Source organism: Rana temporaria, chromosome 7 (genome assembly GCF_905171775.1).
Source record: "Rana temporaria chromosome 7, aRanTem1.1, whole genome shotgun sequence".
Lineage (NCBI taxonomy): Eukaryota > Metazoa > Chordata > Amphibia > Anura > Ranidae > Rana > Rana temporaria.
Genome location: NC_053495.1, coordinates 162,962,592 through 163,034,680, shown reverse-complemented (window position 1 = coordinate 163,034,680; position 72,089 = coordinate 162,962,592). Strand labels below are relative to the sequence as shown.

Genomic DNA, 72,089 nt, shown 5'->3' with positions numbered 1-72,089 from the left:
AGCAAAGGTATAGAAAGATCGACTGAGTTTATGGGCAAAAACACAGCAAACTTATAGTAAGATCGACTGAGTTTATGGGCAAAAACACAGCAAACGTATAGTAAGATCGACTGAGTTCATGGGCAAAAACACAGCAAACTTATAGTAAGATCGACTGAGTTTATGGGCAAAAAACACAGCAAACGTGCAGTATGATCGACTGCGTTTATGGGCAAAAACACAGCAAACTTATAGTAAGATTGACTGAGTTTATGGGCAAAAACACAGCAAACTTATAGTAAGATCGACTGAGTTTATTAGCAAAAACACAGCAAACGTGCAGTATAATCGACTGCGTTTATGGGCAAAAACACAGCAAACGTATAGTAAGATCGACTGAGTTTATGGGCAAAAACACAGCAAACTTATAGTAAGATCGACTGAGTTTATGGGCAAAAACACAGCAAACGTGAAGTATGATCGACTGCGTTTATGGGCAAAAACACAGCAAACTTATAGTAAGATCGACTGAGTTTATGGGCAAAAAACACAGCAAACGTGCAGTATGATCGACTGCGTTTATGGGCAAAAACACAGCAAAGGTATAGTAAGATCGACTGAGTTTATGGGCAAAAACACAGCAAACTTATAGTAAGATCGACTGAGTTTATGGGCAAAAAACACAGCAAACGTGCAGTATGATCGACTGCGTTTATGGGCAAAAACACAGCAAACTTATAGTAAGATCGACTGAGTTTATGGGCAAAAAACACAGCAAACCTGAAGTATGATCGACTGCGTTTATGGGCAAAAACACAGCAAATGTATAGTAAGATCGACTGAGTTTATGGGCAAAAACACAGCAAACTTATAGTAAGATCGACTAAGTTTATGGGCAAAAACACAGCAAACCTGCAGTATGATCGACTGCGTTTATGGGCAAAAACACAGCAAACTTATAGTAAGATCGACTGAGTTTATGGGCAAAAAACACAGCAAACTTGCAGTATGATCGACTGCGTTTATGGGCAAAAACACAGCAAACTTATAGTAAGATCGACTGAGTTTATGGGCAAAAACACAGCAAACGTGCAACGTGCAGTATGATCGACTGCGTTTATGGGCAAAAACACAGCAAACTTATAGTAAGATAGACTGAGTTTATGGGCAAAAACACAGCAAACGTGCAGTATGATTGACTGCGTTTATGGGCAAAAACACAGCAAACGTATAGTAAGATCGACTGAGTTTATGGCCAAAAACACAGCACACGTGCTTTAACAGCAACTGCGTTTATGTGCAAATAAATAACACATGTGCAGTAACAGCTAATGCGTGTATGTGCAATTATATAGCACACATGTCATGCAGTAACAGCAACTGCATGTATGTGTGCAATTAAATAGCACACGTCCACTAACACTGAGTACTATGGGCCAGATTTAGAGAGAAATACGTTACTCCGCGGCGGCGCAACGTATCCCATTTACGTTACACCGCCGCAGGTTTACAGCGTAAGTGCCTAATTCACAAAGCTCTTACCTGTAAACTTGCGGCAGTGTAACGTAATTCCGCTCGGCGCAAGCCCGCCTAATTCAAATGGGGCGGGCACCATTTAAATTAGGTGCGTTCCCGTGCCGAACGTTCTGCGCATGCTCCGTGTTCCCGACGTGCTTTGCGCGAAATTACGGCGCCCCAATGGTTTTTTTTTTAACTGCGACGTGCGAAACAGCGTTTCGTATTCCTGGACGTCTTACGCAAAAAAAAAAAAATTGAAATTCGACGCGGGAATGACGGCCATACTTTAACATGGCTGATCTAAAGATAAGCCATGTTTCCCTGTTAAAGAAAAAAAGATAAGCCATGTTAAATCGGTGGTTCCCCTAAAAATAAAATGTTAACATTGCCTTTCCCAAATAAATTACGATTAGAATCGGCCGGTTTTATTAAAAAAAAAAAGCTCCGTACATACCGTTTGTTAGATTCGTTCCCACCGCCACTTCCGGGTACGATGCTGGCGGTGGGCATTCCTATTTGATTGACAGGCATCCGACCGACGCATACATCGCGTCACGAGATGCCGAAAGAAGCCGAACGTCGGTGCGGCTCTATACGGCGCATGCGCACCGACGTTCGGCTTCTTTCGGCATCTCGTGACGCGATGTATGCGTCGGTCGGATGCCTGTCAATCAATTAGGAATGCCCACCGCCAGCATCGTACCCGGAAGTGGCGGTGGGAACGAATCTAACAAACGGTATGTACGGAGCTTTTTTTTTTAATAAAACCGGCCGATTCTAATCGTAATTTATTTGGGAAAGGCAATGTTAACATTTTATTTTTAGGGGAACCACCGCTTTAAAGCAGGTGTAACTTTGCGACGGGAAAAACCGACGAGCGACGACGTACTAGATTGCGACAAACGCGCGGATCTTCGTGGATTGCCGTAACTAGTCATTTGCATATTCTACGCCAACCGCTATGGAATCGCCACCTAGCGGCCGGCCTAAAATTGCATCCTAAGATCCGACGGTGTAAGTCAATTACACCTGTCGGATCTTAGGGCTATCTATGCGTGACTGATTCTATGAATCAGCCGCATAGTTAGGACGGTCGGATCACAGAGATACGACGGCGTATCAGGAGATACGCCATCGTATCTCTTCTGTGAATCTGGCCCTGTGTCTCTATCTATCTCTCTCTCTCTAACTGACTGTCTGTCTGACTTGTCTTTAACAAAGCCGGAACACACTACACGAGGCCGCCTTGCAGGCAGCCTTATATAGTGCGGGGCGTGTACTAAAGCCCCTGAGCCATAATTGGACAAAGCCACCCTGGCTTTGGCCAATTATTGTTCTTCGTTTTTTGCGCCTTGTGATTGGCCAAGCATGCAGGGTCATGGTGCATGCTTGACCAATCATCAGCGCGCAACGCAGCAGTGAATTATGGGCCGACGCCCGTCACTCGAATTTGGCGCGAACGACCCGTTTTGTTCGAAATTCGTCGAACGTACGAACAGACGATGTTCGAATCGAACATACGTTCGAGTCGAACACAAAGCTCATCCCTAATCACAGCCCAATCTGCTGTGAGAGCCATGAGTGGCTAAAGGCAGGGTGCCTTTAGCCAATCATGGCTCAGGGGGGCTAAGTCCACACTTTCTTCATTTGAAAAAGCACAAAGTTTTTTTGTTTTTTATTGGGCAGAATTGTACGTTTTGTGGTCCCTTAGGGCTTATTCAAAGGGGTGATCAGGTGAGGGGTGATCAGTCCCATCCTCTATACAGAGCTGCTGACAGGTTTAATTCAGTATTGGCAGTTTGAAATAAATACGTTGGTTTTGTGTTGCAATTTGGGCACTCATGCTCAAAAAGGTTTCGCCATCACTGATCTACAGTAGATATATGTAGGGTGCCTGCAGCTATAGCACTGAGGTTAGAAAAGCATATGAGACATTATATGAAAACAATTCTAAGATGGTGTACTTTACCTGGAGTTCCACTTTACATTGAAATATTTCCCAATGGTCACAAAGTCAAATGCAGCCAAGAGTATGATTTACCTCTAATGCCGCATACACACCATCACTTTATGTGATGAAAAAAAAACGTCATTTTCTGTGAAGTAAAAAATTACGTTTTTGAAACTTCAATTTTCAAAGACGAAGTTGCCCACTCACCATCGTTTTTTCACAATGTTCTAGCAAAGCGAGGTTACGTTCACCACGTTTTTTCCATTGAAGCTCGCTTCATAAGTAGCTTCTGGGCATGCGCGGGTGAAAAAACGTTGTTTTAAAGGACGTTTTTTGGTACACACGGTCATTTTCTGTGAAGTAAAAAATTACGTTTTGAAAAACGACACATAAAATTGAAGCATGCTTCAATTTTTTTTGTCGTTTTTCACAAGACATAAAACGACGTTTTCCCCCACACACGGTCATTTAAAGTGACATTTTTAAAAACGTCATTTTTTTTCATCACATAAAGTGATGGTGTGTATGCGGCATTATATTGTTCCTGGCAAGATTGTCCTTCAAAGTTTGCGATTTCAAGAATTGCCCCCCTCACCCCGTCTTTAGCTTATTTCCTTCTAGCTGTAATATTATATTACCCATCAATCACTATTAGCGTACCCAGAGATCAAAACACTGGTTGTCTAGGCAACTGTTGGAAAACGTTTATTCCAATGCCTCAAACCAAAAGTTATCTTGTGCAGAATACATGCTGTGTACACAACAATTTCATCAATACAACAAGCAGGTGAATAGCTCTCGCTCCAATTTATGAACCCATTCCACTTCCTCATTTTTAACAATGTCATGCTGTCACTATGATTTTGAGCTCATACAGATATCTGAAATTTGTGCTCACAAAAGTAATTTATCTTCATGAAGATCACTGTGTTCATTACTGAACTCTACAGATACATGGAGTGCTTTCCCAGATGCCCATAGTAGTTGGGAATGGTCTGAAAGAATGATTGATCTCAGCAGTTTTTTTAAATTAATTAAGCTCAATTGTTTTCACTGGAACAAATACCATGTTTTCTTTAGAGATTTAGGGCCTAAACACACAGGCATTTTTTAACCACTTCCCGACGGCCGTACGACTTTATACGACCGCAGGGTGGCTCTAATTCTCTAACTCGCCGTGTTTTTACGGCCTCCGCTCCTCCTGGCCACTGCGGGGCGCGCGCGTGCCCGCTGCATTACTGAGATGCGCGTGCCTGGCGGCCGCGATGTCCGCCAGGCTCCCGCGATCGGCGGTTACAGAGACAAGGACGTGGATCTGTGTGCGTAAACACACAAATCCATGTCCTGTCAGGGAGAGAGGAGACCGATTTGTGTCTCTTGTACATATGAACACAGATCGGTCACCTCCCCCAGTCAGTCCCCTTCCCCCACAGTGAGTAACACTAGGCAGGGTACACATTTAACCCCTCCCTCACCCCCTAGTGTTAACCCCTTCAATGCCAGTCACATTTATACAGTAATTATATATATATATTATTGTATAGCACTGATCGCAGTATAAATGTGAATGGTGCCAAAAATGTGTCAAAAGTGTCCGATGTGTCCGCCATAATTTCGCAGTCCCAATAAAAATTGCTGATTGCCGCCAAAACTAGTAAAAAAAAAATAATAAAAAATAATAATTCTGTCCCCTATTTTGTAGGCGCTATAACTTTTGTGCAAACCAGTCGCTTATCGCGACTGTGGGCAAGCTCTATTTGTGGGGAAAAAAGGACGTCAATTTTGTTTGGGTGCAATTGTCAGTTAAAGCGACGCAGTGCCGAATCGCAAAAAGTCCTCTGGTCAGGAAGGGGGTATATGTGCCCAGTAAGCAAGTGGTTAAACTAGCACTTGATATGAATTTGACCAGTTTTCTCCAAGACATTAAAGAACGCTTAAACTAGACGCTTAAAGTGTGATTAAAAGAGGTCTTAAAGTGACACTAAACTATATCTTCCTTTTGAAAAAAAATTCATATACACCTGCTCAACGCTGTATCTTGGCCTAGGCCTAGGGCAGCACTTTGTAGAGGGGAGTAGCATGAAAAGAGTCCCTGTCGGCTTATTAGGTGGACTGGGCCGCAAGACAAATCGGTCTGGTGCCCCCATAAAGCGGCCGCACTACTGCGGGTATGATGGTACACAAGGGACACTGACATGGTCACCTTTATCTGGCAGGTAGGTAGTAAGGCTGCATTCACACCTGAGCGTAGGGCGTTCGGTCGTTTTTTCGGGCGTTTTTTTTCGCGCGTATTCATGCTTATTTGCGCGTTTGCATACAGCGTCGTGCGACGTTTTTGTACTTCGGCGTTTCTTATTTTAGCCAATAGGAAAAATTATCATCTTTTCATCACTTGTTGCTATGTTGGTAGATTTTTTTTAATCTTCTGCATGGGCGACAAGTTCTATTGATTAAAGCGACGAAACGCCCATAGCAAACGCCTGTTGTCGCGCGATACGCTCAATACGCGCGTTTCCCATTACTTTCTATGGGGAAAAAAAAACGCTCAAACGCCTCTGTCGCTCGATTCGCGCGACAAAAAAAGGTCCGGGACTTGTTTGAGCTTCGCGCGACAGGCGTTTGGGCGTTCAGGCGTTCAGGTGTGAACAGTCACCATAGGGAATAATGTTAATTCTCCCCTCTGGCGTTTGTGAGCAGTGCGCTTCAGGCGTAAAAACGCCTAGGTGTGAATGGGGCCTTAGACTCTCCTGCAATCCTTTGCTTGTGTCAGTTGTACATATTAAGGAATCTTAATTTTTTTTTTCTGTTGATTACTGATGAACATTTATTTACTGACACACACTGGACTGGCATGCACTGACCTACACTAATAGAGGACGTCCAGATGTACATAAACTGACCGCTCCATGCTTTAGAGAGATGCACACAGACAGACAACCAAATTAGGAGAGAGTAGATCGCACACACAGATTATAGGATGAGGCCTACTACAAACATACACCCAACATTAGAAAAAAGGATGACTAGCATCCAGTAGGGTAGCTTAGTGTAGTTAGTGTAAGTCCTGCCCTAGAAGAGTCTACCTTGCCGTGGTGGGCAGGCTTGGAATCTCTTGGTCAAAAGTGTGTCAGCGAATGGGCGAGAGGATCACTAGATCTTCACTTCTGGCCAATTGATTTTACCAAAGGACTCTTGGTTTATTCAGAGAATATATAGTTGGAAAAGGAAAAAATGTGTATAGATCCATAATTATACTTTCATAAAACACACAATAAAAAATTGCTATATTTACATTTGAATTGCTTCCTCTTTTATTTAATCCTTTCATGACCACTTGGATGCCCAGGCCACATTTGTAAGGCTGGAAAGGGCTCTATGGCTACTTCTTCCACTTCTGGTGTGTGTAGGGATGTGTAATAGGTGTTTATGTATTAACATGTGTCCTAACCATGTATATATGTATGTACTGACAAGCCCCTTATGTGACAGTAGTGACAACAAGGTCCTCTCAATGGAGACGTCAGGGATCTTCTAGCTTCACCCCAAGTACAGGATATATAATTAAATCCTGTAATGAAACATTCCCCTTAACTAGGAAAAGATATCAAGTTCTCAGGGAATTTTATATTCTTTCCTGATATCCAGGGCTAGAGGATCTGCTTTATTCAGAAAAGGTGTTTTTCTGCCCTCACAATCTATACTTATTAAGCCTTTCTATAGTCTCCAATATAATTGTAAAATTCTTAATTTTAAAATCTCTTCTTAAAGTGACTGTAAAGCTTTACAATTTGTTCATTAAAATAATAAACGTGTTCTACTTATCTGCTCTGCGTAATGGTTTATACAGAGCAGCCCTGATCCTCCTCTTCTCAGGTCCCCCGTTGGCGCTCCTGGCTCCTCCCCTTGCCTGCTATGGGGCACTTGTGCGTGCTCGATCCGGAGCCTCACCGACTTTGTCGATTGTGTAAAAAAACTTCTGCACTTGGTGACTATTACGTTTTTACGTTGACAGAATGGCACGGTTGCGCAAATAGGCGTACATATATGTCCCCTTTAATTTGCCGCCGCGTGGTTGCACACTCCATAGCCTCTGCAGATTAAGGGAATTCCCTCCCCCCACAGCCCTCAGAACTAGTGTCCCCACTGGAAAACTTCAGGGCAGGCCTTAAACAGGATGGGGTGAGGCCTTGACAGGAAGGGGTGGATTATATTTAAATTAGGGGGTGCACAAGTTTAGTTAGGCCTAGGCCAGCACAAAACTTAAATACACCACTGCACCTGCTACTTAAGGGCCCTGTAATGTATTTGTAGAGGTACCCCCATAGGGGCTGCTGAGTGATGTGGCCCACCTGTCACCCTGCCCAGCCCAGCTTTCATTTTCAGACACTCCAAGACAATGAAAAGCCCATCAGCTTTGTTTTTTTGTATTTTATTGAGGGATTAGAACTTGGAGGGGGCTCCCCATGTGCATCCTGACTCTCCCCAGTGCTCTCCACCCCACCCTATGCTCCCCACCCCACCATGCTCTCCAGCTTCCCCCAGTGCTCTTTAGCTCCCCAGTGATCTTAGGCTCCCCCTGTACTCCCCCCCCCATTCTCCACCCCCTGTGCTCGCCAACCCTTATGGTGCTCTCCAGCTCCCCTGCAATGCTCTCCAGACCCCCCAATGCTCTCCAGCCTCCCTAGTGCTCTCCAACTCCCCCACAGTGCTCTCCTCCTTCCCCAGTGATCAATAGCCCCCCCCCCCCCGCAGTGCTCCCTGACTCCCCCCTGTGCTCTCTGGCTCCCATCACCCCAGTGCTCTCTGGCTCCCCCAGTGGCCTGTGGCTTCCCCATTCCCTTTTGGCTCTCCATGTGGTCTCCACCCCCCCCCCCTTGCTATCTGGCCTCCCTAGTGCTCTTCTACTGTACATTCTATCATTTTTGCAGTCTTTGACTATCTCTTGTATCATGTCTGCAGTCTCTGACCATCTCTTGTATCATGTCTACAGTCTCTGACCTTCTCTTGTATTATGTCTGCAGTCTCTAACCATCGCATGTATCATGTCTGCAGTCTCTAACCATTTATTGTATCATGTCTGCAGTCTCTGACTATCTCTTGTATCATGTATGCAGTCTCTGACCATCTCCTGTACTATGTCTGCAGTCTCTGACCATCACCTGTACTATGTATGTAGTAGGGCATTGATCTCCCTGTATAGATTTCAATAAAACAGCTGACAGCTGCTCCTCCCCCCCCCCTCGCAGCTTTCAGCTGCTTTATTGAAATCTATACAGGGAGATCAGTGCTTGTAACTCCCCCCACCGCTGCACAGATCATCCCTGACTGTCCCGTGTCCTCTTCCGTGCTCCTCTGGTTCCCCTCTGTGCTCCTCCGGTATTGTGAAGGCTAAAAAAAACAGTACTGGGGTTATGACACATTGCTGCCAGAGGACAACATTTTACGAAGGCCTGGTTGGGAAGTGGATAAAAAGTAGACCAATAAGTCAGCCTTATATTACTTCTAAATTTAGTTTTTCAAGAGACAATATACAAAAATATGTAGTAGAGAATATTTACCAAGCTATCAACAAGAGTCAACAAGATATTAAAAAAAATATTATATCTACCTAACACAACCAATTGTTATACTGTAAGTATATTAGGATTTTCATCTTGAAATCTAATTATGTGATGAATTTGGATTATGCAAAAACATTTGGCAGTATTTCTTGCAGTAGCAGAATTTGAGTTTATAAGGACTAAAGAAGAAAGTACATGAATGCATGAATAAAACTAGAAGAGTTGGTACTGGGCCCAGTTCTTTTCAATATTTTTATTAATGGTCTGGTAGATGAAATATAAGAAATGTTACCAGTTTTTGCTGATGACACAAAATATGTAGAGTTATAAAATTTCATCAGGAAGGTGACATTTTTAATGGAGATCTTGATAAAATTATAACATGGGTAGTTAAATGACAGATAAAATTTAATGTTGAGAAACGTAAGGTTATGCACCAAGACTGCAGTAATAGTATTGCCCCTATACATTAACCACTTGTCCACTGGGCTTATTTTGGCACTTCTCTCCTTCATGTAAAAATCAATTTTTTTTTGCTAGAAAATTAATTAGAACCCCCAAACATTATATATATATTTTTTTAGCAGACAGCCTAGGGAATAAAATGGCGGTATTTGCGCAACAATTTTTCAAAGTTTTTTTGGGGAAAAAAAACGGTTTCATGAATTAAAAAATAACAAAACAGTAAAGTAAGCCCAATTTTTTTTGTATAATGTGAAAGATGATGTTACGCCAAGTAAATAGATACCTAACATGTCACGCTTTAAAATTGCGCACACTCATGGAATGGCGCCAAACTTCGGTACTTCAAAATATCCATAGGCGACGCTTTAAATTTTTTTCCAGGTTACTATTTTTGAGTTACAGAGAAGGTCTAGTGCTAGAATTGTTGCATACGCGCTAACGCACGCGACGATACCTCACATGTGGGGTTTACATATGTTTACATATGTGGGCGGGACCTACATGCGTGTTCACTTTTGAGCTACCGGGGACAGGGGCGTTTAAAAAAAAAAAGTATTTTTTATGTTTACACTTTTTTTTTTTACATTTTTTTTTTGATCACTTTTATTCATATTACAAGAAATGTAAACATCCCTTGTAAAAGGAATCAGTGTGACAGGTCCTCTTTATGGAGAGATGTGGGGTCAATAAGACTCCACATCTCTCCTCCAGGATTACAAGCATGAGATCGTGAAAAAAATTCACTGATCTCATGCCGACAGCCGCGATTGCGGCTTTGTTTACTTCCGGGTACCCAGGTGTGACGTCATAACGTGGTGCCCGGGCCTCCGATGGTCATAGAGATGACTGGTGACCATCTGGTCACCAATCATCTCTATGCCTCCTAGCCAGCATCGGCCGGTTCGTTCTCCGGGCCCCCGATGGCACGGGAGAGCCCGGAGAAGCACCGGATGGTGGCAGGAGGGGGGGTTGTCCCCTCCCACTGCCTATAAGAATGATCAAGCGCCGGAACTGCCGCTTTGATCATTCTTATTGTGCAGAGAATCGCCGGCTGAAGATGATGATATTTGAATGATGCCTGTAGCTGCAGGCATCATTCAGATATCACTGCACAAAGCCAAGGATGTCATATGACGTCCTCGGCAGGCAAGTGGTTAAACTGGGGAACTGGAGAGGTGGAGAAGGATCTGAGAGTTTGGTTAACAGTAAGCTAAACAACAGAACTCAAGGTAGTTGCTTGGCTGAGGACAGGGCCGGATTAACAATGGGGCTGATGGAGCTGCAGCTCCAGGCCCCTTTCTCAAGATAGGCCCATTTGCCCAAAAAAAAAAAAAAAAAAAATTTTTTTTTTTTTTTTTTTTAAGAATTTTTTTTCTTCTAAGATCGAATTTGGGGGGTTGTAGCTCGATGACCAGAGGTCACAGACACCCCACATTTGGGGGTAGGCATGGGAAGAGCTACCGCACAACTGGTTAAAATATGGGACGGCTATCATTTATGGTTCCTGAGATACAGGCCTGCTTGTACAGCCTGTCAGAAGCTACATTCAGAGCGGCCAATATAAATACAAGCTGACACACTGCAGCAGACTGATAGGATCACAGGGCTAATAATAATTATTTGTATATTACTCATGGTAATTAACCCCTTGCCACCCAGGCCAATTCTGACACTTCTCTACTACATGTAAAAATCATCATTTGTTTTTTGCTAGAAAATTACTCTATGGTGGTCTTTGCACTTTTGTTGTTGCACGGTGTAGAGCTGCAGGATTCTGGCTAAAATGAGAATTGCAATTTTTTTGCTTAGAAGATAGATCACGATTCTCTCACGATTGTTGCGGCGTAACATCATCTTTCACATTAAAAAAAAAAAAAAAAATGGGCTAACTTCACTGTTTTGTTTTTATGGTTTTTATTATTCATTGAAGTGGGAAAATGCAGTGTGACATAACATATTGCAGCAATAGCTATTGTATTCCCTAGAGTCTCTGCTAAAATATATATAATGTTTGGCAGTTCCAAGTAATTTTCTAGCAAATAATATTGCTTTCTAACTTAAGAAACAAGTGTTGGACTTTAAGTGGTTAAATTTAGTTACAATGTTAGTTACAATGTTTCATTTTGTTTACAAACTTCGCAGACTGCCCAGATTTGTTCTTTACACACAGAAGTGTATCCCTTTGATCTAAGAAGGAAGCGTCAGTTACAATGTTTCCTGTTAAAAACTTGGCAGACTGCCCAGATATTTTCTTTTGACAGCTGAAGTCTCTCCACTTGTTATATGAAAGAATTGGCAAACTCTGCATTGAAGATCGTCAGGGGGGTTGAATCGAGATCACAATTTTTTTAACGATTAATTGTGCAGCTCTAGCACGGTATTTGCGCAGCAATTTTTCAAACATGTTTTTTTGGAAAAAAATGTTTCATTCATTAAAAAAACAGTTAGTTAGTTAAGTTAGCACAATTTTTTTGGTATCCTAAGCGATGCTTTACATTTTTTTAGGTTACATGTTTAGAGTTACAGAGGAGGTCTAGTACTAGAATTATTGTTCTCGCTCTAACGATCGTGGCGTATGTAACCTGTGTGTATCTGGCTCTGATACTACCAGTGCCTACCCAGCCACTGACTAGTATCTCTCCCCAGCCTGTCCCCACACACCCTCTCACCTGCTGACCTGTGGATGGGGGAATCACTCCTGCAGTGTTATTGTGTTCTGCCAGTGCGTACAATGATCAGTGTTGCTAACTTTAGCTGGCAGCACTGATTGTTTTAAGAAAAAAAAAACAGGCTGGTTGTACTCAAGTTGATTAATAGATTGACTTGTGTAAAACCAGCTAGCCCATACATAGATTGACTATGGCTGGTCTCTGCATAATTGGCGTAATTTCAATCCATGTATGACCCGCTTAACCACTACTCAGTCCCTAAATATCCTTCCACTCCTGTACATAGTGCTCACTGTCATACTCTCCACACTCCTCTCCTGTACATAGTGCCCACTGTCATACTCTCCACACTTCTCTCCTATACATAGTACCCACTGTCATACCCTACACACTCCTCTCCTGTACATAGTGCCTGCTGTCATACACTTCTCTCCTGTACTTAGTGCCTACTGTCGCACCCTCCACATTCCTCTCCTGTACATACTGCTCGCTGTCATACCCTCCACACTCCTCTCCTATACATAGTGCCCACTGTCATACCCTCCACACTCCTCTCCTGTACATACTGCCCACTGTCATACCCTCCACACTCCTCTCCTGTACATACTGCCCCATCATACCCTCCACACTTCTCTTTGGTACGTACTACCCTCTGTCATACCCCCTCACTCTTCCTGTACATACTGCCCATTGTCATACCCTTCACACTCCTCTCCTGTACATAGTGCTTTTTTCCGTACCCTTTGTACTCCTCTCCTGTACATAGTGCCCACTGTTAGACCCTCCACATTCCTCTCCCTCACCTGCACATACTTCCCACTTATATACCGTCCATACTCCTCCCCTATGTCGCTTACCCACAAAAACAGTTCTTTAAAATTATACTGAATATCCTCAATGTTACCAGCTCTAGAATGGACACACTTTTGTTAGTTCAACTAAAGGAAATATCAGTTCTCATATTTGTTCTGCCCCATTATTAGTACTCATTTAATTTTGTGATTATTACTATGATGTATAGAGGAACATCGGGGATCTCAGCTACTCTAAATATAGCACTTATATAAAAAAGTGGCCCTGAAAATATTTTTTAAATGTTGGCAACTGTGCACTTAGGCACTGCCCAAGGGCCACTGTCCACCGGGTCAGTAGGGGGCCCCATGAGAGGCTCCTGGGATCCTGTGATAATAAAGCGGTAGTAAACTTTCCTGACATTACTACTTTTTAGAGGCCCTGGGGTAGGTTATGCCACAACGTACAAGTATGCACAGCATATTAGCACATTAGTGTACACTTACATTTTCAGACTGAGCCCTCCAGCGCTGCGATGAATCAGGCGGGGCCTGGACACTTCCATCTTCACTCGGTCTTCCTTCTGGGTTCTGTGCCTTTGGTCACTTGCCTTGGCTGGGCTGCGTTCATGTCATTCCCACGCATTTATTTATTATTTATTACACCCCATTCACACCTCCGTGACAAAACGCCCGACGCCGGCCGCTCGTGCCGCTGGAGGGGAGAATTCCCATTGCTGTCTATGAGATGGTTCACATCTCATAGACGCCGTACACCTGCGGCATGAAAAAAAAGTCCCGGACCCTTTTTTTCAGGCGGCATTGGCGTTCGGCCATACAAAGCAATAGGAAGGATTTGTAAAAAAAAGTTACACTATTCGCGGCAAAATACGCCGCGTACGCGGCGTTACTTGTCGCGGAGGTGTGAATGCAGCCTAAAAGGCCCCACCAAAATCCTCAGCACCAGGCCCATGATGTTCTTAATCTGGCCCTGGCTGAGGATTAGCCTTTCTTTGTACTAAAATAGTGATTCTGAGGTTAATGTTTATTGGCAAACTGTGGACTAATTCAGTAACTTTAGGAGTCTGCATGAATACAATCCTGGCATGTCACAATATATAGCAAAAGTATAATTATATAAGACAAGTTCTATATTTTATATTTTAAAGGCAACCCTTGAGTCCCAAGAAAGTGCCTTTGCCAAGGCTGTGTGTTATGTATTTAAGTTATGTATACTACCATTGTACTCCCATGCCAGCACTGCTGGTTCCTCCCCCTCCTGAAAGTATATAAATGTGAAGACAGCAGATATGCATGTAAAACTTATGTAGGGAGATTTGGTTAATCTATGTGTATCATTTGAGGCTGTTCACTTCACTGGGTGTATGGAGGGTTTACATCCACTTTAAGCAGGGACTGGAAACAACCTCTTAACAGAAAGAATCTGTTTATAACAAGAACTCTATGATAGTTACCAGGCATTAATGTAAACAACCCCACAGACTGTGTACAAAAGAATACTTCCCTACAATAGCATCTGGCCCGAATGGAGATGGCGGTGCAGTAAGGCAGTAATATGCTGTGCCTAGGGTGCCCACGTGTCCCGGAATGCCCGGGATTATCCCCTAATTGACATCTCTGTCCCTGATCAAGGGGACCTTCATTCCAGGACAATACAGTGTCCCGGAATGAAGCTGACACAGGGAACATTCAGGAATTCATGGGACAGGGGCGGACTGAGCTGCCATAGCGCTGGGTCTGGCAGCCTGGCTCCACCTCCTCCTGACTGTACTACTCCTAATCACTGGTTGCTATAACCGCCTGGCATCTGGCAACCAGTGATGTCATGGCCATGACTCCCTCCCCGCCCACCACCTCCAAGGCTGCTTACGATCCCTCGGGTTGAATTCTGTTATCTTCTGTCTGCATTTGTCCCAGTCTGTCAGCCCGCATATCATTTGCATTGCTTTTGTATTCATAGCTCTGTCCAGTTTGAGTCCTGGCATTTTCGGCATCTTATGTCCTCGCCCACCGGCCCGCCTTCTCCCTATTAGACCTGTAGAACATAGTCTAGGGAAGTGCTTCAAGTGGTGGGCGGGTCAGTGGGTGGGAATAGAAGTCAGCAGAAGATGCAGAAAATCTCGGGACTGCATCCCCAACAGAGCTAAGAATACTAAAGCAATGCATGTCGTGGGCTGACAGATGGGAACAGGAGATTGAAGATGCAGAGACTAAATCCAAGAACAAGAAAAACTACAGGTACAATGCCACTATGTTCTGCTCTTTCCAGCTGAGTCTGTCCCCCTGTCCATCCCACAGTCCCCCTATCCATCCCACGGTCCCCCTATCCATCCCACGGACCCCCTATCCATCCCAACGGTCCCCCTATCCATCCCAATAGTCCCCCTATCCATCCCAATGGTCCCCCTGTCCATCCCACAGTCCCCCTGTCCATCCCTACAGTCCCCCTATCCATCCCACTGTCCCCCTGTTCATCCCACTGTCCCCCTGTCCATCCCACGGCCCCCCTGTCCATCCCACGGTCCCCCTGTCCATCCCAATAGTCCCCCGGTCCATCCCATGGTCCCCCTGTCCATCCCACTGCCTCTCTGTCCATCCCACGGTCCCCCTGTCCATCCCTTGGTCCCCCTGTCCATCACACGGTCTCTCTGTCCATCCCACTGTCTTTCTGTCCATCCCATGGTCCCCCTGTCCATCCCATGGTCCCCCTGTCCATCCCACTGTCTCTCTGTCCATCCCACGGTCCCCTTGTCCATCCCACGGTCCCCCTGTCCATCCCACGGTCCCCCTGTCCATCCCACAGTCCCCCTGTCCACCCCACAGTCCCTCTGTCCATCCCACTGTCTCTCTGTCCATCCCACTGTCTCTCTGTCCATCCCACTGTCTCTCTGTCCATCCCACTGTCTCTCTGTCCATCCCACGGTCCCCCTGTCCATCCCATGGTCCACCTTTCCATCCCACGGTCCCCTTGTCCATCTCACTGTCCGCCTGTCCATCCCTCAGTCCCCTTGTCCATCCCACTGTCCACCTGTCCATCCCACTGTCCCCCTGTCCATCCCACTGTCCCACTGTCCATCCCACTGTCCCCCTGTCCATCCCACTGTCCCCCTGTCCATCCCACTGTCTCCCTGTCCCCCTGTCCATCCCACGGTCACCCTGTCCATCCCACGGTCACCCTGTCCATCCCACAGTCCCCATGTCCATTCCACTGCCCCCCTGTCCATCCCACTTGCCCCCTGTCCATCCCACTGCTCCTCTGACTACTCTGCGACCCCCCTGACCACTCTGCAGCCCCCCCATCCACTCCACTGCCTCCCTCTGTGCATCCCGCTGGTGTGGGGCTCTTTGGGGTGCTGTGGTTAGGGTGGTCCACTTTGGGGTGCCTTAAATATAATAGACTGATTTGGAGATAGAATGGGCCACTTTGGTGTGGTGTTGATAGTGTGGGTTGCAATAGGTAGGATGGGCTACTTACATCCTTCAGATTGCGCCACCACCAAGGTGGTATAGCAGTGGCTGACAGACTATCAGGAGGTCCTTTTGCTCTGTTGCTCTTTTACAAGCCCTTGTGATACTAAACTTTGGTGTTGTGCCTTATGCTCACCGACTTTGATATTCTCTGAACTTTGGCAGCCATTGCTTATTATATTTTTTCTGCAATGCTTACTTTTTGCCCCCTTTTTTTTGCTATTTTGAAGGCCTAGTTGTACGTCTGTCATTAAATTATATGCTTTTTATGCTAGGGCCGTCTCCAATTACAGCAGCACTACTGTACATCTCCATTTTGTTTCACCCCATGTGGAGCTTGTCCTGAATTTAGGACATTACCCCCTTTTACAATCTGGGGTACATGACCATATTCTCTGGGGGGGGGAAATCTGATGCGATGGGGTATATTGGAAAAAAAACTATGAACCATGTTGTGTTTTCATATCTGCTAAAAGGTAGTCGCTATGTGAATATTTTCAGATTCAAAAGCCTGACCCTAATATGCCATGCTATTATCTACCATCTATGTATTACTCTCTTCATTTGTATATTATATGTTTATGTTGATACTCTATTATTATATTACCAGATAATACAGCCTGTTCTGACCATCCCCTGAAGAATATGGTATAGTATATATTCCAAAACCTGTTGGTATTCTCTGTGTAACTGCTTGCGGTCTGGCCTCTTGAGACCAACCGTGTGCTCAAGAACTCCGCTGTGTATACAATATATTATGATTACCACTTTTTAATTTTATTCAAGAAATCTGTAATTTATGTCTAATTTAGACTAGTTTTGTATTTAACCACTTAAGAACCCGCTCACATATATATACGTAATTTTTTTAAAGATAGATATCTCAGTAACGGCAGCAGCCGCTGCCACAACCGAGATATCCATCTTTCCTGTGAGCGGTCCTTTAAAAGATAACGGTGGTCTTTATCGGCGGCGGGAGAGGGCCCCCCCTCCCGTCGCTTTCCCGCTCCCTCCACCGCTTACTGGAGCCTTCGGCAGCGACAGAAGCGATCGGGTCCTGTCTCCTGCTCGGCTGGGATACGAGTGAGGGCAAGATGGCCCCCACCCTTCTCCATAGCATAGCAGGGCGGAAACGACGTCAAAACGTCACTTCCGCCCATGCTTCTTAAAGGCATATATTCTTGTTGTCATTTTTTCAAATGACAATTTTCTTTTTTTTTTTAGCATTTTAGTCTAAATATGAGATCTGAGGTCTTTTTAACCCTAGATCTCATATTTAAGAGGACCTGTCATGCTTTTTTCTATTACAAGGGATGTTTACATTCCTTGTAATAGGAATAAAAGTGACCCATTTTATTTTTATTTTTTATTTTTTTGTGTAAAAATGTATAAAATAAATAAGAAAACAAAAAAAAATGTTTTTAAAGGGCCCCATCCCGACGAGCTCGCGCACAGAAGCGAACGCATACGTGAGTAGCGCCCGCATATGAAAACGGTGTTCAAACCACACACATGAGGTATCACTGCGATTGTTAGAGCGAGAACAATAATTCTAGCCCTAGACCTCCTCTGTAACTCAAAAGATGCAATCTATAGAATTTTTTAAACGTCGCCTATGGAGATTTTTAAGGGTAAAAGTTTGACACCATTCCACGAGCGGACGCAATTTTGAAGCGTGACATGTTGGGTATCATTTTACTCTGCGTAACATTATCTTTTACAATATAAAAAAAATTGGGCTAACTTTACTGTTGTCTTATTTTTTATTTAAAAAAGTGAATTTTAAGTGGTTCATAGACTTTGTACTTTTTACTATACCCTTTTTCACTTCATTACCTGGTTTCCAAGCTTTGGCTATAAAGTCCCTGGGGCATTTTGCTGTTTTCTTTCCACATTTTGGGATGTGACAATTGGTTTCCAGCATCTTGATCTACAGTTGGCCTTCTACAATTTTTCTCTTTTTTTTGTCTAGAAGGACGCAGACCCTGAATTTTCTTTGTTAGAGCCCTGCAAGTGATTCAATTAGATTCACATACCGCATGGACACAGACAAACAACCAGGGATTTTTTCAGAATAAAAAAAGTAGGAATCTGCAATAAAATCTTGCAATGTACATAGACCACCCAGAGGGGCATTTTTTGGAGTTACTCTTTAAGCATCTTTGATCATTTTAAGTTTCATTAACCACTTCCATACATCGCACTTATACACCTTCCTGCCCAGACCTCTGGGATTTTTATTTTCTGCTAAAAAAAATAAAAAATGACCGGAAATTTTGAAAAATATTTTTTTTTGTTTCAGTTACAAAACATTGTAAATAAGTACGTTTTCTCCTTCACTGATGGGCACTGATGGTACTGTACTGATGGGCACTGATAAGGCGGCACTGATGGGCACCGATGAGGTGGCACCAATGAGGTGGCACTGATGAGGTGGCATTGATGGGCACTAATATGCGGCATTGATATGTTGCACTGATAGGCGGCACGGATGGGCACTGATAGGCGGCACGGATGGGCACTGATAGGCGGCATGGATGGGCACTGATAGGCGGCATGGATGGGCACTGATAGGCCGCATGGATGGGCACTGAGAGGTGGCACGGATGGGCATAGATGGGCACTGATAGGTGGCACTAATCTACTGCAATGTGTTGTACTAATGGATGCCAATCAGTGCCAAACAATAATGCCTGCTAATCAGTGATGCCCATTGTGGGCACTGATTGGCATCCATTATTCATTTCTGATCATCATCCCTGGTGGTCTAGTGTGGCATACCTGTGGTGGGCATCCCTGGTGGTCTAGTGGCATCCCTGGTGATCCAGTGTGGGCATCCTCGGGGGGGGCTGCGCTGATGATCGATCGATCGGCTCTCCTCTACTCGCGTCTAACTGGCTTTTCCTGTTTACATCGTGATCAGCCGTGATTGGAGACGGCTGATCACGTGGTAAAGAGTCTCCATCACAGACTCTTTACCTAGATCGGTGTTGCGGGGTGTCAGACTGACACCCTGCAACAACGATCACTACTAACGAAAAAACGATCGTTAGTAGGCACAACCATCGGTTAAAAATCCACGCATGCTCAGAATCAAGTCGACTCATGCTTGGAAGCATTGAACTTCGTTTTTTTCAGCACGTCGTTGTGTTTTACGTCACCGCGTTCTGACATGATTTTAAACCGATGGTGTGTAGGCGCGACAGACCATCAGTTAGCTTCATCGGTTAACCGATGGTCCATCGGTCCATTCTCATCGGATGGACTGATCGTGTGTACGCGGCTTAAGAGGTTGGGTATGGAGATGTGAGGTTCTGAAAGAAAAAGAAGCATGTCATCTGCAAAGGCAGCAATTTTATAGTTTTTTTTTTTAATCTCGATTCCTTTGATGTTTTGATTGGCTCTGATTCTGTTTAAGAGTGGTTCTAGGGTCAGGACAAACAGTAGAGGGGATAAGGGGAATCCCTGTCTCGTTCCGTTACATAGTTTGAAGGCGTCCGATAGGAGACCATTGACTCGTACTCTAGCTGTTGGGTTGGTGTAGAGTGCATTGATATAAGCTCTCATTTGGGGTAAGATGCATAGGTGTTCTAGTACTGCGTCAATAAAATCCCAGGCCACTCTATCAAATGCCTTTTCGGCATCTAGGGATAGAAAGAAATCTTGGGCCTAATCCTCAAAAACCCGGCGCAACGTAACTTTTTCCATTTAAGTTACACCGCCGCAAAATCTCTAACTAAGTGCCCGATCCACAAAGCACTTACCTAGAAATTTTGAGCGGTGTAACTTAAATCCGGCCGGCACAAGGCGTTTCTAATTTAATGGGGCGAGTCCCATTTAAATTTGGCACGCTCCCGCGCCGGACATACTGCGCATGCTCCCGACGTCATTTTCCCGACGTGCTTTGCGCGGTTTTACGTTGCGCCGGGTTTTGAGAATCGCGACGGGCGTAAAAAAAAAATACGAGTTGGGGGGGGAAAAAAAAAAATTTAAAAAAAAGACAGCGACGCTGGATAGAAGGGTCTACTTTTACAAGGCCTAAACAGTTTAGGCCTTGTAAAAGCAGCCCTAATATTGCGACGGCAAACTAATACTTACGGAGAAAAAACGAAGTGTAAAAGCTTTGTGGATCTCCATAAGTGCTAATTTGCATACCCGAAGCAGCATTTCGACGAGAAATGCCCCCAGCGGCGGATGCGGTACTGCATCCTAAGATCCGACAGTGTAAGTCCTTTACACATGTCGGATCTTCTCCCTATCTATGTGAAACTGATTCTGTGGATCAGTTCCATAGATAGAAACAGGGATACGACGGCGTATCCCTTTTATGGATTACCCCCCTTGTTTCTTGTTGGGTGATAGCCAGTGACTGATGTTTAAGGCTTTAATTGTGTTATTCTGTCCCTCTCTACCTGGGATGAAACCCACCTGATCTAAAGTTATGAAGGAATTGAGCAGGGGTACCAGTCTGTTGGTTAGAATTTTAGTGTAAATCTTGACATCTATGTTAATTAGGGATATGGGCCTATAGTTTGTGACTTGTGATGCATCCTTACCTTCTTTGGGTATTACTGTAAAGTGGGCTTCTAATAGTTGTTTGGGAGGTTGGTGTTCTGATTTTAGTGTTTGGAAGGTTTTCAAGAATGTTGGTTTCAGAATATCATTGAACGTCTTATAATATTGGGCTATACTTTCCTAAGAAGTCGTAGATCAGTCTTGCTCTTTTCTCTGAGTTCTGGGGACTTTTTGGGTTTGACGGAAGGTTATAGAGAGACTGATAATATGTTTCAAACTGTTTTGCAATCTCATCATTTGTGGAATGTGCTTTACCTTGATTGTCTCTGACTTGGTGTATGGTTGAAGATATTTTCTTACTTCGAACTGCCTTAGCCACCAGTTTCCCGCTCTTATTTCCCTGTTCATAATATAATTTATGTCTCGATACGTATTGTCTTTTAGTTTTCAAGTTTAGTTCTTCCGTCAAAAGTGCTCTCAGTTTAGTTAGCTCTTCAAGTGTTGAAACAGCAATGTTTCTTTTATGTGTTATTTCTAGTTTGTGGATCTGATCTATTAGGGATTTAATTTTCGATTGGCGTTCTCTTTTTGGGCTAGCTAATTTTTTGATGAATTCACCCCTGATAACACATTTGTGCGCCTCCCATTGAATTATTGATGAGGTTTCGGCGTTTTCGTTTCTTGAGAAATAATCTATCAGTTTGTCTTTTAGCTCAAGGACATCTGTGTTTTTTTTTAGTATTCCGGAGTTGAGTCTCCACGTTTTGGTCACAGTCTTTTTTTCAGGAAAAGTCAGTGTGATGGTTATAGGATGGTGATCCGAAATCATCATAAGTTCAATTGTTGAGTTTTTTAAGAAGGTCAGGTCAGGTTGTGATATAAAGAAATAGTCAATTCTAGAATACTTTTGGTGGATGGTGGAAAAGTAAGTGAAGTCTTTGGTTTGAGGAAACAGAGTTCTCCAGGTGTCATGTAGCAGTAAATCTTTCATTTGTATCTTAATTTGTCTTAGTGCTCTGTAAGGAAGGCTCGAATCTCCATTTGAAGTGTCTAAGAATGGGTTTAAGGGAATATTGAAGTCCCCTCCCAAGGTCAAAATGCCTGCAGCAAAGGTTGTCAGCAAATCTTTGATCTTGCGAAAGAAAGCTACTTGTCCCGAATTTGGGGCAAAAACGTTAGCAATTGTTATTGGATGGTTTTCCAAACTCCCTTTAATGAACATGTATCTACCACTGGGGTCTAGCATGGTGTCATGTACCTGTAGTGGAGTCTGGTTAGAAATTAGTATTGAGACCCCTTTAGTTTTCCCTTCTGAGTTTGAGGCATGAAAGGCTATTATTGGATATCTCTTGTCATGAAATTTGGGGATTTTATCAGATTTGAAGTGAGTCTCTTGTATGCAAATGATGTTTGCTTTTTGTTTGTGAAACTCATTAAGGAATTTGGTTCTCTTTTTAGGTATGTTAAGGCCTTTAGCATTTACTGAAAGTAGTTTAATGGATAGTGGAGTGCTCTGCTGAGTGTTAGAAGTCATTTTTCTAGAGAATGTGTAGTTAGTCTTGTTCACTTGTCTTTAGGGTGACAAATACAATCTCACAGTAATGAAAAAAAAAAAAACAAGAGGGGGGACTGGGGGAGAATGGGAGGAAGAAGGTTCCGGGGGTAGGCTTAGACCTGCTGGCCTACCCTAGTATATAAAATACCGGCATGATCAAATGGCAAATGGATTTAATGCCCCTCGTGTGGGTTCGTGGCCATAGTTGGTCCCGATATGGGTTTGTTATTCTAAATCGGAATGTTTCATTTTCCGTCCGAAGAGGATATCTTGACTTATGTATATTCCTATATTTATTCTTATTTTATTTATTTTTTCCTCTTCTCTTTCTCTCTCTTTATCTCTCTAATATCTTCTCTATTCTATCAACCATTTATTCTGGCACTTTGGAGCAGCTAGTTTAGGAAAAGAAAACCCAATGTCACAGGGGTGATTGTGGAAAAATTATCATAGGGAATTTTTCACTAAAATGAACATGAATAATAACAAAGTGAAGGCCTTGAGTCTTACATGTTAGATGTGTGAGTAGCAAAATTGTATGCATGCACTCAATCTTGCAGTGAACTTATGAACAGGGGGGAACAACCTGTAAGTTAAAGCGGTTGTAAACCGCATAAACTTTTTTTTTTTTTTTTCAAACCTGAAAGGCAAAAGGCATAATCGGCTAGTATGCACCGCATACTAGCCGATTATGAAATACTTACCTCGGAACGAGGTGAACACCACTTACCTGGTCCACCCCGAGCAGGATGTCATCTTGCTCCGGCGTGTCTTCCGGGTATCGCCGCTCCAGCGCTGTGATTGGCTGGAGCGGCGATGACGTCGTGCGTGCGCGCGGGAGATTTAAAATCGTCAGGGTCCGGCGGATGCCGGTCCTTTCGCCGTGGATTCCCCCCTGCGCATGCGCTGCCCGCATTGCAAGGGGAATATCTCCTAAACCGTACAGGTTTAGGAGATATTCTTTATACCTACAGGTAAGCCTTGTTATAGGCTTACCTGTAGGTAAAAGTGAAAAAGTGGGTTTACAACCACTTTAAGAGCTGTACGGTACATCAAACAACAGGTGGAAAGAGTTATTAATGTAATTTTTACTTTCATCCACTAGAGGGGAGCGTTGCATTGGTATTATATAGGTTACTTGTCAAACATTGAAGTTTTGAATAATTTTTTTGCATACGTTTTAGCTAGTAAATCACCCCGAAGGATGTAATAAAAAAACAAAGGAGAACCAGTTAACTTGAAAAAACTGTTAGAATAAAACAATTTGTCTCTGAGCCTTCACCATAATATTTTTGCATGAGTGTGATGCATCGTCGTGATCGTGAGAGTATATATTTTGTGTTTATCTCCCATCCATAATCCATGGATCACAGACTAGTCTTACATCGAATAGTTTTGGAGTGTTCACACTAGGAACATTTAAGTAAGCAAGCAAATTAATCATGTGTATGCGACACAAGTCACTAGTATGAGGGTTAAATTGGTATTGATCACCGCCATTTATCAACCAATCATGAGAAGAAGGGATAACCGCTTAGATAGACCAAAGAACTCTCTCACCAAATCCAAAACCCTGGGTGCCGGCAATGCAATGACATGCAAAAATTGATGAGGAAGACTAGGACAGCCGCACTCCAGAAAAATGTTCCTTTTTAATAAAAATTGGTCACAAAACTGACATGTTACAGCAGAAATTAGAAAAAACAGCTGACGCGTTTCACACTGTCCTACAGTGCTTAATCATAGCTTTGCCCGAGCAGAGAGATGACACGGCTGACGCCATCTCTCTGCGCTACACAAAGGCGCGCCGCTGTCCCCCCCTACGCTACACAGATCCGGCGCAGCCGCCTGATGAGAGCAGGGAGAGAGAGAGAATTATGTCATCTCTCATCTATCCGCCCACCCGCTCTATGCAAACGGCTCCCCCTCACATTCCCGCGCTGAGACTGTGTAAGTACAGTGGGCGCTGCTGAGGGAACTTCATATTGTTTTATACTGACAGATTTTTTTTTTTTTTTATACTGGGACATTTATGATTTTTTTTTTACTCGGACATTTAATCATTTAATAATGTTTTTATACTGGGATATTTAATAATTTTTTTATACTGGGACATTAAATGTCCCAGTATAAAAAAATTATTAAATGTCCCAGTATAAAAAAAATGATTGCCGTATTTTCCGGCGTATAAGACGACTTTCTGGATGCAAAAACATGCATCCAAAGTTGGGGGTCGTCTTATACGCCGGGTACGGTCTCAGTACTTTTTTTTTCCAGCGGTGACAGTCTCCCATGCTGCGAGCGCGAGCGTGAATGATTTCAAAGCCGCGCCTTCTCTTCAGAGTGTTCTGTGATAGGAGGAACACAAATCTTCCCAGCAGCGCCTCTGTTCTGTGTTCCTCCTATCACAGATGCCTTCTCATCCTCGGACGAGATGAGAAGATGTCCGTGATAGGCGGAAAACAGAACAGAGGCGCTGCTGGGAAAATTTGTGTTCCGCCTATCACAGAACACTCTAAAGAGAAGGCGCGGCTTTCAAATCATTGATGCTCGCGCTCGCAGCATGGAGACTGTCACCGCTGGAAAAAAAAGTGAGTGTTTGCGGTTATTGCACTGGGGGGCAACAAGTTCAGGCACAGTGGGGGCAAGTGATGACACAGTGAGAGGCAAGTGAGGGGCAAGTGATGGTACAGTGAGGGGCAAGTGATGGCAATGTGGGGGCATGTAATGTAATGGCACAATGGCACAGTGAGGAATGTAATGGCACAGTCGGGGCATGTAATGTAATGGCACAGTGAGTAATGTAATGTAATGGCACAGTCGGGGCATGTAATGTAATGACACAGTGAGGAATGTAATGTAATGGCACAGTGAGATTTGAAAAAGCCTGTTTCTCTCAGCGGTTCTGGCTACCCCTCAGCTTCCAGAAAGACTAGTAAGAAGGGGGTAGTCTTATACAGTGAGTATATCCCAAAATCAAAATTTTTCGTCTTATACGCCGGAAAATACGGTACATCGTTTTATAATGGGACATTTAATAATTTTTTTTTATACTGGGACATTTAATCATTTTTTATACTGGAACATTGATTAAATGTCCCAGTATATAAAATGATTAAATATACCAGTATAAAAATATTATTAAATATACCAGTATAAAAAAAACGATTAAATCATTTTTTTATACTGGGACATTTAATTTTTTTTTTTACTGGGACATTTAATCATTTTTTTATAATGGGACATTTTAATAATATTTTTACACTGGGACATTTAGGGCTGGTTCACACTGCAGCGATGTCAGAGTTCAGATGTGATTTGCACCGCACTGCAGTGCACATCACATGCGATCTCTGTGCGATGCCATTTCAGCCATGCAAATTGTATGGCTGAATTCACATCAAACTCGCACAGGATTTGATTCCTGTCCAAATTTGCAGATCGCACTGTGATATGCGAACTGATTTGGGGGTGTTGTTAACTTTTAACTGACACTCCCAGCAGTTCGCATAGGGCAATGTGAACTGCCGCCGGAAAACCTGTGATGCGGGAACCCGCAGTGGATTCGCAGGGTTCCTGCACCGCAGCAGTGTGAACCGCCCTTTAATAATATTTTTGTACTGGGACTTTCATAATATTTTATTCTGGGGCTTTGATAATACTTTTATACTGGGACTTTTAATAAGGGGCGGTTCACACTGCTGCAATGCGAGAACCCTGTGAATCCGTGGCAGGTGATGTGGCAAGTGACATTCCGCATCTGGTGACAGGCAACGTGGCACGCTCAGGGCTTCCATGGATTCTGCATTATGGTGAGTTGAACTATTTCATTTATTACTACAATGTAATAATAGAAATAATGCGCTGACAAATTGCCCTAAAAAAAAACGTTTACCCCCCGCGTGCCAACCCCAACCCGGGCCTTGGCACAATTTTCGTCCACACAGCCGGTCCCTGGGGTCAAAAAGGTTGGGGACCACTGTGTTAGGCTACCTTATGGTCTGCGCTAGACAGGTTCCAGTCCTAAAAGTGAATTAAAGAGATTTGCACCGAGTGGCTGCACAGATGCGGTGAGTGGAACTAAATGATCGAAAATTTGTAAAGGCTGATCTTCAGCTATCAATCCTCTAGAAGTGGAACCGGTTTCAGGTGTCATGTGATCTTGATGTTCCAGGCGGTCTCTCATCTGGGTGGAGAGATTCCTGGATCCCCTTGGGCTTCTTCTCTTCTGTTGCAGTGAGGGGACGGCGATCTGCGGCACCGGTCTCTCTTCCTCTGTGCTCTGGGGGTGAGGTTGTTGGACACTGCAATCCAGGGCTCATTAAGCATGAACGAGTTGTACCAATCTGGGACCTCCGTCCTGGGGATGTTCATAGATTCGCAAAATGAACGTAAATTGTCGGGTGTTCGCAGTAGTGCTGTGTGGCCCCTCCATCTGGCTGAAAGGCAAAATGGAAACTTCCACCTGTATGGTATTCTTCTCGATCACAGTTGCTCTGTAATCGGGTGTAAGGCTCTGCGTTGCTGCAGGGTAATGTTTGAGAGGTCTTGATAGAGTTTTATTTCCGTACCGTTGAATATGACCCTATTTTTCTCCCTGGCTTTCCTCAGAATAGCTTCCTTGAGAGGGAAATTTACCAGACAGCAAACTATGCCTCTGGGGGGTTGGGGGGTAATTTTCTCTCCCTCTGGGTCTTAGGGCTCTGTGAACTCTCTCGAACTCGATCGGGGAATCAGGGGGTCTTTCAAGAATGTCATTGAATATGGTTTCTGTGGTGCGTTCTACAGGAATTTGATCAGGCATTTCTGGGACCCCCCTTATTCTTATATTGTGGTGTCGCCCCCTATTGTCGAGATCTTCTAAATGGCGTTGTATTTAGATGATATGAGCAAGTTGCATGTCTGCGTACTTTTGTACCTGCTTAATGGCTACTGCTTGGCATGCTGAGGCCTGCTCTATTACTCCAGTCCTTGCTGCTATGCCCTGAATGTCTGCTCTGATTTCTGTGATGGCAGCAGAAAGGGACGTTTTAATGTCCATGGTGACTGCTTGCAGGTTAGCCTGCAAGTCTGCCAGGCTAAGGGACTGTGCCTGTTGTGGTGGGGGTGCGGGTATGTTCGGGGCGCTGATCGCGCCATCCGCGATAGGGCTGGAGCCGCCAAGCGGGATAGGTGGCTTAAGCGAGGCTGTGGCTTTGAGGCCTACCGCCTGCGCCGCTCGGAACATCTCTGGAATGTTAGGGGGTGCTCGCTGATCTGGCTCCATCGGCTCCCGGGGTGTTGAGGTGCCGCGATTGCCCTTTCCCATGCTTTGTACGGTGCTTATTTTCCCTGTGGCTGCAGACAGCTGCTCGTCGGTGCCAGAGAGGAAGGATCAGGCGTTCATCTCGGTCCGGTGCTAGGCCACGCCCCCAATTTTTAAAATTTTGTTCCTCATTTCACCCTAGTTCATAAAGACTTTTGTACTTGCTCTCATCCTCTATTGGCTGTGTGTAGTGCTAAAAGCTTACTTAATCGTGATGGACTATCACTTATACTACATCATTAAACACATTGGGGGGGGGGGGGATTACTAAAACCGGTACACAGAGAATCTGGTGCAGTTGTGCCCAGTAACTAATCAGCTTCTAACTTTAGCTTGTTGAATTAAGCTTTGAAGTCGCACTGACTGACATACAACTAGCATTCAATTCGCATTCAATGTAAACGAGGGCTAAAACCTAGAGGTTGATTGGTTACTATGCACAGCTTTATCAGATTCTGTGTGCACCAGTTTTAGTAAATCCCCCCAATAGGGGGCAGAATCTTCACTCACAAATTTGTTCACGTCCAAGATCCAATTGTTTGAAATGCAAATTCCTTTTCACTTTGATTATCCAATCAAGTGCAGATGCTTTTCACATGATTCGATAAAGTGAATATTCACACACATTTTTAAGATGGGATTCTTAGTTCCTATAGTAAATCAGACCTATTAAGTTTACCACTTGACAACTGGGCACTTAAACCCCCTTAAGCGGGATTCCACTTGCACATTTTTTTTTTAAGTTCGCAGCTACTAACACTGTAGCTGCTGACTTTTAAAAAGGACACTTACCTGTCCTGATGCGCCCCCCCCCCCCCCCCCCAGATTCAGGTCCTGCGCCGCCATCCACACTAAGGGAAAAATAAATGTTTTCTTTGTTTCTGTTATTTAATTTAGCAAATTAGTAATTTTTCTTCATAAATTTTGACCAAAATGTATACTGCTACATATCTTTGGTAAACATAAGTACAAATTGGGGAATATTATTTGGTCTTTGTGAAAGTTATAGAGTCCACAAGCTATAGTGCCAATATCTGAAAATTGATCACACCTAAAGTACTGACGGCCTATCTTATTTCTTGGTAAATTAAGGAACTCCCGCACTGTCTCAAACTAACTCTAGGGGGCACTGCTGCAAGACACCTGTGAATATAATTCATAGAGATGTGTAATGTTGACAATAAGGGTGTGGTGTCTGCGCTGTGAAGGGGCAAGAAAGGTAGATGGCTGTAACTCAGCCAGTAAAGGAAAACAAATTAAAAACAAAAATTAATAGTGAGTGACAAAATTCCACTAGTACAATGAGACTATGAAACATGTATCAGAGTGAATAAGTGACAAACTTAATAAATAAATAAATAAATAAGCACAAGTAGATGCACATTGCATTAGTAAACAACAACCCACATGGCATAAGTAAAAATTAACCCACATGGCATCAGTAAAAATTAACCCACATGGCATCAGTAAAAATTAACCCACATGTCATCAGTAAAAATTAACCCACATGTCATCAGTAAAAATTAACCCACATGGCATCAGTAAAAATCAACCCACATGGCATAAGTAAAAATGAACCCACATGGCATCAGTAAAAATTAACCCACATGGCATCAGTAAAAATTAACCCACATGGCATTACTAAAAATTAACCCACATGGCATCAGTAAAAATTAACCCACATGGCATCAGTAAAAATGAACCCACATGGCATTACTAAAAATCAACCCACATGGCATAAGTAAAAATTAACCCACATGGCATCAGAAAAAATAACCCACATGGCATCAGTAAAAATTAACCCACATGGCATCAGTAAAAATTAACCCACATGGCATCAGTAAAAATCAACCCACATGGCATCAGTAAAAATTAATCCACCTGGCATCAGTAAAAATTAACCCACATGGCATTAGTAAAAATCAACCCACATGGCATAAGTAAAAATTAACCCACATGGCATCGGTAAATATTAACCCACATGGCATCAGTAAAAATTAACCAACATGGCATTACTAAAAATCAACCCACATGGCATCAGTAAAAATTAACCCACATGGCATCAGTAAAAATCAACCCACATGGCATTAGTAAAAATCAACCCACATGGCATAAGTACAAATTAACCCACATGGCATCAGTAATAATTAACCCACATGACATCAGTAAAAATTAACCCACATGGCATTAGTAAAAATTAACCCACATGGCATCAGTAAAAATGGTGGCACAGTGGCTGCGTGTGATGGGCACAGTGGCGACAATTGATGGGCACAGTGGCTGCGTGTGATGGGCACAGTGGCTGCATTTGATGGGCACAGTGGCTGTGTGTGATTGGCACAGTGGATGTGTTTGGGCACAGTGGCGACAATTGATGGGCACAGTGGCTGCGTTTGATGGGCACAGTGGCTGCATGTGATGGCACAGTGGCTGCGTTTGGTGGCACAGTGGCTGCGTGTGATAAGCACAGTGGCGACAATTGATGGGCACAGTGGCTGCGTTTGGTGGCACAGTGGCTGCGTGTGATAAGCACAGTGGCGACAATTGATGGGAACAGTGGCTACGTTTGATGGGCACAGTGGCTGCATGTGATGGCACAGTGACTGCGTTTGGTGGCACAGTGAGGCTGCAATTAATGTTTTTTTTTTGTTCTTTAGTCAGAAAAGGCAAGCTCAAAATAACAAACATTTTTTTAAACTGCTATTTTTTATTTAAAAAATTATGGTAACCTCAGGCTGAGGTGACCATCATTTTTTAAATAAAAAATAGCAGTTTAAAAAAATGTTTGTTATTTTGAGCTTGCCTTCTCTGACTAAAGAAAAAAAAAACATTGAGGTCCTCAGCTCAGTCCAACACCCCCCCTCCCCAATACACAATACTTTCTTACTTTTTACAGTCTCTGACTTGTCTCTGTCTTCTTGCAGACAGTTTTTACTGTAGGCAAGCTAGGCCCAGGCGCAAGAGCAGGCTCCTCGTGACTTGTCTGTCTTGTTCTCTGGCGCCGACAGTCACTCTCGCTCCCTCTTCCCTCTCTCACCTCTCATCTCCGGCCGCCGGCGTGACGTCACGTGGCGCACGTCGGTGGAATGAACCAAATCAATCCTCCATGGGGCGAGGAGACGCACAGGAGGAAAGGGAGCCAGTCAGGAGCGCATGCGGCAGCCAGTGAGTCGGCGCCAGCGGGCACACAGTTTAGTGACTGCGCTGTCACATCTGGGGGGGATTTTACCACTCCTGTCCCGCATTATTTCCTGGGGGGGATGCGTTCCCCCCCGGGTTCCTACGCCCGTGGCCCCTGCCGAGACCCAGAAGCCGCACCTGCCTTCCCCACTAGCTGGGATAAGTCCGGGCAGGCTAAATTAGCCGGGACTAGGTCCTATTTGATGGGACTGTCTTGTTAAAAATGGGACAGTTGGCAAGTATGCTCAAAGGCATATACAAGCCATACATGGAGATGCAAAGACAGGAAGAGCAATCATAGCGTACCTCGGGCAGGGAACCACAATGGGACAGGTGACAATCTCACACAGTTGCACTCACTTGTGGTAAATGAGTGTGGGCAATACTCCACGAACACCGAGCTCGTAAGCCCTCAGTAAATGTGTGGGTCTGATCTAGTCCACTTGTTTTTACCCGCCACTTGTTTTTACCTGCCAAATGTGAGTTTTAAAATAAATGTTTGCCCAACGGGATTACACTATATATGCCTCTTTTTTCATTATCCCTATGCAGTGCCGATCCTGACCTCCCTGGGGCCCTAAGCAAAATGACATGGCACATTAAAAATGAGAAGCAGGGGGCGCTGACGACAGTGACATGTCACATTAAAGAAAGTTGAGAAGCGGGGGGAGGGGGTGTTCTGCTGTCGGAAATGACTCAGCCAGCGAGTTTAGAAGGGGGGTGAGGGGGCGAAAATTACTTCTCACCAGGCGGGGCCTCTAGTAATTTGGGGGGTCCTTTGCAGCTTTGCGGGGCCCTAAGCGGCTTGCATAGTGAGCCTATAGGGAGGATCGGCCCTGTCCCTATGATCTACCAGGTATCCATCTAATTGACAATCTGGAAACAGAAGAGGACTGTGAAGAAAATAGACTTTATTCAGTATTTTCTCATAGGTTAGGTTTTTTTTTAAGAACCCCTGGACCAATCTGGGTGAAATTTGGATATGTTGGTCCCCCAGTTCGGGGCTATCAGGGGATATGTAATTGTAGGGATACCTTGTGTGGAAAGGGGTACTCCAACTTTTGGGAAAATTGTGTGCTCTCTGCCTGGAGATAATTGGTTCATTCCTTAACTGATCTCAATATCTCCCAGACAGAGAGAGGGCGGGTGTACTATAAAAGCTTGCTGTGGTAATGTCGTCTGCTACGGGGATGTAAATGAACCTTAGGATGGCTCCTAAAGACCTTTCATTGTGTTATGCTAATTGACACTGTATTGTGTGAATTTCTATTGACGATAAATGTGGATTGTGAGGTAGCACATTCTAAAGGTCAGATGTCTGACTTTTAGCTCATGTAGATTATCTCGGAGACAGAGGGCCATATCCTCAAAAGAGATACGACGGCGTATCTACTGATACGCTGTCGTATCCTTGTTTCTATCTTTGGAACTGATCCACAGAATCAGTTTCCAAGAGATAGACAGAAGATCCGACATGTGTAATTGAATTACACTGTCGGATCTTAAGGATGCAATTCTAGGCCGGCCGCTAGGTGGCGAGGCCATTGCGGCCGGCGTAGAATATGCAAATGAACACTTACGGCGATCCACGAACGCTCCGACGGGCCCGTCGCTCTAAATCTACGTCGTTTACGACGAGTTACGCCGTGTAAAAATAGGGCTGAGTCCTATTTGACTAAGCCCTATTAAGTATGGCCGTCGTTCCCGCGTCGAAACTTCAAACTCTACTTCGTTTGCGTAAGACGTCCGTGAATGGCGCTGGACGCCATTTACGTTACCGTCTAAGCAAATGACGTCGGAGCGACGTCTGTTAGCGCAATGCACGTCGGGTAAGTTACCCGACGGAGCATGCGCAGTACGTCCGGCACGGGAGCGCGCCTAATTTAAATGGGAATCGCCCCATTAGATTTGGCACGCCTTGTGCCGGACACATTTAAGTTACACCGCCGCAAATTTCAAGGTAAGTGCTTTGTGGATCGGGCACTAACTTGGACAATTTGCGGCAGTGTAACTTAAATGGGAAAAGTTAAGTTACGCCCGATATTTGTGGATCTGGCCCCCTATGTCTGTCTACTAAAAGATGTGTATTGAGGGGGGCTCGTTAGTAACCATTGTATGCTGTTGTGGGTGGGGTGTGTCATTGTACATTTGATTACTGCAAGTATTCTTTTTGGTGTATATAAGAGTCTGCCTTCTCAATAAAGATGTTTTATGCCTGGTACACCCTTCATGAAGTTTTGACTCATGTTTGGGGGAATATTCTAACCATTGGGAAGAATCATCCTGGAAACTGCATTCATCTCCACTATCCCTCTACCTCCTATGGTAGCTATAATCACTTCTGCTCGGCGATTGAGAGATGGAAAGAAGGCCACAGTACCATAACCACTGCAGGTCTTAACAAGGAATAGATCATTTACTGACGGCCTATGAACTCGGTGTTTTTGAAGTATTGCCCACTCTCATTTTTCACAAGTGAGTGCAACTGTGTGAGATTGTTATCAGTCCCATTGTGGTTTCCTGTCCGAGGTACGCTATGATTGCTCTTCCTGTCTTTGCATCTCCATGTATGGCTCGTATCTGACTTTGAGAGGACTGCAGCAACAGAGAGGAGACCACACCATGCCATATATATCATCTGTATCTACACTCTGTGGTCTGCGTTTGCTGTCTATCTTTTCATATATTTGTTTCAGCAAGTTTTGGACTTTTATGTTTTTGGGACTTCATGATTTGGATTGTGTGTTTATTTTATGCACTGTCTACAGTTTTCGCATCTACTTGTGGTTATTCATTTATTAAGTTTGTCACTTATTCACTCTGATACATGTTTCAAAGTCTCATTGTACTAGTGGAATTTTGTCACTCACTTTTCATTTTTGTTTTTAATTTGTTTTTCTATCTCATTTCTTGAGACCCTAACATGCCAGAAAAGTACAAATACCCCCTTTTTGGAAAGAAGACATTCCAAGGTATTTAGAAAGAGGCATTGTGAGTTTTTTGAAGTTGTAATTTTTTCCCACAATTCATTGAAAAATCAAGATTTTTTTTCTTTAATTTATTTTTTACAAAATTTTCATATTAGCAGGTTATTTCTCACACACAGCATATGCATAACACAAATTACACCCCAAAACACATTCTGCTATTACTCCTGAGTATGGCGATACCACATGTGTGAGACTTTTACACAGCATGGCCACATACAGAGGCCCAACATACACGGAGCACCTTCAGGCATTCTGGAGCACCCAGGCCAATTCTGACATTTCTCTCCTACGTGTAAAAATCATAATTTATTTGCTAGAAAATTACATAGAACCCCAAAACATTATATATGTTTTTTAGCAAAGACCTTAGAGAATACAATGGTGGTCATTGCAACTTTTTATCTTCCTCGGGATTTGCGCAGCAATTTTTCTAACGCGTTTTTTCCGAAAAAAAATGTTTTGTGGTTTAAAAAAAATAAAACAGTAAACTTAGCCCAATGTTTTTACATAATGTGAAAGATGAAGTTACGCCAAGTAAATAGATACCTAACATGTCACCCTTCAAAATTGCACACGCTCGTGGAATGGCGCCAAACCTTGCTACTTAAAAATCCAGGATAGCTGACGCTTTAAATATTTTTACTGGTTATATGTTTTTAGTTATAGTGGAGGTCTAGTGCTAGGATTATTGCTCTCGTGCTAACGTTCGCTGCGATACCTCACATGTGTGGTTTGAACACAGTTTCATGTGTGGGCGGGACTTACATATGCGTTCGCTTCTGTATGCGAGCACACAGGACAGGGGCGCTTTAAAAAAATATATATTTTATTGTTCATTTTACTTTATTTTAGTTTGACACGTTTTTCCGCAAAAATAATTTTTCTGATCACTTTTATTCCTATTACAAGGAATGCAAACATCCCTTGTAATAGGAATATGGCATGACAGGTCCTCTTTACAGTGAGATATGGGGTCAATGAGACCTCACAGCTCACCTCTAGGCTGGGAAGCCTGGAAAAAAAATCCTGGCTTCGATCGTATCGGTGAGTCGGTAAAAGCACCGGAGGGCAGCGGGAGGGGGGGACGTCCAGTCTTGCCTCCCATAAGAATGATCAAAAGGCGAAACAGCCGCTACGATTGTTCTTATGATGTAGGGAATCGCTGGCTGAAAAAGCTGATATCTGAATGATGCCTGTAGCTGCACCCATCATTCAGATATCCCCGCACAAAGTCAAGGACGTCATATGACGGCCGGCGGGCGGGAAGTGGTTGTTGCAGAGTATTGTGGGGTATTGCAGGGTATTGCAGAGTATTGCAGAGTATTGCAGAGTATTGCAGGGTATTACACAGTATAGCAGGTTATTGCACAGTATGGCAGGGTATTGCAGGGTATTGCAGGGTATTGCAGGGTATTGGAGGGTATTGCGGAGTATTGCAGGGTATTGCGGTGTATTGTGGGGTATTGCAGGGTATTGCAAGGTATTGCCGGGTATTGTAGAGCATTGCAGAGCATTGCAGGGTATTGCGGAGTATTGCAGGGTATTACACAGTATAATAGCAGGTTATTGCACAGTATGGCAGGGTATTGCAGAGTATGGGCAGGATATTGCAGAATATTGCACAGTATGGGCAGAGTATTGCAGAGTATTGCACAGTATGGGCAGAGTATTGGCAGGGTGTTGCAGAGTATTGGCAGGGATGGCTGAGCATGGATGGATGGATGGCTGGATCTGTGACTGCAATTTTCACAGATCCAGCCCACAGTGCTGCTGCCATCTGCTTTCTCCCCCTCTCACACTGTACCGATCATGACATGACGCCAGTTTGTTTACAAGTGATCGCCCCATCATTTGACGGAGCGATCACGTGGTAAACGGCCGCTATCAGCGACCATTTACCGTGATCCGCGATGCGTCGAGTCCTCTGGACACGTCGGTCACGGACACTTTGTGTGCGCGCCCCAGAGGGCGCGTGATTTTGGGAGGACGTCCATGTACGCCCTCCCAGAGTTAAGCAACTGCCCTGTAGCCGTCATTCGGCTATGGGCTGGTTGCCAAGTGATTAATTAAAAGTGTAATTTCAGCGATGGTTTAAACAGCAAACACAATATATATGCATGTGTTCTGTAAGGCTTCCCCTTGTGTATAATAAGAAACCACAACGTTTTTAAAACATTAAACACAAAAAATATTTCTTTAATTATTTTGTACATTTACATATATCTTTAAAAAAATAAATGCATAAAGAAAATATTCAATCAAAAAGCCACGATTTTACCCTGGTATGTATGAGCCTGGTTATAAACGTTTACTATTTTACTTATACTACTGTTTGTTTAAAAACGCATCTCATTTAAAGTCCCAAAAACCCCCCCTTTTTTTTGTATTCAATAGGGATGGAGGCGTGTGTTTTTCATACGCCTCATTTAAAGTCCCAACCCCAGTTTTCTTTGTACCATATAGGGATGGAGATGCGTTTTGCTGATACCCTTATACTATTATGCGTTTTTTTCCAGTGCTCTTCACCACAATACCAAGCATAGGTGGAGGCGGGGACACACCCCTAGTCACCTGTCCTCCATCTACCCATTAGTCTTTACATGCCTCCATTGAGGAGACTTCAAAAGTTTAGTTAGGACTGCAGATCGCAGAGAGCCTTGGCGTGGGCTCTGCTGATCGAATGAAAAACTTCCAACAGCCCCAGTCAAGAGACGTTGATCAGTAGAGGGACTTGTCCCTGCAGAACTGCCTGAATTACAATCCTTTCATGGCCAGTTTATGTCAAATGAAATAGACACTTGGCCAAAATGGCTCCTAGATGGTGTTTGTTGCAACTGCAGTAAAAACAGTGGCCTCTTTGGTTAGTAGCTAGTGATTTAGGAATGCATGAAATCAATTGAACAGTGCGGCGACACTTTGTTTATTCTCTACAATACATGGATGCTATTTATTTTTGATATTTCTATCTTAGCTGATTATCTGATTTTCCAGGCTGCAACATCACGTTTAACGTTCAAACCACTTTTTTTTCTTCTTCATTAATAATAAAACTGATCAAAAAAAACTTCATTATATGTACTTTTTCTTCGACAACAAAAAAGTATCCACAGCTGGTTGACACCTGGAGCTAGGTGGTGCAACTATATTCCAAGGCACATGTATACTGAATATTATTTATGGACCAAGATCAATTTTGTTGTGCAATAAACTGCAAATAAATTAAAATGGTTCATTGCAACAGTAGTAAAATTCTTGATTACCTTTTTTTTTAACAAAGTATGATATGAAGCTTCCATAATAAGTGAACCATAATAAACGCTCATTATTAACTGAAGAAAGGCTATGTCCATTGTAGTAAGGTCCTCATTCTAAAGAATGGCAATAAATTAATACACATGGTTTAATGTGAATTGGTTAGAACATTTTAGTTTCTTACTTCTGCATGGTTTTTATGTACTGCTAAGAATCTCTTTCTTTTTATTAAGTCACCATTGGGCAAATTTGTGTCCCAAATATATTCTGGAGAAAGTACTTTGGTAGGTTTATTGTATACCAAATATCTGTTGAGATGGGACTCCTCCTGCCAAACGGCTTCAATGTTCTTTTTCTTGTCCTCCTTGATTCCATTATGGCAAGCTGTGCTAAGTTTGTAAATTTCTTCCACCTTCCCACCATACAATGCTGCCATATAATAGAAGTCCCCTTCACCATAAGGTATGTAAGCTGCAGAAATGGGCCGTCGCTCGTATGTAAATCCTTGTGGATCAGCAAGAAAGTACCCTGGATGGATTGTGGCAAATCGGTCACCAAGGATTTCCACTCCCATATGGTCATTAAAGACCATGTCCACATCAGAACATACCAAGTAGTCAATCTCATTTGGCATCCGCTCTTTTGTCATGGCGGTCAGGATTTCCATTCGTCGCATGGACACATCTTGCCATCGCTTGTCAGCGGACACTTCATGCAACTGCAGATTGCGACCTTCACCCATTTTGGGCTTAGATACATTTTTGACATTGTCAGTAAAAACATAATACGTAACGTTGTGGCCAACCATAAAGAAACGTTCTGCTGTTTCCAGGAATGGACCAAGAAACCGAACATACCTGGAAATAAAGGTTCCATTGTTAAAAAATACTCTAAACACAAAAAAAAATCTGATATTGTCAAATAAAGCTGTATGGATTGCAATTAACTGTTTTCTTTTCCCTTTGTATTTAACTGATCAAACTTATGAATAAATGACATTATCAGTACCAGGTCAAATGAAACCAGCAATACATTTTTTTAAGCTGTCATAACAGAGAGCTGCAGAGATGTGCAAAAGGCTATGGGCCAGATTCACAAATGAGATACGACTGCGTTTCTCCTGATACGCCGTCGTATCTCTGTTTCTATCTATTCGACTGATTCATAGAATCAGTTACGCATAGATATCCCTAAGATCCGACAGGTGTAATTGTTTTACACTGTCGGATCTTAGGATGCAGTACCGCAGCCGCCGCTGGGGGGAGTTTGCGTCGTAAACCAGCGTCGGGTATGCAAATTAGGAGTTACGGCGGATCCACAACGGTTTTTCGCGTTCGCTACGTCGCCGCTAGTCTAGTTTCCCGTCACAAAGTTAGTCGTTTTTTTTTGTGCCCTAACTTTAGTCAGCAAGTGTATTGCTGTCTAAAGTATGGCCGTCGTTCCCGCGTCGAAATTAAAAATTTAACGTCGTTTGCGTAAGCCGTCCGGGAATACGGAAGTACACTACGCGCGTCGCCGTTCAAAAAAATGACGTCACGGCGCGCAAAGCACGGCGGGAGTTAAGAAACGGAGCATGCGCAGTAGGTCCGGCGCGGGAGCGCGCCTAATTTAAATGTCACACGCCCATTTAAATTGGCCCGCCGGCGTAGTTTTCATCGCAAGTGCTTGGTGAAAAATTGCGGTGGTGTAACGTATCTAGGATACGTTACGCCGCCGCGATTCTACATGAATCTGGCCCTATGTGCCTCAAATTAACCACTTGGCTTTCAGAAGGTTTTACCCCCATAATGACCAAACCACTTTTTGCTCGACGGCACTGTGCTACTGTAACTGGCAATTACCAAGTTATGCAACACTGTACTAAAATAACATTTATATCTTATTTTTTTAATGTTATAAAACATATCCAATAAAATGAAATTTCTTTGTAAATGTAGGCCAAATGTATTCTGCACATGCTGTCAGTGATCCTACTAACACCGCGTTTTTGGGGTCACAATATTATAAGGGACACTAGTATAATTCTGATTGTGACAGAATACAGACCTGGACAGACACTATACTAGTAATGGCAGTGATCAGCGACTTATAGTGTGACTGTGATAGTGTGGCGGGCAATCAGGAACTGGCGCTAACTGACACTGGCTGGGAGGGACGCTAACTAAGTCTGACACTATCTGACATCACTAGTGACACTAATACAGAGATCAGTGATACTATTGTACACTGTCACTGTACTAATGGCACTGCCTGGGTGTCAGGGGTGACCAGGAGGGCAATCAAAGAGTTAACTGTGTGCCTAGCAAGCATATGTATGCTTATTTTACTCAAAGGCTGGCTGACTGGCTTTTCTTCCTGATTTCAGGGTAGAATGGCAAGTGAACATCAGGGAGAGAAAAAAACTGCCAGATCTGGATTGTGTTTACTAATGTACTCAAATCTGTGCTGTGATTGGCCACAGCCATCAGCAGGTTCACAGTCCAAATCATTGGCTGTGAGCCTGCTGACGAACTGGTGCTGTGGTTGATGCAGGGGGTGCCTGTAAACCAGGACGTTCCTTCACGATGTACGTCGTGGTGGAACAATAAAACCATTGGCCAGCAGTAATAGTTAAGCTGCTGGTCTGCAAGTCGTTAAAGTGTACTGTATGCAAATCCTAGTAATGAATTAATTGTATTTATCCACCTTTGGTCTGTTAACTATACTATAGCACTGAAAGTGTTTTGTAATAAATGTTCCAAAAGTGCAAATAAATACAGATAATTCTGTCAAAAATATTGTGAGCCAAAAACTTCCTGTGCACTATGCCTCTACTGACTCTTATCAGGTAGCATTGTACCCATTTTTCTTTGTGGACTACAGACCACCTCCCCCATATTATAGAGCTGAGGAGGATGGTTTCTGTAGTCCTAACACTTTCTGTTGTAGAATGACATTTATCCAAATATACTGTATGGCACAGTGAGTGAGAATTGTCACCCTAGGGCAGGAAGTTACTAGCAGGTAATGTGAAAAATATACTACAGCGCTAATTAAATAATCAATTCCACGTGCACCTAAATAAAAAACCAAATAATATAGCTGCTATCTTGAGTGATACCAAATCCAAACAGTGAAACATATAAAATATAGATGCGCTAATATTAACTTAAAAGGTGATAAACGTACAAAGAAAACTAATCAGGGAGAACACTCCATAAACTGTGAATTACTAATATGTCCTTAATTAGTGCACAGTGATTAGCAGGATTCCATGCAGGGAAACAATCACTCTCTTCAATCTGAATGCTAATCCAGCCCTCCACCGCTGTGATCAGATGATACAGGCACTCACAGACAGGGATTGCATGAAAGAAAAGAGAAAAAACCTCATTGCGCAATATTCGATGACAGATCAAAAATGTAATCAGAGCATTGACATATGCACTCACGAATCCCCGCTTTCAGTAAAGCATGAAAACGCCACTCAGTATGCTGTTTCCTCAGCTCGATCCGATGCACTCGGATTCGATCGCAGGCTCCTCCCTGAGATCGAGTCCGTTTTGCACTCTTGTGACCCATTTTCAGCAGAGAGCAGTCTGAAGTTGACTCTCTGCTAATGTCACACAGATCATTCCAGGCACCGCATCACTCAGGGAGTCTGGATCCGCCAGGCACTTGGACTGATAGCTGTCTCAGCCTCTCAGCGAGCCTCTGAGAGCCTGAGATGGCCACTGCCCGCCCCTCCACAGCTCAGCGCTCCAATGAGCGTGGAGGAGCAGAGCAGGAAAGCTGCTAACTAGCAGGCAGCAGCTCTCTGCTGGGGGAGCCGAGAGAATGGAGCCATCTGCAATGTTCGATTGCTCGGTTCTCAGTGTAGAGACGCCGGGGGACAGATGCAGCATCCATCAAGGTAAGTATGATTATGGGTGAAACAAATTCCCATACTTCTCTTTTAAAGGGGTTGTAAAGGAAAAAAAAAAATTCAGAATAAGCATCCTTTACCTGCAGACATTCCTCTTTTCACTTCCTCATTGTTCGTTTTTGTCAGAAGTTGCTCTATTTCTTCTCTGCTCTGTTCACTTCCTGCTTGACTGATTGTTACTCACCACCGTGAAGGGAGGCTTTACTGCGGTGGTCAGTGACGTGCTCCCCCCCTCCTGGGAACTACATCTGTGCGGCAGGACGCTCTCTACATGTTAGAGACTTCAAGGAGGTGTGAATTACTGGGTGTGCCGCAATGCATACTGGGAAATGTAGTTCTTACATGAACGAGTGCCGCAAACCAGGAAGTGAATGAGAGAACAGAAACTAGAACGCCAGAGGTGATATAGATGAAGGAATTTAATAGGCATTTACTCGTTTTTTAACAGAATCATTACACTATTCTGTCTGTCTACCTTGCAGACATAAATTTTAGGCAAAAAATTGTTTTCCTTTACAACTCCTTTAAGGACTGGTAAACAGCAATATATTACATTTTTGTTCATGGGTTTAGATGTATTTTAAGTTCTTTATTTTGGGAATTATAATATTAGTAAGAACAATGTATACACATTGGTCAGAACATTTTGCACATCGTTCAGAGGCTGTTTTCTGAATTTCACTAGAAAAAAATCAACTGTGTGTTGATTAGTTTCCTTTTTTATGTTTTTTTTATATCAATGGATAGTTGGAGGATACGATTGTATAGCAAGTTATTGATCATACCTCTGTTTCCACCAGGCAATTTAATAATCTGATCAAAATAAGATTGCATTTGGAATGATTGGTAAGCTGCGATATTTATATATATATAATTATTGTTTTGGGTATAATACAGCTTTAAATTATAACAAAAACATCTGAATTTTACAATTACAGTTAACTTTTTACATTGCTTTTCTTATATTGCTTAATTGTAATTGTTCAACACTTAATTGTTCAACACTGTACACACGATCAGTCCATCCGATGAAAACGGACTGAAGGCTGATGGTCTGATGGTATGATGTGCCTACACACCATCAGTTCAACGCAGTGACGTAAAACACAACGACGTGCAGAGAAAATTGCTTCCAAGCATGCGTCGACTTGATTCTGAGCATGCGTGGGTTTGGAACCGATGCTTTTGCGTACTAACCATCGGTTTAGACCGATCGGTTTGGCGTCCATCGGTCGAATTTTAAAGCAAGTTCTAAATTTTGTGACCGAAGGACAACGGACCGATGGGGCCCACACACGGTCGGTTTGGACCGATGAAACTGAACTTCAGTCCGGTTTGATCGGTTTGGACCGACCGTGTGTACAAGGCCTTAGGCCCCATACACACAAGAGGATTTATCCGCGAATACGGTCCAGCGGACCGTTTCCGCGGATAAATCCTCTCGAGGATTTGTGCGGATTTCCATGCGATGGAGTGTACTAACCATTGCAATTGAAATCCGCGCCGAAATCCTCTGGCGATGACGTGTCGCGCCGTCGCCGCGATTATGATGCGGCGACGTGCGCGACGCTGTCATATAAGGAATTCCACGCATGCATCGAATCATTATGACGCATGCGGGGGATCCCTTCGGACGGATGGATCCGGTGAGTCTATACAGACCAGCGGATCCATCCGTTGGGATGGATTCCAGCGGATAGATTTGATAGCATGTCATCAAATATTTATCTGCTGGAAATCCATCCCAGGGGATAAATATCCGCGGAAACAGATCCGCTGGAGTGTACACACCATAGGATCTATCCGCTGAAACCCATTCGCTGGGATTTTTCAGCGGATGGATTCTATCGTGTGTATGGGGCCTTAGAGGATATGTCGAAAAGCAGCCCTATCTCTCAAAACCAGTATATTTACTCATACTTACTTTTTCACAGCAAATACAAACAGTCCTATCCTGGTGTCCTTGTGTTGCTCATTTAACGTTTTTAAATTATATATTCCATCCCAGATGATTGGAGCAAGCCAAGAAATTAGAACATTTAGACTTGCTTTCCTAATGACAGATACAATCTGTTAGAACAACATTAAAAAACAGTACTACAGCTATTACAGACTTCTTTTAACAATGACACTGGATGTCCTTTTTGCCAGTACTGGACATGTTGCAGTCTTGAATGGCAATTTCAGGCCAAACTATAAATGCATCCCTGAAACACATACAGTATATAACATCCGTTTACCTCTTAAAAGTTTCCTGAAGTGATGCTCATACTCTTATGATAGTTTATACCTGCTGTGCTATACAGGTACATAGCAGACAGAGAAGGAATAATATGCTTTTTGTTTTGTTTTTTAGAGCCTAGGGCCTGCCCCTATTTGCCCAAACTAAGGCTAACTCCAGATTTAAGAAACTGCAAATTTGCTTGGGCGATTTAAACTCCTCTAGAGAACTTTATGTTGTTGCTGTAATACATATTCCCTACAATGCCATTATGCTTTCTGCTTGTTGATAAAAGTAAGATCCTCTTGATTTGGTTTTGAGTATTTTAAGGGGGTAAGAGTAGGGTGACCAGACATCCCCAGTTTCAGGGGACAGTCCCCTGATTGAGGACACTGTCCCCGGACCAAGTCTGTCCCTGGTTTTGTTCCCAGATTGGATTTAATAGGGGGCAGGGGCAATTTCAAAGACAATCAGTGCAGAATTAAAATATTTTTTTTTTAATTACACACCCCCGATCCGCCGTGCCTACTAGCATAGGGGGGTTGTATTTTTCCCATTATCTGTGCCCCTTTCTGATGATCATGTGCTGGTCGGAGTGGAGGGAATATTTCTTCAGTTTCGGGCGCATGCCCATGCAGCTTCGCTCGCATGTTCTTCTGCCTTGGCTCAAAACCTGGCCAGCCACCTGCCTATCTCCTTGCCTTCCCTGGTGGAGTGATCTTCCTCCGCTCCCCATCCAGTAGTAGCCGGGGCCCAGAGAGTAAGACTTGAGAGGCTGTGAGGCGGGCGGCGACGGGCAGAGATTTGCTGATTGTTGCCATTACTAGTAAAGAAAAAATATGTCCCCGAAATCTGGTCACCTTAGGTAAGAGCCCATACACAATGAACATGAGCTCTCCAAGTGAACTAATAGGTGCCCCTCTTTCTAGTTCCCTGCAATTAAATCTAGAATATGACTAGTTGGCATGTGATAGCAGAATAGGGGTGTTTTTTTATTACCACAACCCAGCTTCAAAATGTATGTTAACCCTAAAAATTATATTAAAAGCGTAACTCCACTTTTGTTGAGAAAAAAACATTCCCCCCTGGGTGATCTAAGTACAGCCATGGCCAAAAGTTTTGAGAATGACACAAATATTATTTCTCACAAAGTCTGCTGCCCCCGTTTTTTATGATGGTAATTTGTATATATCCAGAATGGTATGAAGAGTGATGAGCGGGTACCTCGCACAAATTGTCATTATTTGCAGATGACATTCTGTTGACCATCACCAAACCCAGAATTTCTCTCCCCAACTTACTGTCACTTTTGGATTCTTTCGCCTTGCTCTCGGGCTTAGCTGTCAACCAGGCAAAGTCGAAGGCAATGTCTATCAATATTTGCCCCTCGGAGTTAGATTCTTTACGGTCTGCGTTTCCTTTTCAGTGGATGACCTCGTTACCCTACTTAGGGATTAAGCTTACCCCGAAGTATTCCGAACTCTATCAAGCCAACTTTCCTTCTTTGTTTGGCAAGCTGACAGCTATGCTCACTTCTTGGTCCACTCTTCCGCTCTCTTGGTTCGGGAGGGTGGCGACGGTACGTATGACCTATCTTCCGAAATTGCTTTATTTTTTTCGGGTTTTACCTGTTCAGGTACCCTCTCACATCCTTAGAATTCACCAACGTAAAGTTATGCAGTTTATCTGGGGCCCCAAGAGGCCCAGGATTAAGAGGCAAGTGCTTTTTGCACGCAGAATTAACGGTGGCCTCTCGGTTCCTAATTTGCATGCTTACTATACCGCGGCGGGTATCGCTCCGCTGTCTCGCCTTCATGAGAAACAGCAAATGCCACTGTGGGCTACTTTTGACTTGGTGGACTCTCACCCAACACCTCTAGCCTCTCTTCCATGGCTCCCTCGAGCGCATCGCCCGTCCTCTATAGGCCCTTGTCTGGCCCATTCCCTTAGGTTGTGGGACGCGGTTAAGTATTCTGCGGGTCTGATCTCTCCACATCTGCCGTTACTTCGTCTCCTTCATAACCCGTTATTCCCACCAGGTCGGGATAATCCCTTACAGTTTGCATGGTGGACTGAACATGGCTTTGTAGACGTTCATTCTATGCTCTCCCCAACCAAGATTATTTCGTATTCACTTTTACGTTCCTCCCATGATATTCCCCTTAGGGAATACTATAGTTACTTACAACTTCGACATTTCCTCCAGAGCCTAATTAGATCACAACCTACCCCCTATACCATGACTCCCTTTGAAAGCTTATGTAGATCGCGCCCCCATTCCCCGGGACTGATATCTCTCATTTATACAGCAATTATCAACTCTAGGAGACCACCCTTGAGACCTTACCACCTTCAGTGGGAGGCTGAACTGGGGAGGCAACTCGATCCGGAAGATTGGCAGGCTATGACCGTGGCATTGTCTAAATGCTCTACTAACGTCCTCTTTCAGGAGAATGCTTATAAAGTGTTCTATAGGTGGTACTATACCCCGGCCAGACTGGCGAGTTTTATACCTTCTTATTCTCTCTTGTGTTTCCGTGGATGCTCCCAGGAGGGTACTATGGCACACATCTGGTGGACCTGTCCCAGGGTATGCAGACTGTGGGTTAGAGTCTATGCGTTGCTCCGCAACCTCTTTGATACCAACCTAAAGAAGGACCCTTTTGAGGCCCTCTTATGGAAACCGATCACGGAGCTTCTCCGCCCTGAACGCCAGCTGGCGGCGCATGTTTTTACTGCAACTAAGTTGATCATTGCAAGGGCCTGGAAGACCCCGGTTCTCAGTTTTGAAGCAGTTAAAAACTGCATTAATGATATTATGGTAAATGAGAAACTCACTGCTGTGTTAGCAGATACCCACGATAAATTTCTCAGGGTGTGGCAACCCTGGGTGGCTAACAACCACCCTTCACGATTTAATCCAACACTACTTTCTCTTTGATAGGTCTCTGTTCCCCCCGCCCCGTGGACCCCCCCTTTTTTTTCTCTTCCTTTCTTTCTTTCTTTTTTTCTTTCTTTCCTTCTATTTTTCTCTCTTTCTTTTTTCTATTTAATTTTCTCTATTTCTTTTCCTCTTTCTCTTTATTGCCATTTGCTCATGCGCCTTATCTAGTTGACTTTCTTTCTTTTCAAACCTCCCTTTCTATGCGGCTTGGGCCCTCAGGCTCGGTCCTGTCGGCCCTGGACGCGGGATGCATTATTTGTTTTATACTTTGAAAAACAGATATCCTCTGCTATGTGCCTGCTAGAATTTTGATTTTTTTGTGTTTTTTCTGTTATTTTATGTACTATCTTAAAAATTTTTATTTTTTTTGTACTGTTGCGTATTGTATAGCAACTTTGCTTTTAAGTTCTATAGTTACTCCGGCGTGTTAGCCGGCATGTTACCTAAGCCATCATTAGGTTAATTTAGCAGGCCACCTCTCATGAGAACGTTTTATTGCCGGTCCTCAGGATTCGCCTTGGACCCCTGGAAGCCGGATTACTCTCAGGTTTACGGACTATCTGTTCTGATGATTGATAGCTTATGGTGTGTCCACCGCTGTTTTATCTTTATTTTTCTCTTTGTATTTGTTTTTGTTTATTGATGTCTCTTTTTCAATAAAACTCTTTGTACAAGAAGAGTGATGAGATGAATTGCAATAAATTGCAAAGTCCTTCTTTGCCATGAAAATGAACTTTATCCCATAAAAATTATTTTTACTGCATTTGTGAAGAAGGCGTTAGGGCGCCCAAGAAAGTCCAGCAAAAAAAAGAAAAAGAAACGGGTACTGCTTCTTAAAATAACACACCTCCAACCCTAATTACATACAACAAAACAAACTTAGCCCATGGGACTTTAAATGAGGTGATCATGGAGTTCATAACGAGTAAACTAGTCTCAGAGTTTATTTGAAATTGCAAATACATCATCACAAATAAGCATAGGCATAAAACCATCATGAAGAAAATAGCTTACAACCATAAACGTTGATACATTGATGGAAGTACAAAGTATGCATATACAGCTGTATACTCGACACGTTTTGCAATCTCTGCTCGCTTCCTCAGAAGTTGATGCATGTGCAGGGTATCTATGAGATAAATATCAATAATAATATAGCATACAGTAATGGTTGTGGTTAGAGAAGAAGCAGGGGGCCTATATAGGGAACCCCATACTTACAATTTGGTCAATTGTTCCTAAGGACTGATTCCCAATGGTGACAACAAAAGGTGCTCCAACTGGGAGCTGAAGGAGTAGGGCCCCCAGCAGCCAAACGGAGGTCAGGCGGAAAGTGGACATGGCAAAGAAATAGAGTCCCTTGATGTGCCCCATTGGCCATATATACCACGACAACTATAACAAAAATATATATATATATCTAAGTCCATTGAAAAATACACGAATTATAATCTGAGAGTATGAGTATATAAAAAATATCAATGTCATATAATGAGGTCTATGGGAGTAAGGGCAGGGGTGCAAAAAGGGGAGAAGAGAGTGAGAAAAGGTGAGAGAAACGACAAAGGTAAGAAAAAGTGGAAAAAAAAGAAAGACGTAGAGAAAGGTGGGGAGGTTTACCCTTGCTGTCCCTTCCTCCCTGCCTTTCAAATGGGCAGGGCCACCTGTACATCAACGCCATGCTCCTACACCCATTGTGGGACATCCGCATCTGTGGTGTCTCCACGTTAAGGATGTAGCATGTCATCTAGTTGGCTGGAGGAGCCCGCACCCTGCTTGTTCCCACGTCATTTCCTGTTGAGGAAAAAGTGAAAAATTAATTAATCACTGAGGGCCAGATCCACATACATGTAGAACGGCGCGGCGTAGTGTATTTCTGGCGGCGGATTTGAAATTGGGCGGGTTGGGGGAGGGTTTCATTTAAATGAAGCGGGTCCCCGCGCCGAATGAACTGCGCATGCGTCGTTGCGAAATTTCCCACCATGCATTGCGCTAAATGACGTCGCTAGGACGTCATTTTTTTAACTTAGACGTGAGTTACGTCCATCCCTATTCACGGACGACTTACGCAAAAAAAAAAAATTCAAATTTCGACGTGGGAACGACGGCCATACTTAACATGGCAAGTCTACCTATACGCCGCAAAATACCATCTTTAACTATATGCCGGAAAAAGCCGACTACAGACGACATTAGAAAATGCGACGGCCGCACGTACGTTCGTGGATCGTCGTATCTTGTTTTGAGGATTCAAAACAACGATACGATGCGGGAAATTTTAAAGTACAACGGCGTATCAGTAGATCTTACCAGATTTTCTATCAATTAATTGACTAATAACAAAAACGAATTATGTGGATCTTTGTGCGCACGCCCTGGCCTTAAACTGACCCACAATATTAGATATCAAATTGAGACCATGCTCAACTTTGATAAATAAATTATTTCAAGATACATAGACACAATAAAATAACACGGCTGGGACATGTGTGTGCGTGTATATAACACATATTGGTTGTATTCCTATTAAGACAATTACATTAAATTGATATCATATTGCTATTTTTGTACATGCACCACTCTGTCTTTTTTCCAACACTGGGGTCAGCATGAATTAAATTAAATCTTTTTAAGTTTTGGTATTTAGATAATCACAGGTGCCCTTGGGGCCCCCCTCCCTTTCCTTTCTCCCCCCCACCCCCATTCCCCTGGTCCTACAAAGGGGTAACTCCTTGCAAGTCGTGTGGGGGTGGGACTTCTGCCGTGGAGGACGTGAGAAAAGTGTAAAGATGCCTCAGGATCACCAGGGTGTGGAGTGTTTTTAAATGAGCCGCAATTTATCTGGCCATGAGGTCTAACTTTCTCGTCAGGAATTGGTAAATATACACAGCCAACTTCATTACAACAAAACATAATGAACATAAAAAACTATGATATAGCTATACATAATGTAACTCATAAATCTTTTAAATCTTTTTTCGCTTAGAATAAATTCTCTGAAGAAGACTTTAACCCTAATAGGTCGAAACGCGTAGGGTCTACTGCGAAATTTCACATAAATCTTTATGGTTTTATACTTAACCACTTAAGGACCAAGCCTGTTTTGTTAGACTCTGTGTTTACATGTTAAAAAAAGTTTTTTTTTGCTAGAAAATTAATTGGAACCCCCAAACATTATACATTTTTTTCCTAACACCCTACAGAATAAAATGGCGGTCATTGCAATACTTTTTGTCACATCGTATTTGCGCAGTAGTCTTACAAGACAAAAAATAAGACAATAGTAAAGTTAGCCCAATTTGTTTTTATATTGTGAAATATAATGTTACACCAAGTAAATTGATACCCAACATGTCACTACTTCAAAATTGCGCCTGCTTGTGGAATGGCGTCAAACTTTTACCCTTAAAAATCTCCATAGGCGACGTTTAAAAAAATCTATAGGTTACATGTTTTGAGTTAGAGGAGGTCTAGAGCCCCATACACACCATCAGATTATCTGCAGATTTTTGTCTTCAGATTTACCAAAACCATATAATATGAGGTCAAACCTTAAGAGTTTCAATTTGTATGCAATCAGGCAGGCCCTTGTACTACATGGTTTTGGTAAATCTGAAGACAAAAATCTGCAGATAATCTGATGGTGTGTATGGGGCTTTAGGCTAGAATTATTGCTCTCACTGTGACGATTGGGGCAATACCTCACATGCGTGGTTTGAACACCATTTTCATATGTGGGGGCTTCTCACATATGCGTTCGCTTCTGCGTGTGAGCTCGTCGGGATGGGGCGCTTTAAAAAAAATATTGTTTTTTTCTTATTTATTTTACTTTATTTTATTGGTTTTAAAACAGTTTTAGTGAGTGAGTGAGTGAGTGAGAAACTTGTAAAGCGCAACACATGCGAACTGAATCGCCTCTGGGCGCTGTTTCCATTTTCATAGGCAAGGAACCCCTTGACCTCAGAAGAGATGGGTTTTAATCTTTCTTCTGAAGGTTTTAAAAAAAAAATAATAATTGGGTCGCTTTTATTCCTATTACAAGGAATGTAAACATTCCATGCAATAGAAAAAAGCATGACAGGTCCTCTTAAATATGAGATCTGGGGTCAAAAAGACCTCAGATGTCATATTTGGGCTTAAATGCGATAAAAAAAATAATTGTCATTTGAAAAAATGACAACAAAAAATTGTCCCTTTAAGACGTATGGGCGGAAGTGACGTTTTGACGTCGCTTCCGCCCTGCTATGGTATGGAGATGGGTGGGGGCCATCTTGCCCTCACTCAAATCCATACCCAGCCACTGACAGGTCCCGATCGCCTCCACCGCTACGGACGGCTCCGGTAAGCGGCAGAGGGCGCGAGAGAGTGGCGAGAGGGGGCCCCTCTCCCGCCACCGATAACAGTGATTTTGCGGGGAATCCGCCGCAGAGACCACTATTATAGTTTAGAGAACCGGCTGCTGAAAAGATGGATGTCTTGGTTGTGGCAGCAGCTGCTGCTGTTACCGAGATATCCATCTTTAAACTGCCATCGTATATGTACATGAGACAGTCGATAAGTGGTTAACCTGAGTATATGTGCAGTTATCTTATTGTTGACGAGATATGATTTTATGTCAAGGCCAGAAATACTTTTTATGACTCCTATGTATCATGTCTATCTATCTTTTGAGGATGGTAATGTAGCGCTATGTGTGAGCCAAAAAGCAATGGCTGTATACACCTAATGGGGTGTGACCATATATTGTGACACAAAGGATGTAATGGCAAAAATTGCACCACAACAAAATGTGAAATTAAAATCAATAAAGTGAACAATATAAACAACAATGTAATGTAGTGTCCATAAATAATAAAACGATGAAGATGTCATGAGATGGTGAGGAACTTCCCAACAGAAATCTTCAAATATGAGGTGGAATACATATGCGCTTACTGCATACCCGTGGGCCATGCATTTTGCTCTCCATATTGCTTTTAATACTTATGAATTGTGATTACCTTTTTTTATATTTTATTATGTATATTGTTTTTTTCATTAAAACCTCTTTATGACCTACACCTTTGGAGCCCCCATTTTTTTCTTCTCTTTACATGAATTTGTGGAAGATAAGGTTTTTTTGAGCCTTCTCTAGTTGGTTTCCAGTACCCATGCCAGGGTTCTCACTTACCTGAACCAGATAGTGTTTGGATGCTTGGAGGATCTTTTATGATTGCCATACCCAAGGTTTACTAGTATCTTCAGTATTGAAGTAGTCGGTGGCCCTTTCCTGGGTTGAAGACATCTGACTACCTAGGAGGTAGACTCCATTTCCTTCTGTACTTCCGGTGACATCTCTGTGGGACATTCCAAGCTCGATCGATCCACTGTCGTACGACATTTGGGTCCAACAGTTGCGGTAAGCGCATATGTATTCCACGTCATATTTGAAGATTTCTGTTGGGAAGTTCCTCACCATCTCATGATATCTTCATCATGTTATTGTTTATGGACACTACATTACATTGTTGTTTATATTGTTCACTTTATTGATTTTAATTTCACATTTTGTTGTGGTGCAATTTTTGCCATTACATCCTTTGTGTCACAATATATGGTCACACCCCATTAGGTGCATACAGCCATTGCTTTTTGGCTCACACGTAGCGCTACATTACCATCCACATTTGTCTGAGTTTTGTCACATTCCTGTGTAGCTGTTTCACTCCCATTCAGGGTTCATTCTTTGTTACACTTATTTTTGTTTTTGGGTAGCGCACATATTTTTTCCTTTTACATTGTATCTATCTTTTGATACCACAATATAAATAAAGTAAAATACGTTTTTTAAGAAAATTATTGTCACTTGTTTTCAACATCTCTTTTGTTGCTAAAAAAACCCATCTTTATGTAGAGCAACACTTCTTTTTTTCAGATCTCAGAGAGCTCTTTGCCATGAGGTGCCATGTTAAACTTTGAGTGACCAGTATGAGAGAGTAAGAGTGATAAGACCAAATTTAACGCACCTGCTCTCCATTCACACCAGAGACCTTGTAACACTAACAAGTGTTGGGCCCAATTTGGACATTTTCACTTAGGGGTGTACTCACTTTTGTTGCCAGTGGTTTAGACATTAATGGCTGTGTGCTCAGTTATTTTGAGGGGATAGCAAATTGACACTGTTATACAAGCTGTACATAGGGTGACCACATTTCCAAACTACAATTCAGGGACACCTCCCTTCCCAAAAATCAGCTTGTGCTGTAACGAATCACAGCACAGTGATTGGACACAAGAGGCAGGATTTATGATTTCTCCAATCACAAACAGGGGGCGGGGATTGTGCTCCTCCAGGCATTCCCGGCCAGGACAAGTACTATCATTGAGTAAAGCGGTGATGTGGCAGCCTTTTTTGGGGGCATCAGATTGGACCGAGGGGGGGGGGGGTGGCTGTGTCAGTTTCATTCCGGGACACTGTATTGTGCTGGAATGAAGATGCCCTGGACAGACCGGCAAAATGCGGGACTGTCCCGGCAATCCGGGACACGTGGTCACCCTAGCTGTACACTTACTACTTTACATTGTAGCAAAGTGTAATTTCTTCAGTGTTGTCAAATGAAAAGATATAATAAAATATTTACAAAAATGTGAGGGGTGTTCTCACAATTGTGAGATACTGTATTTTTTTAATAAAAACCCGGACTGGAGTTGAAAAAAAACCCGGATGGCAAATACTCTCTAAAAAGCGATCTGAATGCAGTACCCACTTACGGGGTTTTTTTTTACACATATTTTTTAGCAACAAAACCCAGACCAGAGTTGGAAAAAAAACCTGACTTTTTTATATATATTTTTTTTTTAATAAAAACCTGGAAATTTTTTACACTTACTTTTTAGCAACACAAATTATTATTTTTTATTTATTTTTTAATAAAAACCCGGACTGGAGTTGGAAAAAAAACCTGGATGTCAAATACTCTCAGAAAAGCTCTAAAAACTGAATGCAGTACCCACTTACGGGGTTATTTTTTAGCAACACACCCTACCTTTATTATTATTATTATTGTTTTTATTTATAATAACAAAAAAAACCCGGACTGGAGTTGGGAAAAAAAAAACACCTGTCAAATACTCTCTGAAAAGCGCAGCGATCTGAATGCAGTACCTACTTACAGGGTTATTTATACAGTAGGTGTTTGTGATATTGTGTTTTTAGCACGACAGCATCGCGCTGATTCTCGGCGACATGGTGCCGAGATCTCGCCGACTTCTCACACTCACTGGAATAGTGACAGCACATCCCAGCAAGCGCGTCATAGAAGCGACGGGAGATCCGACTTGGATTCTCGCCAATTCTACACGTGTGCGGCATTTGTTATGAATCCTGAGGGGGAAGTCCCCGCCGGATTTTAAATAAAAATCCGGCATGGGTTCCCCCTCAGGAGCATACCGGGCCCTTAGGTCTGTTATGGGTTGTAAGGAGAGCCCCCCTACGCCGAAAAAAACCGCGTAGGGGGTCCCCCTACAATCCATACCAGACCCATATCCAAAGCACGCTACCCGGCCAGCCAGGAAGGGAGTGGGGACGAGCGAGCGCCCCCCCTCCTGAGCCGTACCAGGCTGCATGCCCTCAACATGGGGGGGTTGGGTGCTCTGGGGCAGGGGGGCGCACTGCGGCCCCCCCACCTCAGAGCACCCTGTCCCCATGTTGATGAGGACAGGGCCCCTTCCCGACAACCCTGGACGTTGTTTGTCGGGGTATGAGGGCGGGAGGCTTATCGGAATCTGGGAGCCCCCTTTAATAAGGGGGCCCCCAGATACCGGCCCCCCACCCTAAGTGAATGAGTATGGGGTACATTGTACCCCTACCCATTCACCTGCAAGAAAAGTGGTAAAAACACAAATAAACCACACAGGGTATTAAAATATTTTATTAGTCTGCTCCGGAGGCCTCCCCTGTCTTCTTTAGCTCTTTTACCAGGGTAGGCTTCTTCTTCCGATTTCCGGGGGTCTTCACCGCTCTTCTGTGACGTCTTCTCCGCTCCGGGGGTCTTCTCAGCTCTTCTGTGACGTCTTCTCCGCTTCGGGGGTCTTCTCAGCTCTGGGGGGGTCTTCTTCTTTATTCGCCGCTCTCCGCTCTTGACTCGGCGCACCCCGGTTCTTCCTCCCACTGTCCGGTTCCTTCTCCTTCAGGGCTGGCCGCCGCGGTCAGTCCGCTCTTCTGTAACGTCATCTTCTTCTCTTCTCGTCTTCCGTCTTCTCCAGATGTTGACACGCCGGCCGGCTCTTCTCGCTGCAATGACGTGTGCCCGGCTTGCGTCGGATTTATATAGGCCTCACAGTCCCATCATGCTCTGTACCTACCCATGTGATACCTACCACGTGGTAGGTATCACATGGGTAGGTACAGAGCATGATGGGACTGTGAGGCCTATATAGGTCCGATGCAAGGCGCGCATCTGTCATTTCAGCGAGAAGAGCCGGCGTGTCAACATCTGGAGAAGTGAAGAAGATGACGTCACAGCCCGGAAGAAGAAGAATACTTCACAGCACGGAAGAAGAAGATAGACGTTCAGCGCTGAAGGAGAAGGCACCGGACAGCTGGAGGAAGAACCGGGGTGCGCCGAGTCAACAGCGGAGAGCGGCGAACATAGAAGAAGACCCCTCGGATAGCGGAGAAGACCCGTCGGGATAGCGGAAGAAGAAGCCCCCCCGCCGAAGACGCCGGAGGAAACCCGCTGGGGGGTGGGGGCTTTTTTAAAAGCGACACCCCCCGGCGGTGGAAGAGAACCAGACGGCGGCCCCCACCCACCCGAAGACGTCAAAGAAGAAGCCCCCCCTGGTAAACAGAGCTAATAAAGAAGACAGGGGGGGCCTCCGGAGCAGAAAAATAAATTATTTTAAAAACCCTTGTGTTGTGTGTTTATTAACTTTGACATTTTTCCTCCAGGTGAATGGGTAGGGGTATGATGTACCCCATATCCATTCACTTAGGGTGGGGGGCCGGTATCTGGGGGCCCCCTTATTAAAGGGGGCTCCCAGATTCCGATAAGCCTCCCGCCCGCATACCCCGACAACCAACGGCCAGGGTTGTCGGGAAGGGGCCCTGTCCTCATCAACATGGGGACAGGGTGCTCTGAGGTGGGGGGGCCGCAGTGCGCCCCCCTGCCCCAGAGCACCCAACCCCCCCCATGTTGAGGGCATGCAGCCTGGTACGGCTCAGGAGGGGGGGGCGCTCGCTCGTCCCCACTCCCTTCCTGGCCGGCCGGGTAGCGTGCTTTGGATACAGGTCTGGTATGGATTGTAGGGGGACCCCCTACGCCGTTTTTTTCAGCATAGGGGGGCTCTCCTTACAACCCATAACAGACCTAAGGGCCCGGTATGCTCCTGAGGGGGGAACCCATGCCGGATTTTTAGTTAAAATCCGGCGGGGACTTCCCCCTCAGGATTCATAACAAACGCCGCACACGTGTAGAATTGGCGGGAATCCAAGTCGGATCTCCCGTCGCTTCTATGACGGCTCTGTCTCCATCGCGGCAAGCCAGCTCGGCGCTGGCTCCCGCGATGGGGCTCGTAGGTGGTCAATCTCTCCGAGAAAGGGAGCGAGATTGACACAATATCGAGTTCACCTACTGTACATATTTTTTAGCAACACACAGATACAGATACTGTATTTGTTGCGGTACCTCCATAGGAGCTGCTGGTAGTTATCTGTCTGTCACCCTTCCCAGCCAGCCACACAATTTTCAAGCATCCAAAAACTTGAAACAGTCCTTGTACTTGTTTTTTTTTTTTTTTTTTTTTTATTGAGGGGATTTAACTTAGATGGGGATAGGGTAATTATGAGATGCCCAGGTGATTACAGAACAAACAGAGGGACTTGAGACAATATACATCTTCAATATATACACCTCCTCTCTTCTTTCCAGCACAACACTTCCTTGCAGACTATATCTCCTTAACACCTCCAGCCAGGGCCACCATCAGGGGGGTACAGGCAGTACACCTGTAAGGAGCCTGGTGGTCCCCAGGGGCCCGGATGGCATCCCCCTTTTTTTTTTACTATTTAATATTTATTTATTTTGTTCGTCAGCACCCCCCCCCGACCTCTAAGGGGCCCGGTGGTCCCCAGGGGCCCAGATGGCATCCCCCTTTTCTTTTTCTTTTTTTTTTAAATTTCGTCAGCACCCAAAGCACCCTCGACTGAAATTTGCAGCGGCAGCCCCCCCAGCTTCTCAATTAATGGCGCCCCCCATTCTCAATTTGCGGCGCCCCCCCGCTTCTCAACAACTTGTGACACTCCCCCCGCTTCTCAACTTGCGACACTCCCCCCTGTTCTCTGCTCCAGGGGGACCATGTCTGAAGCTGTGTAAGGGGCCCCAAAATTCCTGATAGTGGCCCTGCCTCCAGCACATCTCTTGCTTGCTCTTCCAGGTCCGTGCCTCCCCAGTCCTCTCCTCACTATGTGTCACTCACCAGCCCTCTTGGCTGTGACCTGTTGTTCCTCCCTGCAGCCTAGCCTGGCAGTGCTCTCTCCTGCTGACCTTCCCTTGCTCCCATGCCTCCTGTCCAGGATACCTCCATGTGTTCTTAGAAGGTCCCTTCTGCACCCAAGCCCAGGCTCAACGTCACCACCCCTCCCCAAACGGAGGTGCTCCCTTAACCACTTGCCGTCGCCGCACCGTCATAATACGTCCACAAGGTGGCTCTCCTAGGCGAGATCACGTATTATGACGTCCTGCCTTTTAGCCGCCACTAGGGGCGCACGCGCGCCGCCGGAGGCGCGCGCGCGCGCCCCCCGCTCGCCCCCGACTCCCGTGCGTGTGCCCGGCGGGCGCGATCGCCGCCGGGCACACGTGATCGCTCGGTACAGAGCGGGGAACGGGAGCTGTGTGTGTAAACACACAGCTCTCGTTCCTGTCAGCAGGGGAAATGCTTTTCTTCGGTTCATACAATGTATGAACCGAGGATCAGTGTTTCCCCTAGTGAGGCCACCCCCCCCCCCACAGTAAGAACACACCCAGGCATACTTAACCCCTTCCCCGCCCCCTAGTGTTAACCCCTTCACTGCCAGTGGCATTTTTATAGTAATCTAATGCATTTTTATAGCACTGATCGCTATAAAAATGCCAATGGTCCCAAAAATGTGTCAAAAATGTCCGAAGTGTCCGCCATAATGTCGCAATACCGAAAAAAAAATCGCTGATCGCCGCCATTACTAGTAAAAAAAATATTAATAAAAATGCCATAAAAATACCCCCTATTTTGTAAACGCTATAACTTTTGCGCAAACCAATCAATAAACGCTTATTGCGATTTTTTTTTACGAAAAATATGTAGAAGAATACATATCGGCCTAAACTGAGGAAAAAAAAAGTTTTTTTATATATTTTTGGGGGATATTTATTACAGCAAAAAGTAAAAAATATTCATTTTTTTCAAAATTGTCGTTCTATTTTTGTTTATAGCGCAAAAAATAAAAAACGCAGAGGTGATCAAATACCACCAAAAGAAAGCTCTATTTGTGGGAAAAAAAGGACGCCAATTTTGTTTGGGAGCCACGTCGCACGACCGCGCAATTGTCTGTTAAAGCGACGCAGTCCCGAATCGCAAAAAGTACTCTGGTCTTTGGGCAGCAATATGGTCCGGGGGGTAAGTGGTTAAAGGCCATGACAGCCTAGCACTCTATCTCCAGCTTCCTCCTGAACAACTTCTTCCCTAGCTGTGTTGGCCTCGAGTATTTAAGGAGGACTGCCCCCTGCCAATCCAGGTTGGGGATTGATTAGGGCTTCTTAGAACACTCCAGGCAGTTCCACCTCTCCTCTCCTCCTACTTTTCCAGAAGGTTCATGCAAGAAGTGGGAGGTCTTAGTGATGCTGCCTGTGAGTCACCAGCTCTGCTCTGAATTACTCCCAACCCAGATCAAAACACACCCAGGCTTAGCTGCCAGCCAAGCCTGGAAATGTACCTACTCTATCAAAAATCCTAGCCATACTATTTCTAGCAAACTAGAGGGTGCTACATATTATATAGATTCATTATACACAGAGTTGTATATTTCAAACCTTTTTTATTTTTTTATTTTGATGATTATGGCTTACAGCTTGTGAAAACCCAAAATTCAGTATCTCAGAAGAAGAGAATATTGTAAAAAAAAGTTCAATATTGTAGACTCATTGGGGCTGATTTACTATTCTCTGTGCGCTGCGCTGGTTCATGCCTTAATTAGTACTCCGGGTGAAGCCTTAATTAGGCGCGTGAACCAGCGTAGCAGCCGGCGCATTGCAAGTGATATGTAAAGCCGCGCCGAACTCCCTATAGAAGTCTATGGGAGAAATCAAAAGTGTTCATATTAAAGGCTAATATGCAAGTTTTGTCCTAAAAAGTGTTTGGGGACCTGAGTCCTGCCCCAGGGGACATGTATCAATGCTTTTTTTATTTTTTAAAACGGCAGTTTTTTCGGGAGCAGTGAATTTAATAATGCTTAAAGTGAAACAAAAAAAGTGAAATATTCCTTTAAATTTCGTACCTAGGGGGGGTGTAAAGTCACACAAAATGACATTCAGAAGGAGAAAAAGTCATTTAAAATTCACACGCGGCAATAATTAATTGTCGGCTCTGGCAATTACAGAGAGGATACATTCATAAAACAAACAAAAAATGTGCGGGGGTCCCCCAAATTAAATTACCAGGCCCTTCAGGTCTGGAATGGATATTAAGGGAAACTCCACACCAAATTTAAAAAAAAAATGGCGTGGACCCCTAAAAATCCACACCAGACCCTTATCCGAGCAAGTTAACCTGGCCGGCCTCAGAAAAGAGGGGGGACAGAGTGCGGCCCCCCCTCTCCTGAACCACACCAGGCCACCTGCCCTCAACATGGGGGGGATGTCCCCATGTTGATGGGGACAAGGGCCTCATCCCCACAACCCTTGCCCGGTGGTTGTGGGGGTCTGCGGGCGGGGGGCTTATCAGAATCTGGAAGACCCCTTTAATAAAGGGGACCCCCAGATCCTGCCCCCCCCCTGTGTGAAATGGTAATGGGGTACATTGTACCCCTACCATTTCACCAAAAAAAAGTGACAATAGTGTGAAAAATTACAGTAGCCTGTTTTTGACAAATCCTTTAATAAAATCTTCTTTCCGCGGTTCCTTCTTTTTCTTTCATTCGGGTTTCTTCCTCTGCTTCTTTCTTGGGTCTTCTCGTCCACATCTTGCCCGACGTCTTCTCCCATCTTCGTCCGTCGACCTTCTCGTCCCGCATCTTCTTGATCTTCTGGGTGCTGCGCTTGAAATTGAAGATCCCGCCGTGTTCCCGCTCATGGGACCCGCCCCCCTCTGACGCCACAGGTAAACTCATATGAAAGTCCGCGTGTGGCATATGTGCGTCAGAGGGGGGCGGGGTCACATGAGCGTCACACGGCGGGAACTTCAATTGGAAGCTCGTCCGCATAGTGCGGCGGCTTCTTCTTCTCCGGACGGCGCGCTTGAAATTGAATTCCCCTGCCGTGTGACGCTCTGTGACCCCGCCCCCCTCTGACGCACATGACTTTCAAAGGAGTTTACTTGTGGCGTCAGGGGGGGGCGGGTCCCAGGAGCTGCACACGGCGGCTAATTCAATTTCAAGCGCTGAGTCCAGGGAAGAAAAAGATGTGGACGAGAAGGCTGAAGGACGGACGGAGAAGACAGGAGAAGACACCGGGCAAGATGTGGACGAGAAGGCTGAAGGACGGGCGGAGAAGATAGGAGAAGACGTCGGGCAAGATGTGGACGAGAAGACCCAAGAAAGAAGCAGAGGAAGAAACCCGAATGAAAGAAGAAAAGAAGATTTTATTAAAAGATTTGTCAAAAACCGGCTACTGTCATTTTTAACACTTTTGAATTTTTTTTGGGGTGAAATGGTAGAGGTACAGTTTACCCCATTACCATTTCACATGGGGGGGGGCCAGGATATGGGGGTCCCCTTTGTTAAAGGGGTCTTTCAGATTCTGATCAGCCCCCCGCCCGCAGACCCCCACAACCACCGGGCAAGAGTTGTGGGGATGAGGCCCTTGTCCCCATCAACATGGGGACATCCTCCCCATGTTGAGGGCACGTGGCCTGGTGCGGTCGGCCAGGTTAACGTGCTCGGATAAGGGGCGCGGCTTTACATATTACTGCAATGCGCCGGCTGCTACGCTGGTTCATGCGCCTAATTAAGGCTTCACCCGGAGTACTAATTAAGGCATGAACCAGCGCAGCGCACTGACAATAGTAAATCAGCCCCACTGTGTCTCTATCTCTCTCTCTCTCTCTAACTGACTGTCTGTCTGACTTGTCTTTAACAAAGCCGGAACACACTACACGAGGCCGCCTTGCAGACAGCCTTATATAGTGTGGGGCGTGTACTAAACCCCCTGAGCCATAATTGGACAAAGCCACCCTAATGGACTATGTTTATTATTTTTCACTTTCTCAATTTATATACTTTGTGCATATATCTTTGACAGTTCATATCTGCTGATTAGATATTCACCTGTATTGTGTCCACGTCATTCAATGGATAATAAGCAATTTATTTTGTGATATATAGCGCGACTCCTTCTTTTTATTTTGTCTCGGTAATATCGTCTTATGTCTGGGGTTCCCAAGCCACCCTCCCGCTTCGATCGTTGCAACACCCTCAGAGCTATTCTGGGTTTACGTGCGTTCCATACAAACTCAGACAGCTTACTGGGCAAATGGTCAAGGAAGAGTCTGGGCAGGGGGACCGGTAACATCTGTAAGTAGAAGAGTATTTGTGACAGTACATTCATTTTTATGATGCTCACCCCGCCCAGCCATGTAAAAGCAGTCTGCGTCCATTGTGAGAGGTCCCTTTTAATTGTGGAAAGCAGTGGGGGGTAAGTTCAATGTTTTTTTTTTATCTGAATTATAAGTGATGGATCAGAACACAATAGTCTAAGCTGGTGAAGTAAAATTAGAAAAATCAATACCGTATTTATCGGGGTATTGCGCGCTCCGGCGTATAGCGCGCACCTCTAAAGTGGACCCGCATTCCTGTAAAAAAAATTTTTTTTTAGTACTTACAGTTTTGGTGTCTTGCGCGGCGTCCATCGGCGGCCTCGTCGGGTCCGGCTTTCGTCTGTGGCTTTGGGTGTCCTCTTCGTCGGGTCCGACGTCCTTCTGCGGTGTCCTCCCGCCTGATCCCTGCACCGAGTTTGAACACTGCGCCGGCATATACCAAGCGCAGTGCACTCGGGTATAGTCGGGCAGGCTCGGCTACTCTCACGCTCACGTCCTGGACGTCCTGTACGTCCAGGACGTGAGCGCGAGAGGAGCCGAGCCTGCCCGACTATACACAAGTGTACTGCGCTCGGTATATTCGGGCGCAGTGTTCAAACTCGGCGCGGGAAAGCGGGTATCGGCGTATATCGCGCACCCACAATTTTGCCCTGATTTTCAGGGCAAAAGAGTGCGCAGTATACGCCGATAAATACGGTACATAAAACAATTTTTCAGAAATAAAAAAACAATTGGCATGTGTTATGAAGCCCATAAAAAGCTCTGGTGCAACCAATTACCTTCAGAAGTCACATAATTAGTGAAATTATGTCCACCTGTGTACAATCTAAGTGTCACATGATCTGTCATTACATATACACACCATTTTGAAAGACCCCAGAGGCTGCAACACCTAAAGCAAGAGCTACCACTAACCAAACACTGCCATGAAGACCAATGAACTCTCCAAAGTAAGGGATAATGTTGTTGAGAAGTACAAGTCAAAAGTCAAAAAAAAATAAAATAAAACTTTGATGATCCCTGGGAGCATCATCAAATCTATCATAACCAAATGGAAAGAACATGGCACAACAGCAAACCAGCCAAGAGACGGCCGCACACCAAAACTCACAGACCGGGCAAGGAGGGCATTATTTAGAGGCAGCACAGAGACCTAAGGTGACCCTGGAGGAGCTGCAGCATTCCACAGCAGAGACTGGAGTATCTGTACATAGGACAACAATAAGCCGTACGCTCCATAGAGTTGGGCTTTATGGCAGAGTGGCCAGAAGAAAGCCATTACTTTCAGCAAAAAACAAAATGGCGCATTTTGAGTTTGCGAAAAGGCATGTGGGAGACTCCCAAAATGTATAGAGGAAGGTGCTCTGGTTTGATGATTTTACTTTTTGGCCATCAAAGAAAACGCTATGTCTGGCGCAAACCCAACACATCACATCACCCAAAGAACACCATCCCCACAGTGAAACATGGTGGTGGCAGCATCATGCTGTGGGGATGTTTTTCAGCAGTCGGGACTGGGAAACTGGTCAGAGTTGAGGGAAAGTTGGATGGTGCTAAATACAGTGGGCCAGATTCAGAAAGGAGATACGACGGCGTATCTCCGGATACGCCGTTGTATCTCTGAGTGTGCGGCGTCGTATCTATGCGACTAATTCATAAAATCAGTTATGCATAGATTTCCCTAAGATCCGACCGGCGTAAGTGTCTTACACCGTCGTATCTTAGGCTACATATTTACGCTGGCTGCTAGGTGGCGCTTCCGTATAGTTACGCAATGAATATGCTAATTAGGTAGATACGCCGATTCAGAAACGTACGTCCGTCCGGCGCATTTTTTTACGTTGTTTACGTTAGGCTTTTTCCGCCGTAAAGTTACCCCTGCTATATGAAGCGTAGACAATGTTAAGTATGGACGTCGTTCCCGCGTCGAGTTTTGAAAATTTTACGTTGTTTGCGTAAGTCGTTCGCGAATAGGGCTGTACGTAAGTTACGCTCCCGTCTAAAGCAATGACGATTTGCGGCGGAATTTTGAGCATGCGCACTGGGATTCTTTCACGAACGGCACATGCGCCGTTCATAAAATACGTCAAATACAAGGGGTCACCATTCATTTAAATAAAACACGCCCACATCTACCCCATTAGAATTAGACGGGCTTACGCCGGACAACATACGTTATGTCGCCGTAACTAAGGGCGCAAGTTCTTTCTGAATACGGAACTTGCGCCCTAATTTACGGCGGCGTAACGTATCTGAGATACGTTACGCCCCACCTAAAGATACTCCAAAGTATCTGAATCCGGCCCAGTGATTTTATTGATCAAAACCTGTACCACTCTGTATGTGATTTGAGGCTAGGACGGAGGTTCACCTTCCAGCAGGACAATTACCCCAAACACACTGAAAAAGCAACACTTGAGTGGTTTAAGGGGAAAATGTGTTGGAATGGCCTAGGCCACAGATCCTCAAACTACGGCCGTCCAGCTGTTGTAGAACTACACATGAGGCATTGTAACACACTGACATTCACAGACATGACTAAGCATGATGGGAATTGTAGTTCCTGAACAGTTGGAGGGCCGTAGTTTGAAGACCCATGGCCTAGGCAAAAGCCCAGACCTCAATCCAATAGAAAATCTGTGGTCAGACTTAAAGATTGCTGTTCACAAGTGCAAACCATCAAACTAAAAGGAGTCGGAGCAGTTTTGCAAGGAGGGATAGGCAAAAATCCCAGTGGTAAGATGTGGCAAGCTCATAGAGACTTATCCAAAGTGAATTGGAGCCGCAAAAGGTGGCTCTACAAAGTATTGACTTTGAGGGGGGGGGGGGGGGGTGAATAGTTATGCACATTTACTTTTTCTGTTATTTTGTCCTATTTGTTGTTTGCTTCACAATAAATAAAAAAACATCTTCAAAGTTGTGGGCCTGTTTTGTAAATTAAATGATGCAAATTCTCGTACAATTAATGTTAATTCCAGGTTGTAAGGCAACAAAACACGAAAAATGCCAAGGTGGGTGAATACTTTTTCAAGGCACTGTATGAGTCATTATTTAAATAGGTATTTGACTTTATGGTACTTGGGGAGGATAGGTGCGGCCTGCATTCCCATGAGTTCACTGCACATTTTTTGTTGAAATAGATACCGGTACATAAATATGATTTAGGGCAGTGCCGTGAATAGAGTAGAGAAGTTTAATACAAGAATCTCTTAAACTTTCACCTTCACAGTTTATCCTGGGTAAACAGCGGCACTAAAGTGCATAATTAAATAAACACAAGAAATTACAGTGCCTGCTATGAACACAAATACTGATAATGATGATGAATGCATAATAACAATGTAATATGTGACACAAACATAAAGTGATTCAATAAAATCATCCAAGTGATGATAAACATGAACATTTTTTAGTATGACACAAGCCCAAAGAACTGAATGCCACGGTTCAATTAAAAGTCCTCAGAAAATGTAGAGTTCTCCACACCACTTGTGCGCCAAAAGGCCTCTTTCCCATTAGAATCGACCTCACCAAATCGAATTGACTCACATTCTCGTGTTTGGAAATAATGCAGTTTAACCACACTGGGTTAATGAATCCAATATAGCAATATCCACCTCCTCAGATATGGATAAACTCGCTTCTTATTCTTCCTCCTCTTCTATTCAGGTTAAGAATTTTCAAAGGAAAGGAAACAGATAATACAAACAGCCATATAATGATGAAGAGTCCAATAATCAATATACAATACATAAACAAACAGTCGGTGGATTAGCTAAAGGATCCCCAATGGATAAGGTTGGCGTGTAAATATAAAAAATGCATATATATATATATATATATATATATATATATATATATATATACACAGTGGGGGAAATAATTATTTGATCTCCTGCTGATTTTTTTAAGTTTGCCCACTTACAAAGAATGGAAGGGTCTATATTTTTTATCATAGGTGTATTTTAAATGATAGAGGCAGACTATCAACCAGAAATCCAGAAAGACCACACAATACAAATGTTATAATTTGATTTGCAGTTCAGTGAGTAAAATAAGTATTTGATCCCCTACTAACCCATAATAATTCTGGCTCCCACAGACTGGCTACAGTAGATCCTCATGTGGTAAATTGATTAGTCCTGTCAATTTAAGAAGGTGCTCCTAACAACAACTCATTCAAATCGCATGACAAGTCGCAGCCTATTGGAGGCAACGGCACTGCCATACCGATTTTGCAGCACTGCACCGATTTGCAAAAGTAGTTCCTGCACTACTTTTGCAGATTTCAGGTGCGACTTCAATAGACATCTGTGCATTAAGCCACACAGATGTCTATCAAGTAGCATCTCAAAACACGCTGACCTTGCTACTTTGAAATCGCACTACTTCAAGTGAAGTACTGCAATTTTAAAGTAGCATCAATGTGAACCAGGGCTAAGGCTAGATTCAGACATCATCAAATTGGATGCGGCTTACAATATTTGAAAATATGTTCTTTTCAATGGGTCTGGTTCACATATGTGCATTGCATCTGCACAAAATACGTGGGCGTTTTCTAGGCAGTGCGGTGCAAATTGCAGGCACATATTCTTCAATGGGAATGCATCTGATTCGCAAATGTGTTCCGTTTTAAACGGGAATACTCTCCCTCTCCTCCTACACTTCCCCCCCTTTCCCTTTCATTGAATTAATCATTTTTATCTTCATAGGGAAACCAGAGCTGCAATTCGCCCCAGACTAGTGTGAACCTAGCCTTAAACCTTTCATCATGGGCAAGACCAAAGAGCTGTCAAAGGAAATCAGGTACAAGATTGTAGACCTGCACAAAACTGGAATGGACTAAAAGACCATCAGTAAAAAGCTTGGTGAGATGATATTATAGTGAGAAGCTTGGTGAGCGATTATTCGCAACTGGAAGAAATACAAAATAACCATCAATCGCTCTCGGTCTGGAGCTCCATGCATGAGAAAAAGTAGTGATCAGCCCAGAAAAGGAAGAGCTTGTGAATGATCTCAAGGTTGTTGGGACAGTCAACAAACAAACCATTGGTAAAACAATATGCCACCATTGATCGAAAATCCTGCAGAGCCCGCAAGAAGGCACATGCACAGGCCCATCTAAAGTTTTCCAATGAACATCTAAATGATTCAGAGAAGGATTGGGAAAAAGTGCTGTAGTTAGATGAGACCAAATTTGAGCTCTTTGGCATTAACTCCACGCCCTGTGTTTGGAGGAAGAAAAATGCTGACTATGACCCTAAGAACACCGGGCCAGATTCAGGTACATTTGCGGCGGCGTAACGTTTCGCATTTACGTTACACCGCCGCAAGTTTTACGGGCAAGTGCTTGATTCACAAAGCACTTGCCTGTAAAGTTGCGGCGGCGTATCGTAAATCCCTCCGGCGCAAGCCCGCCTAATTCAAATGATCGGTTAGGGGGCGTGGATCATTTAAATTAGGCGCGTTCCCGCGCCGGAGGTACTGCGCATGCTCCGTTTCGAAATTTCCCGCTGTGCTTTGCGCTTAATGACGTCGCACCGCCGTCATTTTTTGAACGTAGACGTGAGTTACGTCCTTTCCTATTCACGGACGACTTACGCAAAAAAAAAAAATTAAAATTCGATGCGGGAACGACGGCCATACTTTAACATGGCACGTCTATCTATGCGCCACGAAATAGCAGCTTTAACTGTACGCCGGGAAAAGCCGACTAGCGACGACGTAAGAGAACGCGACGGCCGCGCGTACCTTCGTGAATCGCCGGAAAAAGCTAATTAGCATTCCCTGAGTGCTAATATTATACCTGTATGGTATAAAAAAGCATACAAAAGAAAAATCTTATGTAATAGGTGATTATAAATGTGAACAAACACAAAAATAAAAATAAAAGTTCTGAAAAGTAGGAAGGGGGGCACTCCCAGAGCTTCCCCAGAGCTGACTGTTCGTCACTTCAGTTGGAAAACACCTCTTCCACATCAATGGAGAATCCTTTCCCTCAGAAATTGCACATCTTCAAAAGGACATTCCTTGGCATATAAAAGTTAAGGTACTCTTACCAGCTTTAGTTGACCCACAGCTCACCGTATGGTGGGTAGGTCCTCAAGGCTTGTATATGCTGGCCGTCCTTCAGTTGCACCAATGGGTGGATGGATGTCCCAATTCCGATGCTCCGGATGGATCCCAGAAGGAGGGTTGGTAACACCAGCCACAGGAACGTCACGTGAGATGATAAGGAGGGGAAACTCCCGATTTCATGAGGGATATGAGAAAAGAGGGAGAAAACACCTCCTCATAGTGTAGAAATGTATTTAAAATTCTTGATCAAAAAATGTTTTGACATAAGCAAAGAAATAGTCCAAATCTCATAAAAAATAGTACACAGCAAGGAAATCGTCCAAGTTTAAAAATAGTAAAAAATTATAAAAGACCCAAACGATAAAGACACTCGTTCACCACGGCACATCAAAGAAAAACCACAGCAGGCAGATAACATGAACTGGCACAGTGTTGGTGGTATGGATCAAAATTTAACCGACCGGTTTCGTCCTCACAGACATCAACAGGGTTATAGAGCTGACCCACACCTCTACCTGCGCCTATATATAGCCATATGATTTGCTTACCTGTGATCTACACCTGTTACTCTGCTCCCCTCGGGCGTGCGTCTCACCCACTGCTACTTCCTCTTCCTGCGTTCCAACCACCGGAGGTGGGACAACGGGGGCGTGGCTGAGGATACCAATCGCAGTGCTCCAATATATGACGTCATCTCCTCCCGTCCCACATGACAGCCTCTGTCCAATATGAGGATGCGGGACAAGGGAATTGCTCCGCCTCCCACCTTACAGCGAATCCGAGTCCCGGACTCAACATCCACGACACACATCGCCAAGGGGGCAGGCGGTGATGCGCGCATTGTCACTTAGCCACGACGGTGTGCGCGTCAACTAACGTCGGGCGTGATGATGTATGCGTTCCATCTGATGCGTCCCAAGGGAATCATTGATGAAAAAGAGGCGTAAGCAGTAGCTATAAACCTCTATGATGAAAACGAATCCTAAGCAGTGAATATAGTGCATTAGGTCCCCGGGATAGTGTATACAGATTGATCACAGGTAATATACATCCCCAATTGACTAGTTGATGCAGGCAATCATACTTATAATAGATGTATGGTGATTTAACAAAACCATCCACTATATATAAAATAAACACAATAAAGGAGATATTAAGTTGTACTAATAAATAACCAAGATGGAAGTTCATGATTGGTTTATGAATGAATTCACGTCCCACTCCACGTTAAGCCCGTGGGGCGTATAGCTTTTTAACTGGTATATCCAATATACTTCTAACTTAGATACACCCCTCGTACCTGGTTCACCTCTCCAATGAGGGACAAAGTGGTCTATAATTTGGAACAGGGTTCCCTCGACCTTCTTATTGTGGTGTTCCAAGTAATGTCTTGGTACAGTGTGTTTGGGGTACCCTGCCAAAATCTTGGCAATATGCTCACCTGCCCTTGTGGAAAAGCTCCGTATGGTACGCCCCACGTACTGTTTTCCACAAGGGCAGGTGAGAAGGTAAACAACATACCGAGTGGCACATGTTGAGAATTGTTTAATGGGGAATTCAACCCCTGTAACCGTGGATCTAAAGTTAATAGATTTCTTCTTGGTGATGTTGTATACACACACTTTACACCTCCTACATGGATGATAACCCTTAGAAAGAGGGGAAAAAAATGGGTTTGACTGGGGGGTCTGGGACATTTGGCGCGATCTGATTTCTCATTGACATTGCCCCTCGATATATTATGGATGCACTATTGGGTAAGGTAGGTCCCAAAGTGGGATCACTCGTTAGTATGTTCCAATGCTTTTGGATGATTGACCTAATTTGCTTGTATTGCATAGAAAATGCGGTGAAAAAAGAGTTCTTAAACCTACTATCCTGTACCGTTTTGACTTTCTCTCGTGTCAGGGTTGCCCTATCAATCGTTGAAATTCTTTCAATTTCTTCCTGGATATGATTCTCAGAGTATCCTTTATCAACAAAGCGATTCTTGAGAATCTTTGCTTGTTCTTTGAAGTCTCCCACATTAGAACAATTCCGTCTAATTCGCAGAATCTGACTACGTGGGACAGACTTCAGCCAGGAGGGATGATGGCAGCTGTCAACCGGGATAAACCCGTTACGGTCGGTTTGTTTAAAGTGGGTTTTGGTTTGTAGACTGTTATTTTGTACAAAAATTTCCAGATCCAAAAAATTAATGTTAGAAGTACTAGCCTCATATGTTAAATTGATTCCAACTTGATTGTCATTAAGGTGACTCATGAAGGACTCCAAAGACCCGTGGTCACCACGCCATAGGAGGAGGATGTCATCTATGTACCGCGCCCAGAGAACTATCTCCGGTCGGGCGGCAGCATAGACGACATCCTCCTCCCATTTGGCCATGAAAATGTTTGCGAGACTGGGGGCAAATTTAGCCCCCATCGCGACTCCCTTATGTTGTAAATAGAAATCCCCCGCGTGCCAAAAATAATTGTGCGTAGTGGCAAACCTGAGGAGATCCATTATAAACAATCTTTGCAGAATAGGGAGATCGGGTGACCTGTTGAGAAAACATTCCACAGCTTGGAAACCCAAGTGATGGGCTATACTGGTGTAAAGTGAGGCCACATCAGCTGTGACAAGAATGATGTCATTGGTGTATATCACTTCCTCAAGTTTAGCAATAGTATGCCTGGTATCCTTGAGGTAGGAAGGAATGTTTCTCACTATAGGTTGGAGGTGGAAATCAATGTATTTCCCCAATCTGGAGGTGACAGAATTAATGCCACTAATGATTGGTCTTCCTGGAGGACATGTGCTATGTTTGTGAATTTTTGGCAGGTAGTATATAACAGGGATACGAGGTACCCTAGGTACTAAAAAGCATCGTTCCTTGTTGTTAAGGATGCCTCTCTGTACACCCTTCTCCACCAATTTTTTTTAAGGAGTGGGTGTAACTACTGGTAGGATTAGATGGTAACTTGACATAAGTCACATCATCCTCCAGTAGTCTTGACATCTCTGAGTTATAAGCAGACTTGTCAAGAACTATTATCCCCCCACCCTTATCAGCAGGGCGTATAACAAGGTCCTTTCTCTCACATAGGGATTTCAAGCCATTCTTAATATTGGGATCAGAATGGAACCTTTTTAAAGGTAATTCTTCTAGGTCCTTCAAAACCAAGTCTCTGAAGACTTTAATACTCGGTGCCAAAGGACAAGGAGGGTTAAAAAGGGAAGGGTTCGAAAGACCCGTATGTCTAACACCCGTTGTGACATTCGCAAGATTTGGTCTGGTTGGATTGGAGATGAAGTATCTTTGGATACTCAATTTTCTCGTAAATTTTTGTACATCTATAAAGGTCTGAAACTTGTTAATTCCTTTCGGAGGAACAAACTTCAGACCTTTATCTAGAACTAGTCTTTCAGCATCATTAAAGGTAGAGGTGCTTAAATTAAACACCCCAGTACCTGTTATACTCTCGGTCTTTTTCTTCCGGGCGCGCCGCCCCCCTCTCGACCCCCGTTTGGTTCTCCCCCTTTGGGGTGGTTGCCCTGTCCCTTGTGAAAATCCCCCGATTGGGTATAATTAGGTTGAACCTGATTATAATTGTAGGGTGGTCTATCAAAATAATCTTCCTCTCTTTCTAAATATCCATAGTAGGGGTCATAATGTCTGGGTGGGTAGTCCTTCCTAGGTGTATACGGTCCACCTCCACCCCTGCCCGGTGTTCCATATCCCCTTGGAGGGTGATAGTAGGATTCATTCCTTCTCCGAGGTGAGTAATCATTAGTATGATGTTCACGGGATGGGTCTCTTGAACGGTGTGAACCCCTTCTCGGGCCTTTACCTTTCCCCTTAGTCCTTGGGGGGGGACCCCCTTGGGATCGATTAGGGGTTCGGGGACCAGAATAGTAACTATAACCAATATCTCTATTGGGAGGACCCGATGTGGGTATGGACTGAGAGAAAGTAAGGACTTTAGCCTCACTCGTCGATGGTTGGGAAACATCCATTTCCACACTAGAGGGGCATATACCCACCCCAGTATTCTCCTTATTCTGCCAACTAAAAATCGAATGGGATCCGTAATCAGCAGAATCTCTCGTGTATTTTTTCTGTTTTTTATGTTTCTGTTCCCGCTCCTCTTTCTCCAGATGAATCTTCAAACTGGCAGATAAGGTGATGTACTCCGTGGTGGATTTAAAAGGAATAAGTTTCTCCTTAATTTCTTTAATTTCTCTATCTAGATTGGACAGTCGGGTCTTTTTCCTATCAATTAAAAAATTTAAAAGGGATACACCCTTAAGGTTAAAAAACTGGTACCAGGACTCAAGATCAGGATCTCCCTGTTGGGGGTGTACATCCCATCTTAACCCTCTAGGGACCATGTTCTCCTTGACATATTGTTCCAAGAACGCTATGTCCCATTGGAGGTGGAGTTCCGAAGTCATTATGTTCTTAAGTCTCATAAAGAGACCACCCGTTTCCGAGTCTGTTTTCAGAACAGTAAATACACCTTCAGTGTTAAGAGTGCGACTAGTGCGATAGTCAAACACATCCATTATTGTATGGCAGCAATATATGAAATCCAAGTGCAGAAGAAATATATAAAAAGAATATATTGCGCTAAACAAATCTAAGTGTATATATAGTGTAAATAGGCAGCCAACATACCAGTGGATAAGTGTAAGCAGATAAAAGAAAATTAATGTAGCGCCAAAACTATAAAAAAAGGAAAGGGGTAACCACTAATTGGTTGTGAGGATGTGACCTCTGTAGTGAGAGTTTATATTAAGAAAAAACCAAACTCTGTGAATTAAACATACATGTATACCAGAGCTATAATAACTCTGAGTGCTAATATTATACCTGTATGGTATAAAAAAGCATACAAAAGAAAAATCTTATGTAATAGGTGATTATAAATGTGAACAAACACAAAAATAAAAATAAAAGTTCTGAAAAGTAGGAAG

The 72,089-nt window shown here is 43.9% G+C and overlaps 1 protein-coding gene across 1 annotated transcript; it reads right to left on the bottom strand.

Moving 5' to 3' along the window:
- Window positions 1–37,354: 37,354 nt before the first annotated feature.
- On the bottom strand, window positions 37,355–69,554 carry LOC120946226 (histo-blood group ABO system transferase 2-like). The gene is made up of 3 exons (XM_040361049.1): window positions 69,015–69,554; window positions 43,049–43,194; window positions 37,355–38,077 (listed from the first exon to the last, which is right to left on the bottom strand). The coding sequence occupies exons 1-3, from the start codon at window positions 69,552–69,554 to the stop codon at window positions 37,393–37,395; spliced, it is 1,371 nt and encodes a 456-aa protein (XP_040216983.1). The 3' UTR covers window positions 37,355–37,392.
- Between the last annotated feature and the right edge of the window lie 2,535 nt (window positions 69,555–72,089).

Bases quoted from the DNA above. Each gene is read 5' to 3' on its own strand.
- LOC120946226 (XM_040361049.1), bottom strand. From the start codon at position 69,554: ATGGGGGCTAAATTTGCCCCCAGTCTCGCAAACATTTTCATGGCCAAA. The intron at 43,195-69,014 runs GTACAGGATAGT...TTGTTCTAACAG, and splicing joins CACGAGAGAAAGTCAAAACG to ATTGTATCTGTCATTAGGAA. The intron at 38,078-43,048 runs GTAAGTATGAGT...CTTTATTTCCAG, and splicing joins TTTGTATTTGCTGTGAAAAA to GTATGTTCGGTTTCTTGGTC.